This window comes from Pantherophis guttatus, chromosome 13, assembly GCF_059756535.1.
Source record: "Pantherophis guttatus breed Tessera chromosome 13, ASM5975653v1, whole genome shotgun sequence".
Classification (NCBI taxonomy): domain Eukaryota; kingdom Metazoa; phylum Chordata; class Lepidosauria; order Squamata; family Colubridae; genus Pantherophis; species Pantherophis guttatus.
This window is the reverse complement of record NC_142075.1, coordinates 13,793,234-13,864,339: the sequence shown is the minus strand read 5'-3', so window position 1 is coordinate 13,864,339 and position 71,106 is coordinate 13,793,234. Positions and strand designations below refer to the sequence as shown.

General features: G+C 43.3%; 2 protein-coding genes and 1 long non-coding RNA gene across 3 annotated transcripts; 2 read left to right on the top strand and 1 right to left on the bottom strand.

Annotated features, from left to right (window-relative positions):
- Window positions 1–12,304: 12,304 nt before the first annotated feature.
- Window positions 12,305–24,111, bottom strand: MRPS11 (mitochondrial ribosomal protein S11). Its single transcript, XM_034424680.3, has 6 exons — window positions 23,931–24,111; window positions 22,742–22,864; window positions 20,020–20,118; window positions 18,478–18,607; window positions 15,558–15,623; window positions 12,305–12,625 (listed from the first exon to the last, which is right to left on the bottom strand). Exons 1-6 carry the CDS (start codon window positions 23,981–23,983, stop codon window positions 12,518–12,520), a joined length of 579 nt encoding a protein of 192 aa, XP_034280571.2. The 5' UTR covers window positions 23,984–24,111; the 3' UTR covers window positions 12,305–12,517.
- Window positions 24,112–24,316: 205 nt separating this feature from the next.
- On the top strand, window positions 24,317–31,298 carry MRPL46 (mitochondrial ribosomal protein L46). The gene is made up of 4 exons (XM_034424682.3): window positions 24,317–24,801; window positions 27,464–27,644; window positions 29,619–29,792; window positions 30,868–31,298. Exons 1-4 carry the CDS (start codon window positions 24,607–24,609, stop codon window positions 31,116–31,118), a joined length of 801 nt encoding a protein of 266 aa, XP_034280573.2. The 5' UTR covers window positions 24,317–24,606; the 3' UTR covers window positions 31,119–31,298.
- Window positions 31,299–35,503: 4,205 nt separating this feature from the next.
- Window positions 35,504–38,909, top strand: LOC132712634 (uncharacterized). Its single transcript, XR_009623298.2, has 2 exons — window positions 35,504–35,562; window positions 38,450–38,909. It is a non-coding gene; the product is annotated as an uncharacterized LOC132712634 (long non-coding RNA).
- Window positions 38,910–71,106: the final 32,197 nt, after the last annotated feature.

Below are 71,106 nucleotides of genomic sequence, written 5' to 3'. Positions count from 1 at the left end.
GGCCAGAGCAAATTGATTTTAAATTTAAATTAAACTAAACCAGGGGTCAGCAACCTGTGGCTCTGGAGCCGCATGTGACTCTTTCATGCCTCTGCTGCGGCTCCCTGTCGCCAGTCAGCTCCACAATTGATAGGGCTTTCAGTTAGGATAGGTAGAGGAAAAAGGACGCCGTGCTAGGAGGAGACTCTATGGTGGGGGGAACTGGACTTCCGGTTGGCTCCAGAATTGAACGGGGGGCTTCCAGTTAGGGCCTTTGTGGCTCTGAGTGTTTAAGTTGCCGACCCCTGAACTAAACCAAACATTAAAAAAAAAAAATACAATCTAGTGGCAATTTTTGGAGATGTTCCAAGAGCTAGAGCTATATATAATTTTGAGCTGAGTGTATCCAGCCTTGGGATTTCAGATCGTGCACCACTGAAATTAATTAACTCTCAAGATCTCCAGGCAAGAACAATTAGATCACCAAAGAATTGATTTCTTGGTTCTCAGGTGTAACTTAATGGAGCTCCCCATTAATTCGGCAGAATTTAAGAGATGGATTTTGCTCCCAATTATGCTTGATAAATAGGAAAGCTCATCAAGGATGTGGTAGATGGCAAAATGTATAAATTTCCCGCAATCCCAAGTTAATTGGGAAACATTTAAATGAGGAAAGACTTAAGAACAACTTGGGAGGTTGATGAGATCAGGTGCTTCATCGAAAAAGATGGAAAAGGGGATTATCTGTACCTTTGGACACAATGATTTCTTTTCCGGGGAGAAGTGGCCAACATCTGCCTACCTCTCGTCCTTGTTCCAAATTATCCAAAGTAGTTTTGTGTGTTTTGCGATACGTATCTTGGGAGATGAGACAAGAGGCTTCATTTGTTTAACAGTGAAGAATAACACTGCTTGGCTCAGAGGCTCACAAGTTAATATTTTTTTGCTTCTGTTAAAGGTAAAGGTTCCCCTCGCACATATGTGCTAGTCTTTCCTGACTCTAGGGGGTGGTGCTCATCTCCGTTTCAAAGCCGAAGAGCCAGCACTGTCCGAAGACGTCTCCGTGGTCATGTGGTCGGTATGATCAACGCCAAAGGCGCATGGAACGCTGTTACCTTCCCACCAAAGGTGGTCCCTATTTTTCTACTTGCATTTTTTACGTGCTTTCGAACTGCTAGGTTGGCAGAAGCTGGGACAAGTAACGGGGCTCACCCCATTACGCAGCACTAGGGATTCGAACCACCGAACTGCTGACCTTTCGATCGACAAGCTCAACGTCTTAGCCACTGAGCCACTGCATCCCTTTTTGCTTCTGTTAATCCCCACCAAATTCTGCCTGGAATTTGAGAGCCTGTAAACAGATAGTCCTCTATTTACAACAATTCATTTCAAAGTTATATCGGTACTGAAAAAGCTGGTGTATGACTGTTTTTCACATGACCATTGCAGTCTCCCCGTGGTCCCATGATCAAAATGTAGATGCTTGGCCACTGATTCATATTTATGACGGTTGCAGTGTCCCAGGGTCACGCAATCCCCTTTTGCAACCTTCTGACAACCACAATGTCAGATGGGGAAGCCAGATTCTCTTAATAACCGTGTTCCTAACTTAGCTGCAGTGATTCACTTAAGAACTGTGGTGAGAAAGGTTGAAAAATGGGGCAAGACTCACTTAACCAATGTCTCACTTAGCCACAGATACTTTGGGCTCAATTTTGATTATAAGTTGAGAGCAACCTGCAGTAAGTAAATTTTATTTACTTATTTTACTCAAAGTTGGCTTGAAACTCTACATTAAAAAAACTAAGATCATGGTATCCGGCCCTCTCAATTTCTGGCAAATAGATGGGAAAGAAAGGGAGGTAGTGACAGATTTTATTTTCCTGGGCTCCAAGATCACCACAGATGGCGACTGCAGCCAAGAAATTGAAAGACACTTGCTCCTGGGGAGGAAAGCTATGGCAAATCTAGACAGCATGCTAAAAAAGCAGACACATCACTCTGCCAACAAAAGTGCGTATAGTCAAGGCGATGGTTTTCCCAGTTGCAAGGTAAGGCTGGGAAAGTTGGACCATAAGAAAGGCTGAGCCCAAAGAATTGAGGCCTTTGAACTCTGGTGCTGGAGAAGACTCCTGCGAGTCCCTTGGACTGCAAGGCGATCAAACCGGTCAGTCCTAGAGGAGATCAACCCTGACTGCTCTTTAGAAGGCCAGATCCTGAAGAGGAAACTCAAATCCTTTGGCCACCTAATGAGAAGGAAGGACTCACTGGAGAAGAGCCTAATGTTGGGAAAGACTGAGGGCAAAAGAAGAAAGGGATGATGGAGAACGAGGTGGCTGGATGGAGTCACTGAAGCAGTCGGCGTGAGCTTAAATGGACTCCAGAGGTTGGTAGAGGACAGGAAGGCCTGGAGGAACGTTGTCCATGGATAATGGATTGGACACAACTTTGCAACTAACAACAACAATTTTACTTTTATCTCACCTTTGTTATTTTTATAAATAACTCAAGGCAGTGGCTCTACCTAATACTGCTTCCTCCTCCTATTTTCCCCCCAACAGTAAACCTGTGAGTTGAGCTGAGCTGAAAGGAAGTTCCTGTTCTACAAAGAGTGTGCAAAAATAGCCTTTGCCCAGGAAAGATGGTGACTGCAATCCTATTTTTTTTCTCTTTATCCAGAGATCTGCCACTACAGGGCCTGCAACGAACTTAGAGCTAAGCCGTTTGAACATTTGAGCAAACAAAACACTGATGTTTTTTAGGTTGCACTTCGCAAGTAAGGTTGATTCCTCTAAGCTGCGAGGCTTCTGACTTAAGCCAAGGCCTGTAACAGCAACGGGCTCGGTTGCTAAATTTTATTGTATTTTTCCACTCTCCTGTTTTCCAACTGCATTTTGATCAAGCAAACGTTAGCAGGTGGCAATATGTGTAATCCTTCGTGCGATGCTTGACTGATTGTGTTTGCAGGACATGGTAACTACGGTTTACTGAACTAATTCAATTGCTCGGGTTCGTAGAACACCCTGAGTCACAAACTAGCCGATCCCATTTTAGACCTGCACCTTGTGAGAATATGGCTACGAGGCTAGTTAGTTCAGGGAAATGACACGGCCATTCAGTGTGCCGGAAGAAAGAGTCAGCAACCTCTTAAACCGAAGGAGCAGAATCTGGAAGTTACATTTGCGAGCTGGTGACGAAGAAGCTATTGTGCATCTTTAAGACTTAGCCCCAGATTCTCTCTCTCTCTCTCTCTCTCTTTTGTTTTCATTCTTGGGGTAGGCACAGAGACACGATTCTGCCAATTATCAATTGTTGGTGGGAAAAAGAAACTGGGAAACATAAAATAAAGATGTTGAGACTCTAGAAAAAGTGCAGAGGAGATCAACCAGGATGATTAGGGGACTGGAGACTAAAATATATGAAGAACTGTTACAGGAACTGGGCCTGGCTAGTCTAGTGAAGAGAAGGGCCAAGGGAGACATGATAGCAGTCTTCCAATATTTGAGGGGCTGCCACAGAGAGGAGGGGGTCAAGCTATTTTCCAAAGCACCTGAAGGCCAGACAAGGAATAATGGATGGAAACTGAAGAAGGAGAGCTTCAACCTGGAAATAAGGAGAAATTTTCTGACGGTGAGAACAATCAATCCATGGATCAGAAAAAAACAATTCCTACCCCTTCTTGCTAATTAGGGCCGTGATGGCGAATCTATGGCACATGCGGCCTTGCCTGTTCTTCTTACGGGTTTCTGTGCGCATGTGCGCGCGACGATCAGCTGGCCTTCGTGCATGCGGCAGTGCTGGAAACTGGAAGAGCTGGTCTTCTGTTTTTCTGCATGAGCCTGCATGCTGGCCAGCTTGTGTGCCAGAAACCCAGAAAATTAACTGGCCAGCGCATATTGTGCTCACCGGAAATCAGAAGTTCATTTCTGGGTGTGCGCACACACCCCGGGACAGCTCCTCTTCTGAGTTACGGCCCAGACAAGCGCACATGCACCCACGCTACTTTCTCCGCACTCGTTGCCGAAAAGGTTCACCATCACTGAATTAGGGCCAAGCCACAGGCCTCCCCACATGCAAAAAATGGGATTCTGTTGAACTGGGAGAAGTTACTGTTCCCTTTCTGAGCGATTTCTCTACACACCCAACCAGCTGCTGCTAAAGGCGAATCGGCTTTCTGCATGACTTAGCAAAGTAAGGAAAATTCTATTTGAATTCTAAGCTCTATTTTTACTTAAATTGTTTCTATTCTTGACTTTTCTTTCGATGTTAGCAATTTTCTCTCTCGTTAGAAAAGTAACTCCCCTCTTCCATCATGTCTTTGAACTTGGATGTGTCATTGGCCATGTTTTCCTCTTCCAAATAGAAGTTAAGGCAGGAGCAATTGCCACTGAATGTTCAATAAACTTAGCTTTCTCCATAACATCATCCTTCCTCCTCCCCCCTTTCCTTCTTCACATATTCAGTATCAGCTATTAAAAGGCACTTTCCCTTAACAATTACAGCTTAATCAGAGTATTCCAATAAGCATGTGATTCATTGGCCTGAAAGTATGGGCTTGAAAATATTTCAGGGAGAAATTAAAGAAAATTAGCATGCGTAGGCTTTGGTTTATATGGATTTCTTGAAACTAGGATTGCTGTACATGTTTGGTTCTCCAGGAGATCAATACCAAAGTTTTCTGGTTCTCCAGGAGATCATCCCTGTACTAAGCTAGTTTAAGCAACAAAAGAAAATTTGCCTTCCAGCCCAAAGTGGAATCCTTTCCTAAAATCCTGGTCCCGCATATTTTGCATTTTTCCAACTCTGAGATCCTTCCTCCTACCCTAAATCAACTTTTTTTTTTTTTTTACTCGTGTGCTAAGCATGATTTCATCAGCCATAATTGATTGAAGAAAGTACTGGCTTCTCATAACTTGGTCAAGCATAACTATGCTCATCAACCACATTATGACTTAAATATAACAATTCAGCCTGTCTATATTAGCAGAGACATCACACTGCCAACAAAAGTGCGTATAGTCAAGGCTATGGTTTTCCCTGTTGCAATGTATAGTCAAGGCTATGGTTTTCCCAGTTGCAACTTTCAATGGCTGTGAAAGTTGGACCGTAAGAAAGGCTGAGCGCCAAAGAATTGAGGCCTTTGAACTCTGGTGCTGGAGAAGACTCCTGCTAGTCCCTTGGACTGCAAGGCGATCCAACCGATCAGTTCTGGAGGAGATCAACCCTGACTGCTCTTTAGAAGGCCAGATCCTGAAGAGGAAACTCAAATGCTTTGGCCACCTAATGAGAAGGAAGGACTCACTGGAGAAGAGCCTAACGCTGGAAATGATTGAGGGCAAAAGAAGGAGGGGAAGGCAGAGAACGAGGTGGCTGGATGGAGTCATTGAAGCAGTCGGCATGAGCTTAAATGGACTCCAGAGGATGGTAGAGGACAGGAAGGCCTGGAGGAACGTTGTCCATGGGGTCGCGATGGGTCGGACACGACTTCGCAACTAACAACAACAAAAAATATTAGCCTTTGCTTTGCACAAATGTTAAAGAAACTTGCTGGAACTCTCCTTTGTCCTTCATTAGCCAGACGTCCAACATTTATTCTGCTTTGAAGGTTTGTGTGTTTGTGTGTGTGTGTGTCTTGTGTGTGTGTTGTTTAGACTGATGGAGTTCATTTGTAAATCCTTTTAAGGGTTATGCTGAACTGCAGGATTGAGCAAAGAAACAAACATGTCAAGATGTTCCCTTTCCATGACCTAATGGGCAACTGGCAAAATAAAAGCTACAGCTCCCAGGCTAGGTGGAGGATTTCAAGTGCAAAACAAACATATTTCCAGAAAAAACACAGGAACCAGATTGTGTCAGTGTGATGGTGGGGGAAGAGAAATCCTGCTCCTTGTGGTAGCAAGTTAGGTTTTTCTAGACTTAAATTTTACAATTGTGTAGTTTTTATTTATAACGGGGTGGATTTGCAACAGGAGACGCCAGGGAGATGGGCCATTTGGAAATAGGAAATATAAATAAATAAATAAAACAGACCATCTCTAGGACAAGCACCTCTTAAAACTTTGAAATCTCACCTTACTGGAGAGAGAACTACAGAACTCAACAGTGGAGTTGCTGTAAGTAATAGTAGGCAGATGTTTTCTAATCTTGGCATCTTGAAGATGTGTGGTCATCAACTCCCAGAATCCCCTAGTCAGCAATGAGAACCACTGCAATCGAGTGTTGTTGTTAGTTGCGAAGTCGTGTCCGACCCATCGCGACCCCATGGACAACGTTCCTCCAGGCCTTCCGGTCCTCTACCATCCTCTGGAGTCCATTTAAGCTCACATCGACTGCTTCAGTGACTCCATCCAGCCACTTCGTTCTCTGTCGTCCCCTTCTTCTTTTACCCTCAATCGTTCCCAGCATTAGGCTCTTCTCCAGTGAGTCCTTCCTTCTCATTAGGTGGCCAAAGTATTTGAGTTTCATCTTCACGACCTGGCCTTCTAAAGAGCAGTCAGGGTTGATCTCCTCTAGGACTGACCTGTTTGATCGCCTTCATTATGAAATCTCCAGAACCGTAAAGCCTACAAACTTGAAATTTGGCACGTATGTTCCTCTTGGCTTCTAGGTGCTTGCTAAGAAAGGATTTTTCAAAATGACCATCAGATCATTAGTATTTCTTACATTATTATTAACATGCTCTGATGCTAAGGAGTTAGACATTCTACTGCCCCTCCCCACCTGAAAAGAACTCTGTTCCAACTGCCACTTGGGTGTGGGCGTGGCCAGCACATGACTCATCCGGCCTGCGGGCTGGGAGTTTAGACATTCTATTCCCCACCATAAAGGGAAAGACAGGGAGAAGATAGGAGAGGCTTCTGTGGGGCAAGCCTAAGGGAGGGAAGGGAATAGGAGAGGATCATTGGGGCCAGCCTGAGGGAGAGAAGGGGATAGGAGAGGATCAGGAGCCAGCCTGAGGGAGACAAGGGGAGAGCAGAGACGTATCGTAACTACTTATTAATTTTCAAGCTGTAAATGTCGATTTATCAAGCCCGATCACATAATTTGGTAGCGGAGCATGGGTATCCAGCTAGTATTCCATATGCTTCCTTCCAGTTAAATTATTCTTCTCAACCCTAGGCAACCAGGCCAATGGCCATTATTCCACACAAAAAAAGGGGAGAAGCTGCCATCGCTTTTGGTAGCGGGGCTTAGCGAAACGCAGCAAATTTTGCAGCGGGGAGAGGGGATTTTTTTTAAAAAAAGCCTACATCCAATCAAGATGATTAATCTCGCACACTTTAAAAAAACAAAAACAAAACACACCCCACAAATTAAAAACTGAAGAGGTAGGATACCTGCGACCATTTAACTCCACTGCAAAAAAATTATTCCCCCTTTCCCTTATTCTAAGAGGTAAATGGAGCTCTAAGCAGCCTTCCCACACACTGTGCATTTCAAATTGTTAGCGGAATAATCACCGTAATTGTGTGTGTACGTGCAAGGGTGCGTTCTCGCCTCTCTCGCTGGCCGTCTTTCCCCCCACCGCCACCCATACCGGAGGAGGTTTTTATAAGCAGCCTTTGCAGACCACGGTCCCTCGTGCCATCTTAGGCCTGTTTTTGTTGTTGTTTTTGCTCCGAGGAAAAAAAAAACATTTATCCAAATCTCGCCTTAGGGGGGAAAAAAACGGTTCGAATTCTAAAGCATTGGAAGCCAAAAAAATTTTTGAGGGTGAGGGGGGGTTGGAGAAAGGAAACGAATCCTGCTTTATGACATAACAAAGCCAGGAAGGAGTTAAAAGAAGAAGAAAAAAAAAAGGAAAAGAAAGCTGTCTGGTTGCTATGGTGCCCTTTTAAAGAAGAGCAGAGTTGATTACAACATTAGAAACCAGGAGCCCCCCCATCCCCCCCCACGGCCCCTCCCAAAAGGGGAATAATGGAATCAAAAGGGAGGGAGGCAGACATAACACTCTCTTTTAGTTCTGGCAGCTGGACCAAAGAGAACAACGTACGGCCCATTAAGTGCTCCTCGTGACTAAGGACAAAGCATCCTTGCTAAAAACTTCAAGCATCTCATTCTTGGTTCCAAAAGCTTCTTTCCGGGATTGGCTGGCCGGCCTCATTTGCCAACCTTCTCAGCAGCCAAGTTTGACATCACTGGAGACCAGTGTTTCTCAACCTTGGTAGCTTGAAGATGGGTGGACTTCAACTCCCAGGATTCTGGGAGTTGAAGTCCACCCATCTTCAAGCTACCAAGGTTGAGAAACACTGCTGTAGACCTTTGGCAGGTTGGGATGAGATAACGCTTGAGCTCCAGGCTGTTTATGGTTGACTTGCTGTCCCAGGTTGTGGCTAGAAATTTGGGGATGTTCCAATGCAACCAAAGAAGAGCAACCAAGTTGATGAGGGGACTGGAGGTTAAAACATACAATGAACGCGGTTGCAGGAACTGGGCATGTCTAGTCTAGTGAAGAGAAGAGAAGGACCAAGGGAGACATGATAGCAGTCTTCCAATACTTGAGGGGCTGCTACAGAGAGAAAAGGGTCAAGCTATTTTCCAAAGCGCCTGAAGGCTAGATGAGGAATAATGGATGGAAACTGAACAAGGAGAGATTCAACCTAGAAATGAGGGGGAACTTTCTGACAGTGAGAACCATCAACCCATGGAACAGACGTTGCCTCCAGAAGTTGTGGGAGCTTCATCACTGGAAGCTTTCAAGAAGAGACTGGACTGCCATCTGTCAGAAATGGTGTAGGGTCTGCTTGGGGAGGGGGGTTGGACTAGATGACGTAAAAGGTCCCTTCCGACTCTGTTAATCTGTACCTGTTTCTTGATGGGTTTGCAGGAGAAAAGCCAACAAGCTTAGCACACTTCTGAAGCAGCGGAGTTACTATCTTGGATCAGTTTTTCTAAGGAAAACCCAGCCCATGCACCTCGCTTCTCTATGGTTTGTTTTAACTTTTCGCTTATTGGATGAGCTAGTTGGTTGGGCTCACGTTCTCTGCATTAAACGAAAACAGGACAAGATCCCTTGTGGTAAGGCCACACTTGGAATACTGCATCCAGTTTTGGTCGCCACGATGTAAAAAAGATGTTGAGACTAGAAAGAGTGCAGAGAAGAGCAGCAAAGATGATTAGGGGACTGGAGGCTAAAATGTATGAAGAATGGTTGCAGGAACTGGGTATATCTAGTTTAATGAAGAGAAGGACTAGGGGAGACATGGTAGCAGTCTTCCAATATCTCAGGGGCTGCCACAAAGAAGAGGGAGTCAAGCTATTCTCCAAAGCATCTGAAGGCAAGACAAGAAGCAATGGGTGGAAACTCATCAAGGAGAGAAGCAACCTAGAAGGAGAAATTTCCTGACAGTTAGAACAAGCAGAACAACTTGCCTCCAGAAGTTGTGGATGCTCCAACACTGGAGGTTTTTAAGAAGAGATTGGACAACCATTTGTGTGAAATGGTATAGGGTCACCTGCCTGAGCAGGGGGTTGGACTAGAGGACCTCCAAGGTCCCTTCCAACTCTGTTATTCTGTTAAAATTATACTTCTTTTAAAAGAAGAGAAAATATTATATCCAGCTGCTTTAAAAGTGGCAAAGACAAGGGGAGATATGATAGCAGTGTTCCAATATCTCAGGGGATGCCACAAAGAAGAGGGAGTCGAGCTATTCTCCAAAGCACCTGAGGGCAGGACAAGAAGCAACGGGTGGAAACTAATCAAGGAGAGAAGCAACATAGAACTAAGGAGAAATTTCCTGACAGTTAGAACAATTAATCAGTGGAACAACTTGCCTCCAGAAGTTGTGAATGCTCCAACACTGGAAATTTTTAAGAAGATGCTGGATAACCATTTGTCTGAAGTGGTGTAAAGGTTTCCTGCCTAAGCAGGGGGTTGGACTACATGACCTCCAAGGTCCCTTCCAACTCTTGTTATTCTATTCTACATAAACCAGTTTACAACTGTGTGGTGCGAGTTGAGCTATCATTACTTTTCTAAAACGGCAGCAGGCAAAGAGATATTCTTGGCAATCACGATGCCGACCCTTGCCAGCTTTCCACCGAGGATCCCAGGTGTATGTTGTGTGAACCTAGAATAAAAGAATCCTGCTTTCTCTTAAGTCATCCCATAGATGCTGCCACAGAATAATCCCTGATACGTTCGAATCATCGGCCATCTGTGGTTTCACCACCGATGGTTTAAAAAAAAAAATCTGTCTCTGGAACAAATCCCACAGACATATGAAAGCAGCTTTCTTATGATTGTAAGAAACTGCCTGAATAAATTGGCTAAAACTGTTGTGGCTCCGTTACCTGAGCCTGTGTCATCAGCAGGAGAGGACTCCGAGAGTGAAGGAGAGGAGTTGGCAAGGCCTCCCTCTCCAGGACCCTCCTCTCTGGTAATGCCTTCGGTGTCCGCCGAAGGGCAAGAGATAAGGCCGGGGCCAAGCATGTCCACGCAGCCACAGGTGGACAGTGATGAAGGAAATGAGTCTTGGCTGGATCCTCGGCAGTGTTGCAGAGATAAGCGCGCGCAACAGAAGAAAAGGCGTGCCAGAGATTAAGCTGAGTCACTGGACCACACTCCACAGGGTATAAAAGGGGGTGAGGTGGCCATTCAGACTCTGTGATGGACAAAACTAACTACTATCGAGTCACATTGCATCTTTGGAAACATTATCGGCCTTGGATTTATTTTACGAACTGGACAATTCTTGACTGTGTGTATTTTGTTTTATGAGTAAAGTTCTTGGCAAGCAGCTACTGGGTTGCTGCCAAGCTTCTTATCGGAAGAATTGATTGTCTGCCAGTTTATTTAACCCCCGGCTGTCTGTTTGTGTGCGTGTGTGAGACGGGGACAGAACAAGAACAATGCTTACCAACCTTTTTCCTGAATTACCCAAACCACTAATCAGAAAGTCTTACTGAAATTCAAGAACCGATCACGGAGTCCCTTCTTGAGGACCGTCGTAATTTCAAACGGTCACTGAACAAATGGTCACAACTCGACAATTGTATTATAAAAACGTTATCACTGAAGGATCTTGGTGTAAAAGAAACCAAGAACCATCAGTAATTCCATGAATTTTCATCTTAAAGGGGGATTGCAGGAGTATACTTGGGAGTATATTTTTAGTACAGGTGACAATCTTTAAATGTCCCCGTTCTGATTGGGTAATGGGTTCAATTTTTTTAACTCAAAGAAAAAGGTACTTTTTGCCCAATTTTGAATAATTTACTGAGATTTGGGAATCACCGAGTTATAAGGTCCAGAACAGGGGTGAAATGCTCCTGGTTCAGACCAGATTGCCCGATCCGGTAACGATGGCGGCGGGTGGTTCGGAGAACCCGTAGCAAAAATCCCTGCCCCCACTCCCCATGCCCAGCTGAGTCGCGCGATCATCAGAGGATTTTTTTTATTATTTTTAAAAGCATTTTTTCTACAAAAATATATATCTTTTTATATATATCTTTTTAATTGTATTTTAATGTTTGTAGTTTATGTTTTTACTTGGCTGTTCACCGCCCTGAGTCCTCAGGGAGAAGGGCGGTATACAAATTTAAAAATAAATAAATAAATAAATAAATAAATAAATAAATAATGCTTTTTGGCCAAAGAAATGCTTTTAAAAGAAAAAAAAAGCCTCTGATGATTGCACGGCTCAACTGGGATCGTCAGAGGCTTTTAAAAGCATTTTTTACAACCTCTTCGGCTGAAAAAATGGTTTTAAAAGTTAAAAAAAAAAAAGTTGGCCACGCCCACTCAGTCACATTACCCCCCCCCCCAAAGCTACACCCACAGAACCGATAGTAACAAATTTTACATTTCACCACTGGTCCAGAATGCAAGATATCCACTAAGGTTGGCCAACTGACAACTCTTTTTTCATACTTCCTACTGAACTGCTCTGGAGTCGCTGCTTTTCCCTAACTGACTAATAGAGAAATTCTAATAGAGATGGGATCTCTCTACTTGCTGATGAGGAATAAAATATTACCCCTCCCCCTGGCAAGTGGATCTTCATAAGAGACATGGAGTTGGATCCCAATTGGCACAGTGGGGAATTCTGTAGATCAGAGGTCTTCAAATTTGGCAGCTGTTAAGACTTGTGGACTTCAACTCCCAGCTATGCTGGCTGGAGAATTCTGGGTGTTGAAGTCCACAAGTCTTAAAGCTGCCAAGTTTGAAGACTGTAGGTGGTGGAAAGGAGTTTCCAGTTGACCCGTTTTGCAACTGGGAAAAGTCCTGCTCATCGCAACCAGCGTGGATCTGGTTGAAAATGATGGTATAATAAAACACTTCCGTCTGTAACGTTAGAAGAGGAAAGCAGACCCAAACAAAAAATGTAATTCAAAGGGCCCCTCTGAGATAGAGGCAATGTTTTTTTTAATAGTCACACTTTATAAACATAGTCTCTGGGCTGCCTTCCTGCGGGCAAACCCCAAGCCTGTCTCTGCTCTGAAAGTTGCAGGAAGATGAACATCTGCCTGAAGGTGGCTGCATCAACTTATTTGAGATCCAGGCGCGACCTCTTCTCTTTCTCCTGCTCCGCTCCTCTCACAGCCTTCGTGCTTTCCGAGGACGGCAACCATTGTGTGGTACCGGCGTGTTGTCCGTGATGGAGATCACCTCCAGCCCCCCTAAGGTTAAGCCTTGGATGGCTGCCTGAAAGGGAAACGAGATATCAACCCTGGTGCTCATGGAATGCTAAGTCACGGTCTGTTGGAAGCACAATTTTTAAGATAAACCGTAACTACTTGAGTTTGGATAACCTGCAAAGCCCTAAATCTTGCTTTTGTTGGATACGATATTAGCCTAGCTTCACCATCTCTACGATAGCTTTGTGAACTGTGAGATACTAGTTCAAGATTTTCGAACGAGAGAGAGAGACAAAGCTTTTTGAAACTTGCTGCTGTTTTTGCCAAGAATGAGGGGTTCCAGAGTGTTTCAGCATCTCCTGTTGGATGCCTGAAATATCCAGCATCTTACTTTTTAAAAGGTAAAGGTTCCCCTCGCACATATGCTAGTTGTTCTCGACTCTGGGGGGCGGTGCTCATCTCTGTTTGAAAGCTGAAGAGCCAGCACTGTCCAAAGACGTCTCCGTGGTCATGTGGCCGGCATGACTCCACGCCAAAGGCGCACAGAACACTGTTCCCTTCCCACCAAAGGTGGTCTCTATTTTCCTACTTGCATTTTTTACGTGCTTTTGAACTGCTAGATTGGCAGAAGCTGGGACAAGTAACGGGAGCTCACCCTGTTATGCGGCACTAGAGACTTTTTGCATATCTCTAATTCCCCACCCTCACCCCGTAAGGAACAACTTAGAAATCGAAGGTGGCTGCCTTATATTTAAGAAACAATTGTTTAATCTAGTTTAGCATTATCTGCTTCAGATTCAAAAAGCTGCTACTGCTGGAGGTATACATGCTACAGCTAGGGCATGTCAAAATTTTCCACATTCGATTTCCAAACATTAGGGGTGCTCAAAAGTTGTGACATGCCTTGGGGATTGTTTAAAGATATTTTGGTTACTTTAACATAATTTAGATAGAATAGAATTCTTTATTGGCCAAGTGTGATTGGACACACAAGGAATTTATCTGCGGTGCATAAGCTCTGAGCGTACATAAAAAATACATTCATCATGAATCATAAGATACAGCACTTAGTGATAGTCACAGGATACTAAATAAGCAATCAAAATCATACTCAAAATCATTAAGAGCCTTGGAGGCGCAGCAGACTAGTGTTGTTAAATAGCACCAGCTGCCTGCAATTACTGCAAAGTTCAAATCTCACCAGGCTCAAGGTTGACTCAGCCTTCCATCCTTCCGAGGTAGGTAAAATGAGGACCCGGATTGCGGGGGCAATAAGCTGACTTTGTATAAAAAAAGAACACCGCTTAAGGGGGGGGGGCGCGAAAGCCCTACTAAGCAGGTATATACAAAAGTATGAAGGCTGTTGCTTAATGCATTGTAAGCCACCCTGAGTCTCCGAAGAAGGGCGGCATATAAACTGAACTAATAAATAATAAATAAATAAATACTAGGAAATTAAATAAAACAATATAAATGGTAAAATACAAGCAACAAGGTTATAGTCATAAGTAGAAGGAGATAGGTAATAGGAAGGATGAGAATAATAATAATACAGTCTTAGTAAATAGTTTGACAGAGTTGTGGAAAATATTGTTTAGCAGAATGATGGCATGAGGGAAAAAACTCTCCTTGCGTTTAATTGTTCTGGTGTGCTTTGTAAGCTATCTATCTATCTATCTATCTATCTATCTATCTATCTATCTATCTATCTATCTTTTTTAAGTACATCATAAATAAGCTAACTACACAGAAGATGTGCTTGGTAAATAAATATAAATATAAATATCTTTTATCTATCTATCTATCTATCTATCTATCTATCTATCTATCTATCTATCTATCTATCTATCTAAACATCTTATCATAAATAAGCTAACTACATACAAGATGCGCTCAGTAAGCTCACTACATAAATATCGTAACTTTTTAACATCTGGTGTGTGTTTCATTTGAACTGCTACACCCCTCAGCAGCTCCAGAAACCCAATTTGTCTTACATTAAAGAGAGCTTCTCCCAGGGATTACACTGCAACAGCAGAGAGCAGTTGCGCAAACTGGGAGGAAAAAAGATGTAGCTGCTTTAAGCAGTTGCAGACAAACGCTCCATGAGCAGCCCCCCCTCAATGAGCTTTTCGCCTTCACTCTGCCAAGACAGATTATCTCCAGCCGCCGTCTCCCACCTGGACAGTCTTTCTGGATGAGTTGGAATTTTGGTTTCCAGTGGCCCCCTGCCAGCATGAGGAATGCCAAGTTGTTGAGAAAAGTATTGGGCTTCCGGTCAGACACCGTTGCAGGACGGCAGATGGGGGAAGGACCTTTGATATCGAGAACAAGCTTCCAGGGCTTGTAATTGCTGCTTTTCTCAGCTTCGTTGTTGTTAGTTGCAAAGTCGTGTCTGACCCATCGCGACCCCATGGACAATGTTCCCCCAGGCCTTCCTGTCCTCTACTATCCTCTGGAGTCCATTTAAGCTCACGCCGACTGCTTCAGTGATTCCATCCAGCCACCTCGTTCTCTGTCATCCCACTCTTCTTTTGCCCTCAATCGTTCCCAGCATGAGACTCTTCTCCAGTGAGTCAGTCCTTCTCATTAGGTGGCCAAAGCATTTGAGTTCCCTCTTCAGGATCTGGCCTTCTAAAGAGCAGTCAGGGTTGATCTCCTCCAGAACTGATCGGTTGGATCGCCTTGCAGTCCAAGGGACTAGCAGGAGTCTTCTCCAGCACCAGAGTTCAAAGGCCTCCATTCTTTGGCGCTCAGCCTTTCTTATGGTCTAACTTTCACAGCCATCCATTGCTACTGGAAAAACCATCGCCTTGACTATACACACTTTTGTTGGCAGTGTGATTACTTTGTTTCTCAGCTTACTTTGCACAATACGGCCGATCCCACTTAAGTGACATCACTCCCATCACTGTGGCCCTTGGTCAGTGCAGGAGTTCACCCAATAAAGGCTCCCTTCTCACCCGAAAAATGATTACAAAGAAACTGGAAGAGCTTACCAGCCGCCCAGGTCCCAGGCCTTTCACCACAACTCGTACGTGGTGCACGCCCTTTTTCGCTGCTTTCTGGACAGGGGGAGAGAAAGAGAGAGAGAGAGAGAGAGAGAGAAACCTGTTATGCAATGAATCAAAGAGTATAATGACCCCTACTCCGACATTCAACCTAGATCCTATTTAACCTTCCCTCTGAACAGGAGCTTCTACTCGGTGGGACAAAGGACCGCTATTTTCTTTTGAACAAAAGGCATCATTGATTTTACGGTGCTTTCTTTCTTTATTGCGAGCTGCTCAGAGTCAGGCGGCATCGGAGTTTAATAAACTATATCTGTTTACAGCAATGTAAAATCACAGCTGCCAGTTCTTTAGCTGGTATTTGGCCTCCATAGGCATCAAGGCTTTTTTTTTTTTCTTTTTTTCTTTGGTATGGCACCCTGGTGTGCCGATAACCACAGACCACCAGAGCTGGTTTACGCCATAATCCTTCAATTTGGATTTTCAGATCTTGATACTTTTGCGATCTGTTTATCAGCAGCAGCACCGTAATCCTGGCTTCCATGGAACTGTTCATTTTTTCCCAGTAGAACAACTTATGGAACAGGAACGGGGTGGGGGGGTGGGGGGGGGATAACAGTGATGGAAGGTGCTTTGCAGAAATCTTAGGGTTTCTGTCCTTTATAAATAGAAAGTCTGGGATCTTTTTCTGATTTGTGGCTGAGCAAAAATCACTCTTTTTTCCACCGGTACCCTCCCACAAAATAGGTTGGCTATTCACTTCTAGACTTCCAGTCAAAACACCCGCTGATTATCTTGGCTGAAATGCTGGGGGCTGAAGTCCTTGCATGTCCAGAGATTTAGTGAAGGCTGCTATTTGCCGTCATTTTTCCAGACCTGAAACACGCACACAAGTTAAGAGTACTTACGAAAGTCATTTACATTCAACCCACCGGGGAAGAAATGGCTTGCTTGCCAGTACACAAGAACTTTGCTACATTTAGAACAGGAAAATTAAAACGCTCAGCTGGAAACCTTCCATATCTGCTATGCCATGGCTCTTTTAAATGTTTCCTACATCCAAAATGATTAATGGGAATTTCCAGAGAAGCCTGACAAATGATTACAGTAAGTCTGTTGGGCTAAGACTGCCATCTAGTGGCTTTTTAAAGACCCTTCACCCGGGCCCAAGGAGTCCTTGATTTACTATATTTTCTTTTCCCCCTGATACCTTATAAAATACAAGATTGCATTTTATAAATACTGTTCTGTTTTGCATTGATCTGACTGCACAGGTTAGTCCTCGAATGAATGAATGCTTCATTTCAGTGACCGTTCAAACTTAAACACTGTGCTGAAAAAAAAAAAAACTTTACAACCAATGATTGCCATTACAGCCAGTGTGCACTGTCCTGTTTTTTCTCTTTTTTTCCTCCCCTCCTTGCAGAGAGATGAGAGAGAAAGGGATTGCAAGAGAGTAAACACACACACAATGGAGAATTCACCGGGCTGTTTGTATAGTGGGCACACTGTGGCTGCTGGTACCAATGCACTCCAAAGGGCAGGGGAGTCGTTAGTAAGCCAAGAAAAGCAGATGTGAAACTGACTAGTTTTGTCAATTTTGAGCAGGAAAGTACTGTATTTTTTGGAGTATAAGATGCACCTACCTTTTTTGGTGAGGAAAAGAAGAGAAAGAAATCTCCCTCTGCCTCTGCGCAATTTTGCCTCATTGCAGCAAACAGCAAACAGCCTGCTTTACTTTCATTTTCGTTTTCAGCATAGCATGATTAGCACAAGGAAAAAAAAAATCTGCTGCAGCAATTTACCTCCTTGCAGCAGGCAGCAGAGGCCCACACAAAACAGCTGAGAGCAAAACAACTGAGAGTCGGGAGGCCGATCCAATCAACTTGTGCTAATTAGGCTGTGCTGAAGCTGAAAGGAGCTGTTTCTTCTTGCTGCAAGGAGGTAACTGCTGGGAAGCAGAGGCCAAAGGGTGGGGGCCAATGGGTGAGCGGGGCTACATTCGGTGCATAAGACGCACCTAAATTTTCACCCCCTTTTAGGAGGGAAAAAGGTGTGTCTTATACTCCGAAAAATATGGTAGTTCTTAAAGATGAAATTCCCTGTCCCAACTTAAACAAAGAGTAACTTAGTTTAAACACCCTACCCATATCTCTGAAATCCTTTTGGAAGGTGGTCTGTCTTAGGGCATATGTGAACCTAGCCATTGTGGATTAGCAGAGCCAGAGTAGAATATTTGACTTTCTCTCCAAAGCACAGTTTTAACCCTTTCTTCATCTGTTCTCTCTTTTTGAGGAAGGACCAGAAAATGAGTAGCAGTTGTTCTCTAAGGAGCAATCTGGTTCATCTGGAGCAAGTTTCTTTGCAAATGGATTTCCCACTGCTTGGTACAGGTTAAAAGATGCAATAAATGTAAGGATGAATGAAATTCTGCCCTTTTACTGCATAAAACCAGAAACTGTGCAAATCCTTCAGATTCTAAATATATAAAACCAAACAGGCCCTGATCTTGGTCTCTGTTCATTTATAATCATCCCTTTGTGATCATTCTCTGACCGTCTTTATCTACGCATGAGCGATGGGACTTTAGAACCCACAACAATGATTCAAAGGGATGCCTCAAACAGGAAGCAAATATTAGGGATTATAATAATAAGGATTCCTTGGAAGTTAAATAAGAGTTGTTGATTTAAGAACCTTGATATCAGCCAGTTCTGGTTAGCCTGATAAGTCTTTACCTATTTCAATTTAGGGAAAGGTTAGTTCCAAGAAATTTTTAAGAAGAGGTTGGATAACCATTTGTCTGATGTGGTGTAGGGTTTCCTGCCTAGGCAGGGGGTTGGACTAGAAGACCTCCAAGGTCCCTTCCAACTCTGTTATTTTGTTAAGAACAGGATGTTTGACTTACGTTTCCTGCTGCAATCCCAGTTGTCTGCGCTGCAAGAGCTGTCGATTTCTTCGCATTCTTGAACCCCATGTAGCCACAGGTTAGTAGGACCAGAGGGACTTTCTCAGCTGTGAAAACCTGGATGTGAGTGCTACAGGTATCGTGGGATGATAGGAACAACATTTTGTTAGAAATCCATATGCTGTGTTATTTTGGGATTCCCTGCAAATCTGTCTGGAAAAATAACAAAAACAACTCCTAGTAGTTTAACTCAGCTCTTGCGTTCTGGTTCTCCCATGGGGAGATAGCAAGTGGGTGAACTAGGATGCAAAAAAATACAGTATTTTTTGGAATATAAGACGCACCTTTTTCCCCCCTAAAAGGGGGTGAAAATTTGGGTGCGTCTTATGCACCGAATGTAGCCCCACCCACCCACTGGCCCCCACTCTTTGGGCCTCTGCCTCCCAACAATTTACCTCCTTGCAGCAAGCAGCAAGAAGAAACAGCCCATTTCAGCTTCAGCACAGCCTAATTAGCACAAGTTGATTGTCCCTTGGCCTCCCGACTCTCATCTGTTTTGCTCTCAGCTGTTTTGCCCCGGCCTCTGCTGCTTGCTACAAGGAGGTAAATTGCTGGGAGATTTTTTTTTTCTTGTGCTAATCAAGCTAAGCTGAAAATGAAAGTAAAGCAGGCTATTTGCTATTTTGCATCTAGCAGTTTGCTGGATTTCTTAGCTCTGGAAAGAAACTTAGATTATTAAGGACCTGTGCCCCTGAATCACCACCCACGAAACAGGTAGCATTAGATAATTAAATGAGCCGTGGTGGCACAGTGGTTAGAATTCAGTATTGTCGAATACCATCTTGACAAATATATTGAATTGAAAATGGACACAACAACTGGAGAGGGAAGGAAGAAAGGAGTAGAGGGACAGGTAGGACGGAGAGAGGAGATGGGAGGAAAAAGAGAGAGAGAGAGAGAGACGAAAGGGAAAAGGAGAGGAAGAAAGGGGGGGAAATAAGAGTAGGAGAGATGGTTAGAAAGAGAGGAAAAGGGGAGGAGTGGGGGAAAGGAAAGGGAAGGAGAGAAGGGGGAGAGGAGGAAAGAAGAAAGTTAAAAAGAATAGAAGAAGGGAGGGAAGGGTAAGAGGGGAGGAGGAGAGGAATGGTTGTTGTGGAAGAAAAGAGAGATGGAATGGTAGAAGAGCAAATCCGAACGTATTTTAAAGTTTTAGGATGAAGAATGAACCAATATGGAAACCAAAAGATAATATGTGTGATAAGAATGGTCAAAGAGATTGTACATTTATATATGTTTTATGAGAAATTATTATTTTTTTTTAAGAGAGAGAATGCAGTATTGCAGGCTAATTCTGCCGACTGCCAGCTGTTCGATCCTGACCAGCTCAAAGTCACCTCCTTCCGAGCTCGGTAAAATGAGGACCCAGATTGTTGCTGACATTGTAAACTGCCCAAAGAATGCTGTAAAGCTCTATGGGGTGGTATATAAACCTTCTAAGTGCTATTGCTAACTGTTTTGCACGAAGAACCTCCAATCGCTTACTTATTGTAGGTAGCTTTGATATGAACTATTGGGATTTCTTCAAACTTCTTTCCGTCCCACCGCAAGCTGCTTTCTTCTCCCAGCACTGGAGGCAAATAGCTGAAAAAAGGAGGGGAAAGATAGCCACATCAGCCAATTTCAACAGCTTAGGCAGCCTCCCACCCCACGTCCCCTTCCCCAATATTCAAGAGGCGTAAGGATTATTTTATCAGATTATTAATATTTGTTCAAAGATGAGTGGCGCGGTGGCCTAGAGGTTGAGCTCTCGCCTCACAATCGGGAGGCTGGGAGTTCGATCCTAGGTAGAGGCAAATATTTCTCTCTCTCTGGGCACAGTGAGAATATATCTGCTGAACAAAACTCCGTACTGGCAACAGGAAGGGCATCCGGCCAGTAAACACTCAGCTCCATTCAGTTTCCCAGACTCCAGCTCACAAGGGATTATGGGTTCATTAAAAGATGATGATGATGATATTTGTTCAAAGATGCTCACACGATAGGATTGTACTAGGGGTGGGTTCTAAATTTTTTTACTACCGGTTCTGTGGGCGTGGCTTATTTTGTGGGTGTGGCTTGGAGGTCATGTGACTAGGTGGGCGTGGCTAGCTGGTCAGTCATTTCTGGAAGGTCCTCGCACTTACGACCAGTCCTCACACTTACGACCCGACTCATTTAACACTGATCAGCTGTAGGGCGGCCCTTTGAAGCCCCGCGGCAAGAGTTTAAACAGTTTTTTTCCCTCTAGTCATCAGCTGGGACTCAGGAGGCAGCAATAGATTGGGGGTGGGACCAAATAAAAGGTAAGAATAACGTGGGGGTGGGTGGGAGGGCGAGAACCGGTTCAGTGACATCATATCGTCACCGCTACCGGCTTGGCTGAACCGGACTGAACCGGGAGGAAGCCACCACTGGATTGTACCCATATTCAATTTCCCTCTCTAGAATCTGCATTTTGCCTGCATGGGAGCACACTAAGTCATAAACCATTTTTCATAAACTCAAAGCCAGTCAGTTTCACACAATACTGTAAGCCAACATCAAATAAAGAGCATTATAGTATACTCAGTTTATATAACAACATCTAAAACCAACTAGAAGCAGTCTCTCATTCTGGCACAAATGTGCTCAGGAGGCAGAGTGTGATTTTTTTAAAAAGAAATGTTGCAATTGGAGGGCCTCTTTTCTCTCCTGAAATTCGACTGACCACCTTTTGATGCAGCTCTCCTCCAAACTCAAATCATTAAAAATATGAATCAATAAGCCCTTGAGGCTTTTAGAAACACGGTGAAAACCTGGCTGTTCCATTAAGCTGATGGGTCGGATTGTTTTGACTGCCTCTTGGGTGATGTGATTGGGTTTTTCATTTGATGTTGTTGATGTTCGGAACACGCTCTAGTAGTTGCTTTTAAATATCTTGTAGAGTTTTAGTCCCAATTAAAAGTTGGGAGTTGTATATTGATCAGCCTAAAAGCTCTGAAAATGAAAAAAAAAAAAAAAAAACGGGATCACTAGGGGCAAAAATTATAATTCTATGATGGCAAAAATCGTAAGGAAAGTTAAAATGTTTTCAAAACTTGAAAAACCAAATATTATGAGTTCTGTTTCTGCATTGGCAAAATTCCTTGAAGCAACCTAACTTTTACAACCTTCCCAAACTCTCCAATGCTTGATGTAAACTAACATGATATTTTTTTTCTGCTTGTTTCTTTCCTGGATATTTTTGATGGTTTTTTAAAAAAAAAATCTTGCACAAAAATGCAAGAAAACAATGAGACAAATTAATATCTTAGAATGCAACTTTTGAGAAACGCATACTGGTTCGAAGTCCCAAAGATTACTTTTTTCAGGAGGCAACTGGACTTCCTTGTTTTTTTTCTTTTGAAGACGTTTCGCTTCTCATCCAAGCAGCTTCTTCAGCTCTGACAGGATAGTGGGAACTGGTTTTGAAGTGTTACATTTCACAATTTGTCTCTTTTCCTGCTTCCCCCTTCGTGTTGTGACCCCGGCCCCGGAGGCTGATTTATCTTCGCATGCTGATTCGGAGGATGATATGGAGGAGGAGGAAGCTGTCACAAGCTATGTGCCGGAGGGGCCGTCTTCACTGGTGAGTCAGGAAGAACTGACAGTTGCTGACATGCCTATGGACCCCAGCCAAATTGAGGAGGAAACGGAGGCCGGTAACGATGAAGGGGAGCCCCTATTGGATGCAAGAGAGAGACGTAGGAGACGTCGTAGAGAACAGCTATTGCCATGTCCTAAGAGGTGTGGTCAGGAGACGTAGGGTCATACCGTACAAAGTATAAAAGGGGTGTGACTGGGCTGGAAAGGCGTGGTGAACAATTTGTTGGCGTTTTGGATGCAGTGGATTTACAACTGTTAGTTTGGAGTTTTTTGACAAGAGTCTGCATTCCTGCATTAGCCTGCTGGCTGTCTGCCAAGACCTTTGGAACATTGCCCGGTAACGATTGGACTGATATACGCTTTGAAAGAGAACTATTTATTAAAGGGCCAGCTTCCGTCTCTGTAGCCTGCGTTTGTTGCTGCTGGGCTATTTGAGCTTCTGCAAGGCCACTCGTGGGAGGGGAAGAGAACACTTCCAAAATACCAGTAGGTGAAATATCCTATTCACAAAATGCCCAATCGCCATTGCAATTACGCACACTGTAATTTTTCCTAGAAATAAGCAGTTACCTGCATCCCGGAAAGTACAACATTAACTCACCTGAAGCTCTTTGACTGTGTGGAATCCAGCTCTTTGTCTGTTGCTAGGTCCGGGTTTTCCAGTAACGCTTGAAATCTCTGGATGCCTGTCTGTATAGTCCGAGAAAAAGTGATGCTGGAGCAGCTGCAAAGAAGGAAAAGCAAGAGATCCAAATTTAAGAACAGTATATTGAGGAACGAATGCAGAATTCCTATGAACCACCAAGGCGCTGGCCCATTGCTTCCAACTGCTGAGAGGATAAATTTACAACATTTGACCTTCCAGATGTGGGAGCTGCACACCCAAGCTACCTGGGCACTGTCAATGGATGGCTGCGTATCGCCAGGATTTCCTCTTTCAGGTAGAACTAACCTTGGTGCCCACACAATTAAGGTTTCCACAGTAAAAACACAAAAGTTAAAAAGTTATTTCATGAAGTGCAATTACAGTAATTCAACAAACGTTTTGTCAACCCATCCAATAAAACAAACCGCAGGAAAAGGAATAAGAAACGGTCCACATATATTGGTATCCTGTCAAATGCCTTTTCTAACGCTTAAAGCTTTTGGGTGGGTGGGTGGGAGAACCCTGTCTTTTCTTCTTTCCTGGCTGATGCCTGGTGTGATGATGTCTCAATTTCTCTTCTTTCCAGGCAGCAAATGGGGATTCAAAGCTCCATCCTCCACAGCCAGCTCTTTGCAACTGGCCTGGGATTACAGAATCCAGGATTCCCAGGAAGCATGGAGATTGCAGTCAAAGAGAAGCAGTCTCTGAAAGGCTTCCTGGAGTTTCCACCGCTCTCCCTCAAAGCGGTCCTCGCCCCAGCGATAAAAGGAGTGGGATTAAGACCGTTTGCCTTGAGAGGGGGGGGGACCCCAGGATGATGGGAAGTGTAGTTCTCCGACTCCTTTGCAAACCCTTGGGACAAGAAGTCAATGCGTGCAATGCAAAATGTTTGCAATGCAAAAATGCATGCAGTGCAAATTGCATGCAATGCAACGTGCAGATCATCCTCGTTGAATTGGTCTGGGACCCTCAATCAATGTAAGATCATCGGTGCATGGAGGTTAAAAGGGGGGGGGAAGGAAGGCAGAAATGCGGCAGGAAGGCTGGACCTGTTGGATTTCTGCCTTCCACCGCCTAAAAGCGGGAACCCGACCTTTGCAGCCTTAGAAGACGTACCGACCACCCCACTTTCTTCCCACCTTACCCCGAGCCGCCCCCCAAGAGCCCCCGCCGGGCGATCGCCAGCGCAGCCAGCATGGCTTTTTTTTTTTTTTCCGCTCTGCTGTCCGGGACTCCGAAGGTTCCAATGGGGAAAGGGGCGGAGTCTCCTCCGCCGGTCAAATCTCGCGATGCGTGGCTGGGGAAAAAAACAAAAACATGGCGGCGTCCATCCGGAGAACTAGGCGAGCCTTCTATGGCGGCGCCCTTCGCATGGGAAGCGTCCGTACGGGCGCTTGGGGCCTGGTTTCCCTTCGTTTCTCTTGACAGTTGAAGCGGGACGGAGGGGGAAGTTTAACCCGATTTAGGACGGCTGAGAAGTGTTGTACGGTCTGGGGAGCGTTTTTTTTAGAGTTGTGTTCGTCTTTATTCATCGCCTGTGGAGATTCTCAAGTCCTCCAAATCAGGGGTCTCCAACCTTGGCCACTTTTCAAGACTCGTGGACTTCAACTCCCAGAATTCCTCAGCCAGCCAAGCTTCTGAGCAAAGCTGGCTGAGGAATTCTGGGAGTTGAAGTCCACAAGTCTTAAAAAGTGGAGACTCCTGCCTTTAAAGAGTCTGGCCTGAAGCCCCGCCTTTTCGACGTTTACCGGAAGCGGAAGTCGCGTTCCCGGCGGAAACGGGCGGGCCACCGCGTTGCATTGTGGTCCCTTGGTGGTAAAATGGCTCCCCTCGGCCGGGCGCTGCTCTCCATCCGCACTTGGAGCCGTTTTTGCGCCGGCCGGAGGGCGCTTTGCGACGGTCCCTACGCCGCGTCGGGATGGAAACTCTACGGGGCGCTTTGCTTGCAGCGGAGGCCGCTCCTCGCGCAGCCCCTGAGCCCCGAGGAGGAGGAAATGGCCGAGCTGACGCAGCAGGTGGGGTGGAGGGCAACTGCGAGGCTTTCTTGGAGCCGAGGCCTTCGGTGGGGGGCGGGGGAAGACCCGCTTTGTTCGGGTAACTGGGCCGTCCCTGCCCTTCCAGAAGCCGTTGGGGGTGGTCTCAGCCCTAGAAGGGAAGGGTGGAGCCCAAAGTGATGAGGCTTTGGGGTCCTGCTGTGGCTGTCTGGACCAATGGTGGAATCCAATTTTTTTTTACTACCGGTTCTGTGGGCGTGGCAGGGGAAGGATACTGCAAAATCTCCATTCCCACCCCACTCCAGGGAAAGAAAACTGCAAAATCCCCATTCCCACCCCACTCCAGGGGAAGGATACTGCAAAATCCCCATTCCCTCCCCACTCCTGGGGTAAGGATACTGCAAAATCTCCATTCCCACCCCACTCCAGGGGAAGGATACTGCAAAATCCCCATTCCCTCCCCACTCCTGGGGTAAGGATACTGCAAAATCCCCATTCCTCCCCACTCCTGGGGTAAGGATACTGCAAAATCCCCATTCCCTCCCCACTCCTGGGGTAAGGATACTGCAAAATCCCAATTCCTCCCCACTCCATGGTAAGGATACTGCAAAATCCCCATTCCTCCCCACTCCTGGGGTAAGGATACTGCAAAATCCCAATTCCTCCCCACTCCATGGTAAGGATACTGCAAAATCTCCATTCCTACCCCACTCCTGGGGAAAGGATATTGCAAAATCTCCATTCCCACCCCATTCTGGGGCCAGCCAGAGGTGGTATTTGCCGGTTCTCCAGACTACTCAAAAGATTTCAGAAGGGGTTTGCCATTTCCTTATTAGGCCGAGAGAGAGGGACTGGCTCAGAATTTAGAATAACTTTGTTGTCACTTGGAATGTAGCAGTAGCACTTAGACTTGTATATTGCTTCTACTGTGCTTTTACAGCCCTCTCTAAGCGGTTTACAGAGTCAGCCTCTTGGCCCCCCAACAATCTGGGTCCTCATTTTACCCCCCCTTGGAAGGACAGAAGGCTGAGTCAGCCTTGAGCCTGGTGAGATTCGAACTGCCAAATTGCAGGCAGCCGGCAGTCAGCAGAAGTAGCCTTAGAATAACTTCATTCTTTGAATGTACACTAATCGGCATATATTAAAATGAAATTTCATTGCATGCAGCACTCAAAGGATCACCTCCTACAATATACACTACATAAAACATGACAAAATAAATAAGTACAAAATTATGCATATACCCACAAATATGATACAGAGAAACAACACAGTCTAGTTCAGATGTATACATGTAAATGGCGAGAAAAATGAATCTTGAGAATTTATCAAACGGATGGCACAGGGAGTCAAGGTCAAGGTCACTCGGCTAGATCCAGGCCTAAATGCGGACTAGAATTTAGCTTCTAGTCTGATGTGTTAACTACTACACCAAACTGGGTTTCAAGGGCTCCTTACATGTGGTGATATCCAAAAATCACCTTTGTGGGCAAGGACTCCCCTTCGTCCCTCTGGAAGAAGCCCAAGAACGCAGGATCCCCAGTGCAGAGGCCAATGAATTGGGCATCTTAGTAAGAATGTTTCCTGGAGCATGGGGATTGGAACAGGTTTGGCTTTAATCAGATTAATTATTTCATCACAAATGAAGGCAAATATACATGTCCCAGGGTAATGTTGCAGGATAATAATTGATTCGTCCTCGTTGATTGACTTATGAAGTTTGTGGGAAGGAGTTGGGGGAGGCTGATCCCCCCCCAGAGGCCGATGTGGCTTGAAACCCAATAAGCTGTCATTCATTGCTCTAAAGTAGTGTTTCTGAAACTGTGGTTCAAGAACCCCTGGGAGTCTGTGAAATCAAAATTATTTGCCAGATGTTGAAGATATTTTCAAAAACGTGAAACAATGTCACTCTTCTCATTATTTTGTATTTGTTAAAAATATAGGAATTTTTCATGAAAAATATTTTGTTCATGTAGCGGTAGATACCTAATAGGTTTAATATTGTTATTTTTACAGGAGTCTGTGAATGTGTCAAGTTTAATTTTTGATATAGTAAATGTTGATGAATATGATCCATACAAACAGAAGCTCTTTTATTCCTCCATAATTTTTAAAAGTGGAAAGGGGTCCTGAGAGCAAAAGGTTAAAGAAGCACTGATCTAAGCTACTGTAGTATTGTCAACTTTGTTCCTAAAACTTTCCATAACTGGAAAGTACAATAATAATAAATAATAATAATAAATAAATAATATATAAATGTATAGTATAGTATAGTATAGTATAGTATAGTATAGTATAGTATAGTATAGTATAGTATAGTATAGTATAGTAATAAAATAAAAAAGTACAGTGACAATGTTGTTATTATTATTATTGGCTGTAAACATATATTTCTCTGAAGAAAGGACCTTCTAAACTCTTTGATAGAGTGACCTGTGGGGTTTAAAATACAAAAGCATGAGAATTACTGCTGTGGAGAATCTCAAACTAGATGGACCAATGGCCTATAATTAGTGCTAAGCCATACTTCATTTAATTGGGATTTACTGAACTAGGTTCTCATGACAGGCTGTACTATAAGTGAATGACTGATTTTGGATTGATCCAGGTTTGTAAATATTACTCTAGAGTGTGTGTACAAGCAAGCTAGCTTCTACAGCTTTGCAACTTGTTTTCTTTTCAGATAGAGGTAGAGAAAAGCTTGTATTCAGACCATGAACTCAGATGTTTCGCAGAGGATGAGTTTCTGCGTCAAAGGAGTAAAGAGAAATACGATATTTCTGAGAAAATTGTCCTGGTCCAAGATATTGAAGATGCCTGGGAACAGAAATTTCAGAAGTTCAAACCTGCCCCACGGATAACAGGTTCAAATCCATGCTTTTCCACACTAACTTTGTTGCATATGTTTGGTTATAGCTGAATTCAGATGAATTCTATTGAATTGGGAGAACTACATGCTCGAGAAGACCATTGCGAGAGAGATCAGCATTTTTCAAGTCAGGTGGAGAAGACTGCGAACTATTTTTTTTTTAAAAAAAATCATTTCAGAGTGCAGCATTTCACATGAACTTAAATTACAGAAAGGCAAATTCTGGTTTAAGAATTGTGTAAGAAGCTTCTCAGGTAGTCTGAAAGCAAACCAGTTACAAAGAAAAGTGGTGGTTTCTTTCTGTTTATGTGAACGTGTCAGTAATGTTTTACTCTCAGTTCCTTGACTGAACACAGAGGCCTCATCCCATAATATTTCTTTGCTTTTGCAATGCTGGTGAAAGCAGGACAGAGGCAGTTTTCGGAAAAGAGGGTGACTTTCAGTTAACTCATAATTGAGAGGGAGGTGGGGGTGAGAGAAAAGAAACATTTACTGTGTTTCCCTGAAAATAAGACCCTGTCTTATATTTTTTTGAACCCTGAAATAAGCGTTTGGCCTTATTGCCATGCGCTCAAAAGCCCAATTGGGCTTATTATCAGGGGAGGTCTTATTTTGAGAGAAACAGGGTAGTCCAAAGCAGAACTGATTATATACAGGAAAAGGAAAGACCTCATGATTTCCCAAGAATAATGAAAAAATATGCACATGTATATATATCGTGAGAAAATACGATTTATGATTCGTTCTGCCCAACCTAAATACCAAAATCTGGTCAGGATGCATACATTCTTGCTTCAGGTTTCACATTGGAAGAAGTCATTTCATTTTTCCCTTATGTGGAAGACTGGCGGCGGGGTGGCTCGGTGATTAAAATGCTGACCTTGTTGGTTCTAAAGCCAGCAAGCCTGGGTTTGAGACCTGAGCGCCTTACGATGGGTTGAGCTCCCGTCCTCGCTCCAGCTCCTGTCCACCTAGCAGTTCAAAAGCATGCAAATGTGAGTAGATAAATAGATACCGCTTTGGTGGGAAGGTAACAGCGCTCCGTGAGGTCATGCTGGTTACATGACTGTGGAAATGTTTTTGGATGTCCGCTGGCTCAGTGGTCTTGAAATGCAGATGAGCACTGTCCCCTATAGTCACCAACGACTAGCAGAGTAAAATCTGCATTGGGACTCCTTATGTGGAAGATCACGTGATTAATTCCACCCAAAGCCGATCAATTTCAAATGATCTTTGTGTTACACTAGATCAGTTAGTCACAAGCTACCAACATTAAGGATACTGAATATTAATAGGATGAAAAAAAATATGCATGGCAATTAACTGCAATGTGTGGTTTTTAAAAGTTCACATCTTTAAATATTAAATATCTTCAGAAGAATCTCTTTCCCTTACCTCCAGTAAGCACAATCAGGTACTGGCTGTCTTTTCTGATTTGAAAGAATGAATTTGTGTATAATTTTTCTGTTTTTTCCCCTGGAGGCATTTCCCACAACCCACTAAGTGGCTGTCTCCTGCTCCTGTAAAGCATCTGTCTGGTTGATTCTCCAGGCCAGCTAAAACCAACTGTTTCAGCTGTCAGGAATAGGTATGATTAAACCTGGCTGAATCTAGGTAATGGCCAAGTTGAACCGAAGGAGAGACTATCTGTAATTTTGTGCTGCTTAAAAGATGGCTGATTTTACACTGCTTTTGTCAAGAGCTTTGCAAAATCAAAACCGATTTTAAGCCAAGTCACTGGATGGAAATGGGGTATTGCATTCATCTGCATTACTGTCTTCTAAAGAATAATAGAGGATAGATGCTGTTTCATATCCCCAGAAGTAGGGGAGAATTGTGCAGTCGGTTCAGTTTGCAAATTACATCTGTCTTCTTGGTGGCAGGTTCTCTTGGTCATTTGTTCTTAGCATAGCCTCTTTGGGTTGTTGAGTAGCTGAATAGTTATAATGCTAAATTTCTTTCTGAGCAGAAGCTGACCAAAAGAATGACCGGACCTCTTTGAACAGGAAGTTGGACCAGAATTTGTTGCTTTTGGTTAAGCAGAAATTTGGAGATGAAGATATATGGCTGTTGCCCCAGACAGAATGGCAACAAGGAGAGACGTTGCGAGACACAGTAGAACGGGTTTTGGTTACCCTTCCAGGTCGGTGACGTATTTATATTCCTTAAAAATTTGTCCATTTTTCCCTTCTCTTTCTTTGCGTAATTTCAGTTTCCTTTGTTGTGTGTATTTTTCAGTTGTAATCTTTTTGGGACAGAGAGCTATCCTTTTTGAAGTATCTTGTGTATAGTGCCAACTGAACAATGATACATTTGTGTTTGTGGCTTGTTGCTTTCGAGGCAGTAAATTTCATTCTTGCGGTTTGTTATCTGTGCATTTAATAAATTGAGAGCCCAGCTGTTGTGCATCATGAGCCATGAGTTATGGAACAACATGAGGTGTTAATCCCATTCAGTTACAGTGTAAGCATAGTTAAATAGCAATAGCTCCTAGATTTATAAACCCCTCCATAGTGCTTTACAGCACACTCTTAAGTCTGTGATGGCGAACCTATGGCACACGTGTCAGAGGTGGCACGCAGTGCCCTCTCTGTGGGCACATGAGCCATCACCCCAGTTCAGCTCCACCATGCATGCGGGTGTGCCTCCTGCCAGCCAGCTGGTCTTTGGGTCTCTGCCACGCATGTGTGAGGGGTGGGGCCTGTGCGGAGGGCATGTGCACATGTGCAGGGGGCGGGGGGGGCAGGCTGCGTACGTGGGAGATGTGAGCGCTTTGCATTTTGGGAGTTTTGGCACATGCATGTGCATTTGTGGGCGCACGCTGTGGGCACTCGGTCCAGAAAAGGTTAACCATCACTGCTCTAAGTAGTTTACAGAGTCAGCATGATTAAGAATCTCCATAGTCAAAATGCATGCAAATCCTGATTGCTTATTTGTAACCTATGACTATCATTAAGTGTTGTACCTTACGATTCTTGATGAACGTATCTTTTCTTTTATGTACACTGAGAGCGTATGCGCCAAGACAAATTCCTTGTGTGTCCAATCACACTTGGCCAATCAAAGTTCTATTCTATTCTATCCTATGTTGGAATTGAAGGAAAGCACTTTAAAAAGGGGGGTGGGGTGGGGCTAGGGACAGGGATCAAATTATTGTTTGTTCTCATGGTGTTCACCAGGTTGCTGCCTTTTTCTTTCCATCTTCTGAACCTCCCAAGGAGTCCAGACGCAGGCCAGGTTCCTCGGAAATGCGCCCTGTGGCTTTTACAAGTTCAAGTTCCCCAAGGCAATCCGCACCGAGACCAACACCGGAGGAAAAGTGTTCTTCTTCAAAGCCTTCTTGGAAGGCAGCCCCCAACTTTCATCCAAGGAGAAAGCGGACTACTTATGGGTCAGCAAAGGAGAGCTGGAGGACTACTTGAAACCTGCATACCATTCTCAGGTTTCTCAGTTCTTAGTGGACATCTGAATACTAGAACGATGTTTCTCTTCTGTCACCATCAGTGTGGAAAGTAAGAGGAGGGACTTCACTTGAATGATGGAGATGGCACCACGTGTCCTTTGTGTAGAAGCTTCATTGGGTCCAGGATAAGGATAATAAAATAAATACTAAATAAGCATGCCAAGAAACGGCGGCATCTATGTTTAAGAGACGTCTGGTGTCTTCATTTCCTCACAGTGCAAACAACTGCCCAAGGAGCGTCGCGGGTAACACTGCAGACTAATACTGAGCTAACAAAAATCCATTGTCTGGTCTGGAAGCCATCTTTTGTATTGGGCCTTCAGACCTGCCACATTTACTACTGTGGGAATTGTGTAGAGCATGGGGGATATGTAGTCATAATAACATTCCTTTCTCAGGTTCAAGGACATCTTGCCCTCCACCTGGGAGGTTGGAACTGGGAGGTATCTCCAGTTGGGACCGGTGCTCTGATTGGACCACATGATGGACTTGTGGGTGTTGAGCTTTTCTTTGGGTGGGGAAAACCCTGGAAACTTTCAGATTCAGGTTTTCCCAGATGTGCCAATATGACATCTCTAAGAAAATGTAACTTTGAGGAAACTTAAGCCTCGGAGTTTTCATTTGTAGGGGGTGTTACTTGGAACCCTGACATCCATTCTCTGGGCTAGGGTACCTGTCTGATGTCCGCTTCTATATACGTCTTGAGTGAAGCAGCTTCATTGTTACTGTGACATCGGCTTTTCCTAGGGGATGTAAGGGGGAAGAAAAAAACCCAAGTAAGAGGGCCCGCAAAACATGCAGCCATGAGTCAAAGAGGACATGCAATGCCACGAGGCAGGTGGATTGGAATAATCAAGCAGATGGAGAGATGAAATGGGCAGCGTGCCCTCTTCCTCCTTAATTTGCTGGATTTAATAGCAGGCCACCTGTTTTCAATCGAGAGCTGTATTATTTGATGTATGCACCATTCTGGAGCTCATTGTGGTCTTTGAAGCCATTCCCTCCGTAAAATGCGTAGCGAAAGAAACTATTGCTGCAATTGCACACCCTCGATAGCTTGAACCAAACTCCCAATTCCTTGGGTTTGGCAAGTGAGTCTCAATCGTAAACTTTAGTACTTGATCAAATGATGCCCATTCAGGAGGTTTTCCGTTATTTCGGACCCCAGCATCTTCCTCCTGTGCTTGCCAGGTTGTTGGCAGGTGGGAAATTCTTGTTTTTAACCAGGTTTTGTACCACAATGGGAGTAGCATACTGTTATGGTCCGCCAACAGCCTGCGGAGCTAGCAACGGAGTCAGAAAGTGATGAGGCTGAGGAAGAACATGGGCCAGTCCTGGAGGTTGGGAAAGGCCCAGATGAGGGCTTCATCTGAGAGGCAGAGGAACAGGAGGAGCCTGTTCCTAGTGCACGTATGAGAAGAACTACCAGAAGGCAGGCGCAGCTAAAGCAGAGAGGACAACTCGGGAGTAGGGCCAAGAGATGATTGGCCCCTCCCATAAGGCTTAAAAGACCAGCAACAGCTCTTGGGCTCTTTGCCGGAAAACAACTGTTGAGAGATTTGCTTCGTGTTTGGATGTATTTCTTTCTTGTCAGCGTCTTCTGCTTCTGAACTTTTGCTAAGAAAAGCCTTTGGCAGTTTGCCTAATTATCCCAAGGTCAGAGATAAACTGAAGAATGGTGTTTTGAGGACTTTGTTTTCATTTAATTTGGAATATGCTGAGAATGAATTAATTCTCAGCTGTTCTAATAAAGTCTTCTTGTTTTTTGGAACCGTTTTGCATTTAATATTAACTACGTGGGCCTGGGTCACAACACATACAACCTGCATCAGCCAGGTTGTGTCATCATTGGAAGGGACTTGTGTCACCTTGTCTCCTTTTTCCTAATGTGCCATCATGCCAAGGGGAGAATGTGCATGTCTGTCACATCTATCACATTGCAGACGATGGAGAGACAAGATCCAGATATAAAGCATCCACTTGGTTGAGCAAAAGGCAAACTTGAGGTTGAGTTTTGTTCTTTACGAGAGAGTGGGGCAGGGGTAGTATTCTCTTACTTTCCCTACCGGTTTGCAAATACGAGTGGGTGCACACGCTAGCTTCGATCACATACATCCTGTCCACGCAGGTGCCCAGCCCCAAAAACGTGCCTAAATCAGATGGCATAGAACGAGGGGTAAGATTCACCGATTTCCGCTACCGGTTCGGGTGAACCATTCCGAATCAGCTGAATACCACCTCCGAAGCGGGGTGTGTCTTGGATCTTCTCTAGTTGGCAAATGAGAACTGATTAGCGGAGGCACGCTTGGTCTTATTGGTTAGGAAGGAGCAAATCTCTCGAGAGATTTGTCGATCGTTTCCAAACATGGTAGGCTTGCAAAGAAATCACTTCAATCACATCCTTGTAACCTGAAAGAGTAGTCTGTTTCGTCCCTACTAAGAGCCATGATAGTGCGATGGTTAGAATGCAGTACTGCAGGCTAATTCTGCTCACGTTGCCAGGAGTTCGATTCCCTCAATCCTGACCGGCTCAAGGTTGACTCAGCCCTCCATCCTTCCAAAGTCGGTAAATTAAGGACCCAGATTATTGGAGGTAATATCTTCTTCTTGTGCCATGTCCATCATCGGATGTTGGCGATCCTGTTGGCAATCCTATTTTTGTCAACAGCTGTATGAAAAAGGGCTGCTGAGTTTTATCCAAACCGGTCCCTTAGGTTTTGAAGCCCTGATGTTCTTCTTCTGCCTGGGCCTCGTTTGCCTTCAATTTTTCCCTGGAGGATTAAGTGAAGGATGCTGTATTTTTCTGGGTGTGGCATCACATGTCCAATATGGAGGCAATATGCTGACTCTAAACCTCTTGGAGAAGGCTGTAAAGCACGATGAAGCGGTATACAAGTCTAAGTGCTATTGCTGTAGCTACTTATTTTTTAAAAAAATTCTGTAGTTAGAAGATCTGGTCTTGAGATAGACGATATCATCTGGAACTGCCCAGAGGGAGACATGACCAAGTTTATTTGTGCAGCCAAGGTGGCCTAGAGTCCTATTGTAATAATACTAAAACTCCAGTCTTCTTGCTTCGTCTGGACAGCGGTGCAGAACAAAACATGATGTGCCTCCTAAACTGGATTCAAAGCAGAAGATGTTTACACACAGTGTAATTAATAGTATAGTTTGGGATCTGCTTTAATTCAGGAAACAATATCTTGTCTTCCTCCAGTAGTCTTTGGCCCACCATAAATAAAATAAACTGCCTTTTAGCATCAGCTTTATCTCAAAATTTTCAAGTAATATGAAATAAACTTCCAGCTCTTAAAATCGGACATTTGTAATCAGCAGAGAGCTTTATTGCCCATTTTTTTGTGACCAACGCATAAGCGGTGATACGCACAAAGAGAGAGAGAGAGAGACAAATAAAAATAAAAATATCCATGTTTCAATTACTTAAGTACCATCACAGGGACTCCAAAAATAATGGAGTTATTGGCAGAGACATTAGATCACCCACTTAGAAGTTTCTCTTGCTAGTTTTTATTTTTTTGTTTATTTTTATTTTATTTGTTTGTCAAACATGTACAAGGTAGCAAGTATAAGTATGAACATAAGCATGAAAAAAAAGGAAGTAAATACAGATAAATGGGGACAGTAAGACAGGGACGGTAGGCACCGGTGGTGGGATTCAAAATGTGTTACTATCGGTTCTGTGGGCGTGGCTTGGTGGGCATGGCATGGCATGGCATGGCTTGGTGGGTGTGGCAGGGGAAGGATACTGTAAAATCTCCATTTCCTCCCAACTTCAGGGGAAGGTTACTGCAAAAATCCCATTTCTTCCCGATCAACTGGGACTCAGGAGGCAGGGAATAGATGGGGGCAGAGCCAGTCAGAGGTGGCATTTACCGGTTCTTCGAACTACTCAAAATTTCTGCTACCGGTTCTCCAGAACTGGTCAGAACCTGCTGAAACCCACCTCTGGTAGGCACGCTGGTGCGCTTATGCACGCCCCCTTTACGGACCTCTTAGGAATGGGGTGAGGTCCACGGTAGACAGTCTAAGGTTGAAGCTATGGGGGTTTGAGGACGTAAACAATGGAGTCGGGTAGAGCATTCCAGGCATTGACCACTCTGTGGCTGAAGTCGTATTTTCTAGTGCTCCCAAATTTTAAAAGAAGAAAAGGGGGGGGGGGAGGAATCTTTAACCCATCCTGCCCTCCCCTCATGCTGCAAGCTATCTAAAGTGCAGCATGTCAGCTTTTTATTTTGTAAAAACTAGGCTGCTGTTGCCAAGCTGTAGGATTGCAATAAATAAAATAGACTTCTAAAGCATGCGGCTCCCTCCAACCTTCCTGTGTTCTGAAAACACCCTGGGAGACTCCTCAGGGACTCGGCTCAGCTGCTGAGACTTGGACAGGCAGAGCAATTGCAGACTGTGGAGGGGGGGAAAAATAATAAAAGAGGTAAGGATGGATTTGAGCCAAAGAACTATAAATTAGTTTCCCAAGGTCTGGTATAACTAAAGCCTCTCATGATGGGCGGGTGAGGAGAAGGAGGTTAAAAGCAGCAGACTATTGCTAAGGGCAGGGCAGGGCATAGTTTATTTGTGTGCAGCATCCCCCACTGGCTTGGGTTGAGTCTTGATGCAGAGTGTGATGCCTGCAAAATTGGTTTACCAGATCTGGAGCGTGGTAAAATAAAAAATGACTGTTGAGGATTGAGTAATTTGTGCCCTTTTTCTGCCGGTCCAAAGACATCCAGCCAGCTTTCAGGTTTACAGTGAGAATAGAACTCACTGTATCTGTCTGTCTGTGTTTATCTGTCTCTATCGCTCCCTACATTGCTAACTCTACATCTCTATCTCTAGATGGTGAGTTGTAGTCTCACCATAGGCAGGAAAGCAGGCTTGGGTGACTACATGCATAGATCAACGATCGATCGATCGATGATAGAGATGATAGATGATAGATAGATAGATAGATAGATAGATAGATAGATAGATAGATAGATAGATAGATAGATAGATAGATAGATAGATAGATAGATAGATAGACGACAGACAGAGATAGATAGATGATAGATAGATAGATAGATAGATAGATAGATAGATAGATAGATAGATAGATAGATGATAGATAGATAGATAGATAGATAGATAGATAGATGATAAATAGATAAATAGACAGACAGACAGATGACAGAGATAGATAGATAGATAGATGATAGATAGATAGTTGCCATAGATAGATGATAGATAGATAGATAGATAGATGATAGATGTCATATAGATAGATGATAGATAGATAGATGATAGATGATAGATGTCAGATAGATAGATAGATAGATAGATAGATAGATAGATAGATAGATAGATAGATAGATAGATAGATAGACGGACGACAGACAGAAATAGATAGATAGATGATAGATAGATGATAGATAGATAGATGCCATAGATAGATGATAGATAGATAGATGATAGATAGATAGATAGATAGATAGATAGATAGATAGATAGATAAATAGATAGATAGATAGATAGATAGATAGTTGCATGAGAGAGAGATGAGATAGATACATATAGATAGATATAGGTAGGTGGGTAGGTAGATTAGATAGATAGATAGATAGATAGATAGATAGATAGATAGATAGATAGATAGATAGATAGAGATACATGATAGAGATAGACAGACAAACTGACAGATAGATGAGAGAGAGATGAGATTTGGTAGAGATAGATGTATAGATAGATGTAGGTAGGTAGGTAGAGATAGATTAAATAAAAGATAGATAATAGATAGATATAGATAAAGGTAGATATATAGATGTATGAGGGAGGGAGGGAGAGAGAGATTTTTTACCTGTCTGTGTTCAGGATTATGTATGTCTAATACCCAAGTTTTTGATATTCAGCTGCCTGGCAAAGCTTTATCTTCTGTTTCAAAGGATGTTGCCCTTTCCTCTGGCTTTCTAAGACACCTTTTATAGCTGGCTCTCTTGCATTTCCTCCCCTTGCCTTATCTTCTGCTTCTAAAAAGCAAGGCTTGTTCAAATCAAGCCCCATCTGTTACGTTTCCTTTACGGCACTTCTGTAGGATTGAGGGAAGTGTGGGACGGAGCTTCTAGTTTTCTTGGCAGCCTTCTCCACATTTAAAATACACCGAGGCTCTTAAAAAAAAAAAAGTTTATGTTGTAAATTCTTCCCTATCGGAAGCCTGCAGGCTTTTGGATGGTGTTTTTTTTGTTTTGTTTTTTTGCTGGCCATTTTCTGAGAATCGGGGCTTGTTTCCTTTCCTTTCTACAAGTTGGCATCTGCGATCAGAAAGGGGCCAACAAAGGAAAAAGAAATTCCATTCATGGGGGCCAGATGGCGCAGCCGTTCAAGGCAGGGATGCTCAAAGCTTTCAAACATCGCTTTCCCAGATTAAATAGGCCTAATGAGGAATTCCGGGGTTGGCTGCCAAGGAGCTCTTGCGTGGTGAAAAAGGATTGTGAGAAGTGTGACACATTCCATTCCGTTTGTGGAAAGTGTGATCCAGGTGGTTTGATTTTCAATTATCCATGGGAAATTTAGCCTTTCCCAAGTTTAATGCCCTTCAGACACAATAACTCCTAGAATTCCCCATCCAGGATTAATGTCTGTCTGCCTGTCCATCTGCCTGCCTATCTATCCTATCTGTCCGTCCATCTATCTATCTGCCTGCCTATCTATCCTATCTGTCCGTCTATCTGTCTGTCTGTCTGTCTGTCTGTCTGTCTGTCTGTCTCTGTCTGTCTGTCTGTCTATCTATCTATCTATGTATCTATCTATCCATCTATCTATCTATCTATCTATCTTATCTATCTCTATCTATCTATCTATCTATCTATCTATCTATCTATCTATCTATCTATCTATCTATCTATCTATCTATCTATCTATCATCTATTATCCATGGGAACATTAGCATTTCCCAAATTTGATGCCCTCCAGACACAATAACTCCTAGAATTCCCCATTCAGGATTATTGTCTGCCGTCTGTCTGTCTGTCTGTCAGCCTGTCCACCTGCCTGCCCCCCGTCCTCTATATGATCTATCTGTCAATGGATCTATCAATCCATCATCTATCTATCTCATTCAGAGGCTTCCTGACTCCTCCAAAAGGAGGGATAAAATATCCATATATATCCAAATAAAACCATAGACAAGACAGCAAAGAAAAATCAGCAGGACCCCAACATTTTCAGAACGTCATCAGTTTATGGACTGTTTATTTGAGAGTGACAGATTTTGACACTCGGTTGGAGAAATGCTGAGAAATCATCTGAAAGAGTCATATATCTCTCTCTACTTTTTTTTTTTGCAGCGAGACCTAACCTTCACATCTGGTTTCATCAAATGGAGAAAGAAGAATGTTGTTCCTCAAATGTCCTGCTCCCAGGCTATTTAGAGAAGTGGTACACCAGTCCTTAACATGCTTGTTCTCCTCCTTATGTTCCACCTTGGAGATTCACTGAGTTTCCCCCTTTCATTAAATTGTGAGAGTCCAGCTGAGATCCTAGCTTTCTGAAGACAAGTGCTTATGGGTTTTCCAGCATCAGATACGCTTCAGATTTGCTGCCTACTTTCTCCCTTTCATTTATCTCCTTGTTGCTGGGTGTGCTTCCTTACTTTCATCTATCAAAGTAATGACACATCATATTTATCAGGCCAGGAGCAAAATCTCCGGAAAAAAGTAACTAAGTATAATTCTCATTTAATAGGGCAGATCGGGCATTCACTGTCCTCTGCTTCTCAATAAACGAAGACTTCTCCTGGTGTATTTATCCAGTGTCTATGTTAGCATACTCTATGGGCTTCCTAGCTGATGGAAGGTGGGTGTAACAATATACTGACTTGCAAGATAGTCTTTTGTGTCTGGATCCTACCTTGCAAAAAAAACAAACAAACAACAACTTGAGTTGGACTTCCAGCCAAAAATAACAGAAAACACAGTTGGAAGGGACCTTGGAGGTCTTCTAGTCCAGCCCCCTGTTCAAGCAGGAAATCCTATACCATTTCAGAAAAAAGGTGGTCAAATCTCCTTTGAAACTTCCAGTGTTGGAGCACCCACAACTTCTAGAGGCAAGCTGTTCCACTGATTAATTGTTCTCGCTGTTATGAAATTTCTCCTTAGTTCCAGGTTGCTTCTCTCCTTGATTAGTTTCCATCCATTGCTTCTTGTCCTGCCTTCAGGTGCTTTGGAAAATAGGTTGACCCTCTCATCTTTGTGGCAGCCCCTTGGAACACTGCGATCATGTCTCCCCTAGTCCTTCTTTTCATTTAACTAGACATACCCAATTCCCGCAACCATTCTTCTCGTGTTTTAGCCTCCAGTCCCCTTCCAGTCCTCTTCTCTTTGGAAGCCTCTCCACTTTCCCAACAAACCCAGTAGTGCTGAAGCTTGCAGCCCAGGGAAGGGTTCTACTTACTTTTACTACCGGTTCGTAATGGGATCGCGATGTCTAAAATGGGACTGGAACTCACCATCTCCTGGTGATTGGCCCAAAGTCAACCAGGTGGCTTTCGTGCCTAAGGTGAGACTAGAACTCACCGTCTCCTAGTGATTGGTCCAGAGTCAACTAGGTGACCTTTGTGCCTAAGGTGGGACTAGAACTCACCATCTCCTAGTGATTGGTCCAGAGTCAACCAGGTGACCTTTGTGCCTAAGGTGGGACTAGAACTCACCATCTCCTGGTGATTGGCCCAGAGTCAACCAGGTGACTTTTGTGCCTAAGGTGAGACTAGAACTCACCGTCTTCTGGTCTCTAGGCCAGCACCTTAACCACTAGACCAAACTGGCTCTCTATCTTATGTTTCAGAACCAGCTCAGTCATTAGGCAGAAAGAATCAGCTTGCTTACTGGGAAAAAAAATGGTTAAGGGGATCTATGGGAGAGAAGGAAGCAAGAGCTCCTCTGTTCTATTTTGAAAACAGCAAGGATTGCTTTGGTTGATTTCCACTCAGATCAGATTTATGTATGTATGTATGTATGCATGTATGTATGTATGTATGTATGTATGTATGTATGTATGTATGTATTTATTAGTTTGATTTATATGCCGCCCTTCTCCGGAGACTCAGGGCAGCTTACAATGCTTTTAAGCAATAGCCTTCATACTTTTGTATATACCTGCTTAGTAGGGCTTTTGGCCCCCCCTGAGCGGTGTTCTTTTTTGTACAAAGTCAGCTTATTGCCCACACAATCCGGGTCCTCATTTTACCTACCTCGAAAGGATGGAAGGCTGAGTCAACCTTGAGCCTGGTGAGAATTGAACTCACAGTAATTGCAGGCAGCTGGCAGCTAAATACTACTTTAACAGTAGTTTAGTCCACTGCACCACCAGGTTTGTTTGTTTGTTTATTCCATTTAGAAGACTGCCTATCTCGAAGAAGCCACTCTGGACGGCCGTGTTCTGAGACCTTCTGTTCCGGCTGAGTTTATTTTTTCCTCCTCCTCTTTTTCTTTATGTCCCCCCCTTTTTTTTTTGGGATGGTACACCTGAGAGCAAGAACAGCTTTGTTACTGATCTTTATAAGTCACCCTGGGAACAGTTTTTTCCCCGCGAACTGCAATGTAAAAATAGTTTAAACAAATCTAATCTTTCAGGCTAGGCCATATGTTCCAATTGTCAGGGAGAGTTCCATGTTCCAGGTACCTTTTCCATGAAAAAAAACGCCGTTCTTCTTCATTTATTCCCATTTTTTTTTCTTTTGCCTCGGGGATGCCTTTTAAATGTACATCTGTCGCAAAAGAGCTATTCTTTTGCAAGTTGTGATTTCATTGCCTGGGTCTCTCGAATTGAAAACTCTGAATAAGGAAAGGAGCACTTGATCTTGTTAAGCCCAGCCAGCTCCAAATTTTAGCATTCCCCCTTGGCATGGTTTTTGGAAGCCAACAAGGAAAGGAGAAGGCCAACAAGAATGAGGGTTTTTCTTTTTGCAACTCGGCCTACAGGTCACACAAAATAAACAGAAAGCAAAGCACCAAATATGTTGCTGCAGGGGGGTCCCGGAAAAATCTGCAGTTCAAAGAAGAGCAGATCGACAAATTGTGTTAAGCTGGCCGGTGTATAAAATGATCGATCGCCATAGGAAAAATAAGCGGAATTGTACCTGCCCCTCGAATCATATAAGTATAAACATACAGGAAATGGATACAAATAAATGGGGATAGTAGGACAGGGACGGTAGGCACGCTGGTGCTCTTATGCATGCCCCTTAAAGACCTCTTAGGAATGGGGTGAGGTCAACAGTAGACAGTTTAAGGCAGGGGTCGGCAACCTTAAGCACTCAAAGAGCCTCAAAGGTCCTAATCGGAAGCCGCCATTCAATTCTGGAGCCGACCGGAAGTCCAGTTCCCCCACCATAGTGTCTCCTCCTAGTGCAGCATCCTTTTTCCTCTACCTGTCCTAACTGAAAGCCCCATCAATTGTGGAGCCGACCAGCAACAGGGAGCCACAGCAGAGGGATGAAAGAGCCACATGCGGCTCCAGAGCCGCGGGTTGCTGACCCCTGGTCTAAGGTTAAAGTTTTGGGTGTTTTGGGATGAAACCACAGAGTCAGGTAGTGCATTCCAGGCCTTGACCACTCTGTTGCTGAAGTTGTATTTTCTGCAATCGAGTTTGGAGCGGTTTACCTTGAGTTTGTATCGATTGTGTGCTCGTGTATTGTTGCGGTTGAAACTGAAGTAGTCATTGGCAGGTAGGACGTTGTAGCAGATAATTTTGTGCACTATGTTTAGGTCAGACCGAAGGTGGCATAATTCTAAGTTGTCTAAGCCCAAAAATTCAAGCTTGGTGGCAATAAGGTATTTCTATTCAAACTAGCGTGCTGTTCTCAAATTTCCCAGCTTAGAAAACCCCCACACATTGCAAAGCTAGCAAGTAGAGCGTTTGACACGAGCCAGAGAGCAAGTGGCTGTCAGTTAGATAATGGAGTGTAAACCGGGCAGTGTGTTTACCCAGGCCTAAGCCACCACCCTACATTTCATCTCCTTCCTATTTCTCATTCTCCTCCTCCTCTTGCTTTTCTGGCGAAATATGGACACTTTCCAAAATTAATTTCAGCACTGACACATGGATAGTTTCCCACAGTGCTTACTAAGCAACTTTTCCCTGACAAGTTACTTTTGTTCAAGTACGAGCACATTGCACCCAAGAGGAATCTAGAAGCTGTGGAGCCATCTCTGGATAATTGTTCTTTTGTGTGAGCTCCTGGGCATCGGTGACTTGCGAGGAAGGAAAACAAGACAGAAACAGAAAACTGTGTGATATTGTGCGTGCTCCGTTTTTTTTTTTTATTATTATTATTTTAAACAAAGATCAAGCTCTGGTAATTCTACACCAGGGGAAAAAATTCAGAAAGGAAAAATTTGTTAGCATATAAATACTGGCTGCTTTCGTAGATGAGACACACTAAGTCATCTTTTCTTTTTCTTATTTTTTTTTTTTTAAGAGAACCCAGACTTGTTCACTATGCCGTAATTTGCGTGGTTCATATCGACTAATTCATAACCATTAGGGGTTTATAGATTGCATATTATATACCGCAGTGATAGATTATACATTATGTACAGATTATATATATTATATAATATGTGGATGATAATAGATTATATATTATACACAGTGGTGTGTTTTGGGCTCGTACAACAGACGGAGTGACGGCAAACCTTTTCGGCACTGAGTGCCCAAACTGGAACATGGTTGCATGCGTGTGCATGTGTGCATGTGTGCATGCTGGAGCGCCGGAAACCGAAGACCAGCTGGCCGGCGCATGAATTCCTGTTTTTCGGCTGTTTTCTGGGCCGTTTTCATGCCAAAAACAGCCAAAAAATGGCCGGAAAACGGCCCAAAAACAGGCATGCATGTGCCAGCCAGCTGATCTTCCAGTGCTCCACTGCGTGGGAAGACCAGCTGGATGACGCGCATGCGCGTGCTGGAAACCCGAAGAGCAGCTGGCAATGGTGCACATGCCCACAGAGAGGGCTCTGCGTGCTACTTCTGGCACGCGTGCCATTGGTTCGCCATCACGGGACTAAGGGAATTCCAAACAAGCAATTCCTAGGTCCGTGATGGTGAACCTATGGCACGCATGCCACAGGTGGCACGTGGAGCCATATCTGTGGGCACGCGAGCATTGCCTTAGCTCAACTGCCTGCGCTGGCCAGCTGATTTTCAGGCTTTCCGGGCCCACTGAAAGTTGGGAAATGGGCTGTTTCCAGCCTCCGGAGGGCCTCTGAAGGGTGGGTGGGTGGGGAAGGCCGTTTTCACCCTCCCCAGGCTCCTAGAAAGCATCTGGAGCCCGGGGAGGGCGAAAAACGGGCCCAGGCAGGAAACCCTACACCACTTCAGACAAATGGTTATCCAACATCTTCTTAAAAATTTCCAGTGTTGGAGCATTCACAACTTCTGGAGGCAAGTTGTCCCACTTATTAATTGTTCTAACTGTCAGGAAATTTCTCTTTAGTTCTAAGTTGCTTCTCTCCTTGATTAGTTTCCACCCATTGCTTCTTGTCCTGCCCTCAGGTGCTTTGGAGAACAGCTTGACTCCCTCTTCTTTGTGGCAACCCCTGAGATATTGGAAGACTGCTATCATGTCACCCCTAGTCCTTCTTTTCATAAGACTAGATATACACAATTCCTGCAACCGTTCTTCATATGTTTTAGCCTCCAGTCCCCTTGGACGAATGGAATTAAAAACAGCTGACTCCAGAACTGAAAAGACAGTTGTATTTATCTCACCAACTCTGTATTGTAGACTTAAGGTGGGAAGTAAAGTTTTTTTTGCCTGGAGTTATCTGTGTTCATCATTGCTTAGCCATTTCCAACACTTTGTGACCCAATGAATGTCATTTTGTCAGGATTGTCTTTTGGTCTATTGTTATCAGGGGCAGCTTCTTTGAGTTCTTTTAAGATCAAGTTTGTGACAGTATCTAGCTGCTTTATCTCCCGTTGGTCTCTTTTTTTGATTGCCTTCGATTTTTTTCCCCCAGCATTAGGATCTTCCCCAATTACTTTTGCCTTCGCTTGATGTGTCTAAAATAGCTAAGTTTTAACTTCATTATTACTGCTTATCATGCGCTGACTGGTTTTACATCTTTTGAATGATTAGTTCTTTTTACAGTCCATCATTCTCTCAATAATTTTCTCCAGCACCACAAACTCTTTTACAGCTTGCCTTTGCAACATTTACTGGGTGTCCTTGCTCATCTCTCTTCTGATTCCTTAGTCATTTCTGGGTCTTTCTTTCTTTCTTTCTTTCTTTCTTTCTTTCTTTCTTTCTTTCTTTCTTTCTTTCTTTCTTTCTTTCTTTCTTTCTTTCTTCCTTCCTTCCTTCCTTCCTTCCTTCCTTTGACCCTGTAATCCCTTTATTCAGGGTGGGCAACTGAATGGAGCTGAGTGTTTACAGTCTGGATGCCTTTCCTGACGCCTATGCGGAGTGCACAGCAGATATTTTCTTTGCACCCTGATAGAGAAACATATGTCGCTGCCTAGGATTGAACTCTCAACCTTCTGAGTGGGAGGTGACTGTCTACATCTCTAGGCCATTGCTCTGCTCATTTCTGGCTTTCCATACCTGCTCTTAAACTGCAAATAGTAATGGAATATGGGAAGAAGAGATCATTGGTTGTATTTTAAGAGAAGTTGGTGTTATTAAAATTGTTTATACTTATGTAGTCTTCCTTCCTTCCTTCCTTCCTTCCTTCCTTCCTTCCTTCCTTCCTTCCTTCCTTCCCTTTTATTTCTTTGCTTTAGTTTTTACTCTTTGCAATTGTAATTTTTTTAAAAAAAAAACAACTCTGAAAGTAATGCTTCATCTGCATCATTCTGTAAGATTATGAATAGTTTTGCTAGATTGTATTGCATTATATTGCATTGCATTGAATTGCATTTTCTATTTCTATTTCTATTTCTATTTTCTATTCTATTTTCTATTCTATTTTCTATTCTACTCTACTCTACTCTACTCTACTCTACTCTACTCTACTCTACTCTACTCTACTCTACTCTACTCTACTCTACTCTATTCTATTCTATTCTATTCTTCAATTCCTACAACTTTGTTGTAGCAATATTTTCTAGATCCCCTTCCCTTCACTTTCCAGGGTGCTCTGGTTTAATTCACTGATCAAACTTTTATGTGTGTCATTTCTTCGGGGATCTTTTTGTACTGCTCCTACCTACCTACCTTCGTTCTTGTTCTGATAGATCTTTACCTTCTTTATTTTTTTTATTAGGTCCGTCTTTGTCTTCCTGCTTCTCTCTTGAACGTTGTTTGCATTGGCAAACTGCCTTTTGCTTTCTTCAGCTATTTTCAATACGTCAGCAGACAGCCACGATGCCTTCTTTTTGCTTTTTAAAGACTCACAAGTTTTGAGATTGAATCCGTTATATCTATTATTTACCTTTACTGCCTAATCATGGAAATATCCCCGAGGCCCAATCTAGTTGGCCTGATGATTTCATCCTCCCCCCCGCTTTTTAAATTTAAATAGCAATTGTGCAAGTACGTGATATGAACCATAGTCAACATCAGGTTTTGCTTCTGATGACAGAACAGAAATTCTCCAATTTTGCTTGCACTTCGTATACTCAAATTCACCCCTGCATTTCTCCAGTGGTGTCCATGTGCACAGCCATCTCCTAGGGGCTATTGAAAGAAAACATTTGCTATAAACATTGAATGTTCTTGGCTGAGCTCCTTTAGTCTTTTTTTCATTTTGTGCGCCGTAAGCAAAGTTTCCCATTATTCCAGATCAAGTGTCAGCAACCTGCGGCTCTGGAGCCACATGTGGCTCTTTGGGCCCTCCACTGTGGCTCCCTGTCGGGTGATCCCACCACTGGCTGGCCCCGCCCCTCACCCTCCCCTCCCAGCCACTCTTCACCTGGCCTGAGAAGGTAAGGGTGACGGCGGGTGATGGAGAAGTGGCCAGGGCAGAGACAGAGAGATACAGAGAGAGGGGGAGAGACAGAGAGACATAGAGAGATACAGAGAGAGAAGTGGGGAGAGAGGGAGAGAGGTGGGAGAGAGATGTTAAAAGGGTTTTGTGGTTCCCGGTGTTTTTTTAATAACCGGTTCTCTGCCCTAATGACCGGCTGGGTAGGCGTGGCTTGTCACTGCGTTTTTGTATTTACCAGATGAGCTCATATTTTTGGATTTTCAGACTTTCCGTAGCTTGCCAAATTTCTTATCAGTAAACTAACTGCGCATGTCCGCATTCTTTCACTTGCTTCCTATTTTTCTTTGTTCTCCTGCCAGGAGAGGTCCGGCTGCAGAGAGGTGGCCGGCAGGAACGTTGCCAAAATGTAATTATTTAGATAGTGAGATGTTTTATTTTCTTTATAACAAATAAATGAGTTTTTTTTTTTAGAAAAAATATATCTCCGGGTTTAATTTCTTGCAAAAGTATGCTTCAAGGGAAAAGTCTTGATCCATGTCTCTAAATCAAGGTGCGATTACCCCAAAAGAAGAATGGGATTAATTAGCACTCTGACATGGCTAGGGGGTCGTGCGACTCGTGGAAGTGAGTGATTCGAGTTGGCCATGCCCACCCAGGTTTTGTGGCTTCCGGTGTTTTCTTTTCTGTGGGAAATGGGTCCAAACGGCTCTCTGAGTGTTTAAGGTTGCAGACCCCTGTTTCAGATGTTCCAACTTTAGCATTCCAGTTTCCTATAATTAATATGACATCTTTTTTTAATTGTATCAGTAAAACACTACAAGTCACTGTAGAACTGCTGTACTGGGACTGGACTATATTTTAGGTCCTCATAATATCATAATATGGGCTTATTTTATCTATATATGTCCTTTTTAGTTTACTGGATCCCAGAAAGTTTGGGTGTTCAATCTTGAGATTCGTGCTTAGACAACCTCAGGTTTTTCTTGGTTCATGGTCATGACATTCCAGTAGTATATATTTCTTTGCTGCATCAAATTTTCATTTTGCCAGTGGGGACATCAGCAGCTAGACATCTTTTCAGCTTAAGTCTAGCCCTGTCATAAAAGATTTCTGTTATTCATGCTTGCTGTCTGCTTGTTAGATACCTTATGACTGAAGGAAGGGTTACTCAGAGTTACATTTTGACATTCTCAAGTGTGAATGTCTATTTGGAGTTCTTTGGCCAAAATCCCTGTGTGAGTTTCCATTTCTTTCTTCAGTAAACTGTGTTGAAGTCTTATTCCTCATCTACTGACCGGCTCATCAAATATGCACCTTCTGAAAATGTACACTTCCAATCATATAGCTCATAACCAGTGGTGAAATCCAAATGTTTTTACTATCGGTTCTGTGGACGTGGCTTGGTGGGCGTGGTGTGGCTTGGTGGGCGTGGCTTGGTGGGTGTGGCAGGGGAAGGATACTGCAAAATCTCCATTCCCACCCCACTCCAGAGGAAGGATACTGCAAAATCCCCATTCCCTCCCCACTCCAGGGGGAAAGATATTGCAAAATCCCCATTCCCTCCCCACTCCAGGGGAGGGATATTGCAAAATCTCCATTCCCACCCCACTCGGGGGCCAGCCAGAGGTGATATTTGCCGGTTCTCCAAACTACTCAAAATTTCCGCTACCAGTTCTCTGAACTGCTCAAAATTTCTGCTACCAGTTCTCTAGAACCTGTCAGAACCTGCTGGATTTCACCCCTGCTCATAGCATGATTGGAAGCTCAAACACCATCACTAAAAAGCAACATTCATATATCGCATTTAATCTAGTGAAGTCAAAACTCTAACAATTTCATTTGTACTTGTTAAATATTGGCCCTCGTTAGTTTCCTTAGTGCAGGGGTGTCAAACTCAAGGCCTGTGGGCTGGATCCGGCCTACAAGGTGCTTAAATCCAGCCTGCAGGACTGGCCTGGAAATATCAAAGGACCGGTCCGTGGTGCCTCTGGCAGCTAAAACAGGCCATGGGCAGGCCCCCCGTGCCTCGTTTTCACCCTCCATGGATTCCTGCATCACTCTGCCGGCCAAAAACGGCCAAAAACAGTGCATGGGCAGCTGCGCACAGATCCTCCTCTCCCCATTTTGGCCAGCAGGGGGCTGCAGGAGGCAGCTGTCCTGCCGCTTCCCCACCCTGGCCCGCGGAGGAGAACTACAATCCTGATCTGGCCCTCGAAGAAATCCAGTTTGACACCCCCGCCTTAGTGTATTGCATAAATTCAGCTTGTTCGTTTAATTGAGGGACGCGGTGGCTCAGTGGCTAAGATGCTGAGCTTGCCGATCGAAAGATCGGCAGTTCAGCGGTTCGAATCCCTAGTGCCGCATAATGGAGTGAGCTCCCATTACTTGTCCCAGCTTCTGCCAACCTAGCAGTTCGAAAGCACGTAAAAAACGCAAGTAGAAAAAATAGAGACCACCTTTGGTGGGAAGGTAACAGCGTTCCATGCGCCTTTGTCGTTGAGTCATGCCGGTCACATGACCACAGAGATGTCTTCGGACAGCACTGGCTCTTTGGCTTTGAAACGGCGATAAGCACTGCCCCCTAGAGTCGGGAACGACTAGCACATATGTGCAAAGGGAACCTTTACTTTGTTTAATTGTGGGTTCAATAATTGCACAATTCTGGTGACTGGGTTTAACATGTTATGGAAATACAACCCTTCTCTTGAAGAAGAGACAATGAAAGAGGTTCCTCATGAGAAGGTAATAGCTGCAGAAGGGTATCTAATGGGATCTAGCCACTATGACTTAGACTTGAGGTTTTAAACTACTAGCTTCCCAGGCCTTTTGTTAATGTGACCTGATGCTAAGAATCATTGGATTTATGAACTAAAAGAGAAAGGTCCAACAGTAGTTTTGCACACTATGCAAATTGTGGCTTTCCTTAAAATGCAGTTCAAAAGCTATGGCTAAATGTGATGCCCCAACACAGACATTGTGGGTTGATTCAGTGATTAACCTTGGTGCAAGGCTTGGAATGCTATGTGGATCCAACCAATTGCGGCTTATTTAATTACCATTCTTAAAATGCAATATAACCAAGGATTGAGCCCCACTCACAGTTGGGTGAATCTAAGTGGCCTTTTCTAAAACTCCCATCTCCTTTTCACCTGAGGATCCACCGAGCCTCCAACTCACAAAAGAGCCCCACGACTGTGGAATTGGCAGACCCCCCCTTTTGCCTTTGCCAACTTCTTGTAAGTACTTTTCAGCAAAAAAAAAGGTGGGGGGATTATCAGGAACTTGTCAGAGGTCCTTCGGGGAAGGGAGAATCAGTCTCATGGCTCAGAAATGTTCTCTTCCGTGGGATTACACGAGAATGCATATGGAATAAGGTTGCCCCCAGCCAGGTTTCTGGTCACACTTGGAATCCTGCATTCAGTTTTGGTCGCCACGATGTAAAAAAGATGTGGAGGCTCTAGAAAGAGTGCAGAGAAGAGCAACAAAGGTGATGAGGGGAATGGAGGCTAAAACATATGAAGAATGTTGCAGGAACTGGGTATGTCTAGTTTAATGAAAAGAAGGACTAGGGGAGACATGATAGCAGTCTTCCAATATCTCAGGGGTTGCCACAAAGAAGAGGGAGTCAAGCTATTCTCCAAAACACCTGAAAGAAACAATGGATGGAAACTAATCAAGGAGAGAAGCAACTTAGAACAAAGGAGAAATTTCCTGACAGTGAGAACAATTAATCCATGGAACAACTTGCCTCCAGAAGTTGTGAATGCTCCAACACTGGAAGTTTTTAAGAAGATGTTGGATAACCATTTGTCTGAAGTGGTGTAGGGTTTCCTGCCTAAGCAGGGAGTTGGACTAGAAGACCTCCAAGGTGCCTTCCAACTCTTATTGCAATCCAACTAATAATAATCCAACTATTATTGCAAAGTGACATTTCCTGTAATCTCCACTATCTGGCATCTCTAACCAGATTGCTGCCAGCTAACCTTTTTTCAAGAGTGAAGTGGCAAGCAATTTGCCAGCACAAGGCTTTTTGGCCAAACCAAACCACTCCAACTTATTCTATAGAAAGGAAAATGTGAGAATCAGTTAGGGGGTCAAAGCTGGGCCTCCTTTCTGAATTTCCTTTGCCTTTTAAAACAGATGGCTTCCTTATCCCCAGGCCTACCGTAGCACAGAAGTGGCGTGACTTCCAAGCCCCTTGTTTTAATTTCTCTGACTTGCTTCTGTGTCCCCCTTCTGTTGGCCAGCTGTTGGTGCATATGGAAATTATCTCTTTATTTAGGATTTTTGTACCTGCCCAACCCGAAAGGCTTTTTTGAAGAGGAACAGGAATAGGAATTGCACATTAGAAGGTGCTTTAAGCGGCTTTCGTTCTCAGTCATTTCCCCTCGTTCTCCACCCTTCCACCTGGTTCCAGGTATTGCCAGTCTTCTAACGCCTTATGAATATTCATCCCCTTTGGAAGAGTGAGGCCCAATAGATATTTGGAAACATGTGCTTATTTGCAAATATATGCAGGTAGAAGACAGATTAGGATAAATAGCACAGGACTTATGTCGAACAGCAAATCTATTACCTGGTGTCAGTTGTGCAAAGAGCGAGAGGCTTCCTTTCTGCTCTAGATAATCCTAACAGCTTTATACATCATATTAAATCACTTGCTTATTGGCTGAACAGAAGAGAACTAAAAAAAAAAAAAAAAGAATTCCTCTACATACATTAGTGGCCAAAATTATGGAAACCTTTGGGAAAAGTGTATTTTCTAAAAGTAGCTAATAACACCACTTTTTTTTTTTTGAAATAGTACCCTAAAATTATATATCAATGGAAAGATAATTTAATCAAAAATGTAATGCAATAAGTTTTATGAAGGATTTGCAATTAGAAGAGCAGTTACAGTGTAAAGAAGAAAAGTGAAACACGTAGAAAAAACGAGATATATAAAAATGATCACCATGTCAGTTAATACTTAATTGGGGTAACCTTTAGCATGAATTATGGCCTTACAACGTCTTCCCATGGAGTGAACCAAGTCTTTTAGTTCTGCAGCTGTGATAATGTGAAACTAAGATTGAAGGATGGCTTCTATTAACTGGGTTTTATTGCTGGGTTGCTTCTGACTAACAAGTTTTTTTAGTCGGCTCCATAGATTTTCAATTGAGTTAAGGTCTGGGCTATTCCCAGGCCATTCCAGCAGTGGAATAGGATTATCTGGAAACTCCAAAAAAAAAAAAAAAAGTGGTGTTATTAGCCATCAAACCTCAAAAATACACTTTTCTCAAAAGGTTTCCACAATTTTGTCCACTACTATACATCATATTAAATCACTTACTTATTAGGTGAACAGAAGAGAACTATTATTGGGGTTTTAAATTTGTTCGGAAATTATTTAATTTGTTTTATTCTATTTTAAATTTTGTATTTATGTGTTTTATTCTATGGTTGTTCACCGCCCTGAGTCCTTCGGGAGTAGGGCGGTATACAAATTCAATAAATAAATTAAAAAAAGAATAATAAAAAAAAGAATTCCTCTACATATCAGGTTGCCAGTTGTATTTTTAGAAGATTTTATTTTATTATGTTAATTGTTTTTTTAATGAACAAAAAACAAAAAAAGGAAAAGGAAACAAAGAGCAAAACGTAAAAATAATAGCGATCTGTACATTGTCAAACAGAAACAATTGGACTTTCTGGTTTTTCTTTGAAGACGTTTCTCTTCTCATGCAAGAAACTTCTTCAGCTCTGAGCTGAAGAAAGTAAAGGTAAAGGGTAAAAGAGCGGCCCCGAAAAAGTAAAAATGAAAAATGAAAGTTAAAAGAAAAGATGAATGAAAAATGACTGTACATATAAATGTGTTTATGAGAAATAAAAATAAAAAAACTTAAAAAACAAACAAACAAATGCCTCACTTAACAAATGCCTCACTTAAACAGCCGAAATGTGGGTCAGTCGTAAATCGAAGGCTACCTGTATTTGTGTAGCCTTTTTGTGAGGAGAATTTGTATAGAGTGGACATTCAACAGGTGGGAGCTGATTTGCCCAGTCCAGCTGAGTTCCTGGTGTGAAGCAACAGCTGTTTTGGAAGCACTAATGAGATTTGAAATGATTGCCTGTTAGGAGTTTGGAAGGGCAGGAGGCCTGAGCCTGCTGGAAAAAGCTGAGGCGAAACAGGGTAAGTAAACTTGCCTTTTCCTTATACATATTAATCAGAAACTGTCAAGGATGTTTGGGGTTCAGCCTGGAGAGCCGCTGCTTGTATAGTGGGGGGGGGGGGGGGGATAAAAGTGACAAATTGAATTGTTGCCGGCGTGTAATGCCAACTGACATCTCTCTGTGGTGTGAAACCGTGAGGAAACTGGTCCTTCAGCGTGAGCAAAATGCCAACCAACAACACTCGAAGGGGTAAACTGGAAATACCCATTGTTAGGTTTGTTTTATGCTTTAATAAAAAGGGTTACCCTTTTCTTTTCTTTTCTTTTTTTTTTTAATTTTTAATTTTCCAAGAGCCTCCTGGAATTTCCCAATGTTTGTTTTCACAACAATGATATTGCAGTGTAAGATAATGGGAGAGGGATTTTTTTGGTTTGTTTTTATTAGTTTAGCGTATGGCTAAAGCACATAAATAACAGTCATAAAATGATAAAGCAGGAGCACAGGATGCTAGAGTGCATGTATATGAGGGAAATATGGGGTCAGTTCAAAAAACTAAATGTAAGTTATAGGTTCAGAAGTTGTATAGCCTCCAGAAAGTATGGGTGTTCCAACAGGGGAGGTTTTTAAGAAGAGACTGGACAGCCATTTGTCCAAAATGATGTAGGGTTTCCTGCTTGAGCAGGGGGTTGGACTAGAAGGCCTCCAAGATCCCTTCCAACCAGGGATGAAATCCAGCAGATTCTGGAGAACCGGTAGCGGAAGTTTTGAGCAGTTCGGAGAACCGGCAAATACCACCTCTGGCTGGCCCCAGAGTGGGGTGGGAATGGAGATTTTGCAATATCCTTTTTTTTTTTAAAATGATTTATATGCTGCCCTTCTCCAAAGACTCAGGGCGGCTTACAATGCGTTAAGCAATAGCCTTCATCCTTTTGTATATTTATACAAAGTCAGCTTATTGCCCCCACAAACTGGGTCCTCATTTTACCTACCTTAGAAAGGATGGAAGGCTGAGTCAACCTTGAGCCTGGTGAGATTCGAACTTGCAGTAATTGCAGGCAGCTGATGTTAATAACAGTGCTTTAGTCTGCTGCGCTACCAGGGCTCCTTCCCCCAGGCGTGGGGAGGGAATGGGGATTTTGCAGTATCCTTCCCCCAGGAGTGGGGAGGGAATGGGGATTTTGCAGTATCCTTCCCCTGCCATGCCCACCAAGCCACACCCACAGAACCGGTAGTAAAAAAAAATGGATTTCACCACTGCTTCCAACTCTGTCATTCCGGTTACATTTTGAAATACATTGATTCATAAGAATAGGATAAGTGCTCTATATATTAATATCTAGGCCATTTATCTAATTAAGTGCAGTATTTGTTAATTGTAGAAAGGCTATTTCTCCTCCTGTTTAAACTCCCAAGTGGCAGCTGGCCACTGTGTGATCCGGTATCTGACGAGGAATGCAACAGTCGTATTCATGGGAGGATACTCTGCCCCATTTAAGAGAGCGACACGGAGTTTGCAGATTGTTATTTTAAACTTACGATTTAACAATGATTTATTGAATACACTACAGTTTGTTTGCCTTGCATTGCAGCTTTAAAATCTGGTGTGAATAAGGGAGCTGCTATAGGACTATGCGGTCATTTAGGTTTGATCCTAGCCACACCAAACTCGGTCCATTGTTGTCATTGTTACAATCCCTGTTGGACAAAAATTATCTTTTTAACAATAACATAATTCACACCAGTGGTGGGTTTCAAAATTTTTTACTACCGGTTCTGTGGGTGTGGCTTGGTGGGCATGGCATGGCTTGGTGGGCATGGCAGAGGAAGGATACTGCAAAATCTCCATTCCCACCCCACTCCAGGGGAAGGTTACTGCAAAATCCCCATTTCCTCCCGATCAGCTGGGACGCGGGAGGCAGAGAATAGATGGGGGCGGGGCCAGTCAGAGGTGGTATTTACCGGTTCTCCGAACTACTCAAAATTTCCGCTACCAGTTCTCCAGAACTGGTCAGAACCTGCTGAAACCCACCTCTGATTCACACGTTGTGTTATTTGGCCTGACGATGTGCCGTATGAATCTTACTTTTGCAAGATTCCTTGTACTGAAATGTTGGTTTTTTTTAAAGATAACCTATAAAATAATCCGGTATGAACAAACTACTGTCGCTAACCTCTAGTATTTTTTGTTACAAAAACATTAAGTGCTGTTGGAAATGAATTCAACCAACAAGCATGGGTCGATGAAAACAAAGAGACTTTATTAAAATAAAATAATAAAAACAATTTTGCAAAATAGGGTGGTATCCCAGCACATCTCCACAAGGAGTTTGAGCCAGGAAGCCACACCTAAAGTTTCAAAAGCATTACATTTTATAGTTCCCTATCCCGATTCCCCTCCTACATCGCATCCAGGGATCGATCACGGCTAATCCGAAGCACCTTTTAGAGAGAACACCATCTCTTTCTCTAATTACATGTTCATCAACATCTCCCTATAACTACCCATAAAATATTTTGCAAGCATGGCTCTTTCTTATCTCTATTGCCTTGGCATTAAAGAGTGGGCCTCTTTCTAATGGGCCTCAAACAAAAGAAGATCTATTCTAACACAACATTGTTACATATTGGTATGCTTTCAGCGTGTTCTCCAACTATCTTAAAGCAGAATAATGTCTAACAAATTTAACAGAGTAGCAGAGGTGGAAGGGACCCTGCAGGTCATCCAGTCCAACCCCTTGCCTGAGCAAAATTGAATCTTCACTTATATGCATGTCTAACTATATACCTACGTACTATTTTATTTTTGAATTTTCTTACATCCTACAGTGCTAATAGCCATGCCCTCCATCAAGCAGGTCTAAAACGTTATCCTTACTAAATTTGGGCCTTTGATCATGTCAAAATCTTCCCCATGCTCTATCCACTTTCTAAAACGTTTTAAAGCTATTTTCTTAAAGCCCAGAGAGCCAGCGATGACAACAATGCACTTTGCTTGTATATTTTTAGCATTTGCAAATGCAAATATATTCTGGCTTCCTGAAGGAATTGCCAGCTGCAAGGTATTTTGGGCCAGTGAGACCCAGATGTGTTTCTAACAATGTAGTTGGGGAGGGAGAGGAATATGCCCACAATCAGACAGAGGTGCTGAGACATAACAACATGGCACCAGAGTTCACTATAAAAAAGGTAAAGGTAAAGGTTCCCCTCGCACATCTGTGCTAGTTGTTCCCGACTCTAGGGGGTGTTGCTCATCTCCATTTCAAAGCCGAAGAGCCAGCGCTGTCCAAAGACGTCTCCATGATCATGTGGCCGGCATGACTCAACGCCAAAGGCGCACGGAACGCTATTACCTTCCCACCAAAGGTGGTCCCTATTTTTCTACTTGCATTTTTTACCTGCTTTCGAACGGCTACGTTGGCAGAAGCTGGGACAAGTCACGGGAGCTCACTCCATTACGCGGCGCTAGGGATTCGAACCGCGGAACTGCCGACCTTCTGATTGACAAGCTCAGCATCTTAGCCACTGAGCCACCTACAGTATATACCCCCTTAAATATGGATCAATGATGCTTCCCCTCCCCCTCTCCCCCAAGTCCTGAATAATGCGATAACATGCTGCTTGGATGTAATAATGCTCAGGAGGTTTTGTTGAGCAAAAGTTAGGACCACAGAAAAGATAGCACAGAAAAAAAAAAGAAAGCCAAATCAACAAAGTAGACAGTTAATTACGGTTTTTCTTTTAGCTGAAAGAGCAAGGTCTGGATTATACCATAATCCTGGATTGGAAATGCATTTTGACTGTCCCAATAGCAAGGGGAATTTACTCGGACTTCACAAAGCAATTTCTGTGTTCTTAATCCCATATTCCTGCCTATGCCCCTCCCACCCATAAGACCCATTCAGATTCTGGTCAGAAAATGGTTGGATCACTACTCGATGGGCCTCCATACAAGAACAAAAACTAGCAAAGGGGAAAGATAATTTGCTGGATGAACTACCACACTGTTCTAACGAACTCAGCTGAGTAAATAGTCTTTTCATCTGATTAGGGGCCCCTCCCAAAAAGAAATCTCTCCCCCCCACATTCCTTTTCAGAGCCTCCTTCTCTCTCTGCTAGAAATTCTCAGAAGAATTGTGTGACGGTGCACAGCAAATATAATGTCAGAAAGGCCCATTATTGTTCCCTTGTCACTGTCTCTTATTTATTTAACAAATGTTTATAGCTGCCCATCTATCCCAGGATGTATGGCCAGGGAAGACTTTTTCTGTTGTGGTTGTTTTGAATATTTGCTTGAATCAAAAGGTGACACGGCCACATTGTGCTAGTCTACGCTAATATAGAGTGGGTTTTTGTGGATCAGGTCAGGGGTGGGGCTGCTGGGGGTTCCCAGGGGTTCGCGAGAACCTCTAGCTAAGATTCTGTGAAGTTTGGAGAACCCCCAAATCCCACTCCTGCTGGCCCCGCCCACCCTGCCCCACCCCTCCCAGGAGTCCACACACGATCTGTTTTGGATGCAGGTAAGTGCAGGGCACGCACGGAGGCTCAGGGAGGGTGAAAAATGGGCCTACCGGAAGATCAGGAAGGCTGGAAACTGGCCCATTTCCAGCCTCCAGAGAGCCTCCGGAGCCTGGGGAGGCTGTTTTCGCCCTCCCGGAAACTCGAGGAAAGCCTCGGGAGCTTGGGGAGGGCAAAAACGCCCCGCTGCCATGGTGCAGGAGGCCGACTAGGCCACGCCCATGCCTTATGGGAGGGGCCAATCATCAACAGGCTCCTCCTGTTCCTCTGCCTCTCTGCTGTCAGCCTCTGGAGGCTCCGGAGTCCGCACATCACTCCCAGATGGCCCTGGCCCCATCTCTGCCTCCGACGCAGAGCCTTCATCCGGGCCTTCCCCAGCCTCCAGGACTGGCCCATGTTCTTCCTCAGCCTCATCACTGTCCGACTCCGCTGCCAGCTCCGCAGGCTGCTGGCGGACCACAACATTGGGTCCCTGAATGAACAGTTTCTCTGTGATAATACAGACACTTGTGTGTGTGTGGCATCTTCTTAGTGAAAGACTGTCCAAGCTCCTGGCTTGGAATGTACAAGATAACCTGAGATTCGTATATCAATGTCCTGTCTTTCATTGTACAATCCTATCTCCAGCAGTTGGTAGCTTCCCTGGTTTCCTTTCAGAGCCAAAGAAGACATCAAGAGGGGGGTTTCTTTTCATGGACTGTCTCCAGTTGGGAAATAGAGACAGCTAGAGTGTTGGAAAGAGGTCACACAAAGGAGCACTATTAGCAGCCCATAACTGAAAAAGGAAGCTTCGAAGAACTTCCAAGAGATACACTCCAGAAATCATGAAGCACTCTGGAAATAGAAGCCTCTTTTGTGAGGTGGTTGGTGAAGGAGGATCTTTTTGGTAATTGAATAGAAAGCTGTTGATCTAATTTTCACTTTCCCCAGCTTGATCCTCCAGATGTGCTGGGCTACAATTCTAGTATAACGAGCCAGCATCATTGGTTCAAGAACAGGGATCGTTGCCATTATCACTCATGGAGTCCTGCTTGGTGTGTTACCATAGCAGGTCAACACAAATAATGCCAAAAAGATTGTGTCATAACTAAGCCTGAGTCATAAAATCATTGAGCAATCGGTTTTGAGACTTAGTGAATCATTCAGTTTGTCATCTGCACTTCTATAACTGTCTGGTTTGGTTCTGCAACCCAACAAGACAGACACAGACTTCAGAGGATAATTAGAACTGCAGAAAAAACAATGGCTACCAACCTGCCTTCCATGGAGGACCTGTATACTGCACGGGTCAAAAAGAGGGCTGTGAAAATATTTACAGACCCCTCACATCCTGGATATCAACTGTTTCAACTCCTACCCTCAAAATGACACTATTGAGCATTGCATACCAAGACAACTAGATACAAGAACAGTTTTTTCCCGAATGCCATCACTCTGCTAAACAACTAATTCTTTCAACGCTGTCAAACGATTCACTAAGTCTGCATTACTATTAATCTTCTCATCGTTCCTCACTCATCTCCTCCCACTTATGACTGCATGACTGTAACTTTGTTGCTTGTATTCTTACGATTTATATTGATTGTTTCCTAGTATGATTTGATTGCTTATTTGTACCCTATGACTATCATTAAGTGTTGTACATTATGATTCTTAACGAATGTATCTTTTCTTTTTATGTACACTGAGAGTGTATGCGCCAAAGACAAATTCCTTGTGTGTCCAATTACACTTGGCCAATCAAGAATTCTATTCTATTCTATTCTATTTTGAAGCAAGGGCCTAAACAATCCACCATGGAAAACAAAAAGGATGCTTCAAAAATTACCCAATGAAACTTCAATAGTTGATTCAATACAGTTTGCGAGAGGCTACTCTGTTCTAGTAGACCAGGGGTCTCCAAATGTGGCAACTTTAAGACTTGTGAATTCCTCCGTGTTGGCTGAGGAATTCTGGGAGTTGAAGTCCACAAGTCTTAAAGTTGTCAAGTTTGGAGACTCCTGGTCTCAGCCTCAGCAACTTTAAAAGTATGTTGGCTGGGGAATTCTGGGAATTGAAATCATCTGTCTTAAAGTTGTTGAGAAATATGGGTCTATACAACTCTTAACGGTTGTGCAACTCTCAACTCTCAAAGGGTGATAGAAAGTCTCTTTCCAATCAAGCAGACTACTGATCTGTCTTACATGCTATTTTCAGTGTTTTGGCAGCACTTCAGAATTACGACACTTTTTTTAGCCTAACCTACAGATGTTGGGGAATTTAATGAGGGACTTTCTGGGTTCACAATAAATACTCTCCAGATTCTAGTTAGCATGGGGCAGAGTAGAATTTGTTTGCAAAAGGAAAATGGTTGGAGACACACATACACAAACCCACACATATATATTTTTTAATTTAAAACATTGGTCTACTTTCCCTGCCAGTGGTTCCACTCTTAAGTACATACAATAAATAACATCCATGTGTTTCTAACTATGCAGCTGAAAAAAACCCCATCATCTGGATCCATGTTTAGAAGAGTTGCTCTTCCTAAAGGAACAAATACCAAACTGCACAGGGCAGGCCAAAAGTGCATATTTGTTCTCCCTGCAAGGCACCCATCCCTTGTGACTTACTGTCTAGAATAGAATAGAATAGAATAACAGAGTTGGAAGGGACCTTGGAGGTCTTCTAGTCCAACCCCCTGCCCAGGCAGGAAACCCTACACCACTTCAGACAAATGGTTATCCAACATTTTCTTAAAAACTTCCAGTGTTGGAGCATTCACATTTCTGGAGTTCCAGAACTTCCGGGAGGCCCGTTTTTCGCCGTCCCAGAGCCTCCACACGGGCCCCGTACTTACCTCGCATCCAAAATGGGCCGCGTGGAGACTCCTGGGAGGGTGGGCAGGGCCAGCCAATCCTTGCAACTACCGATTTGGCGAACCAGATGTAAAATTAGCATCCGGTTTGCTCAAACTGGTCTGAACCAGTTTGTAAAATCCAGCAGGTTCTGACAGGTTCTGGAGAACCAGTAGCAGAAATTTTGAGCAGTTCAGAGAACCGGCAAATACCACCTCTGGCTGGCCCCAGAGTGGGGTGAGAATGGAGATTTTGCAGTATCCTTCCCCTGTCACACCCACCAAGCCACTCCCACCAAGTCACACCATGCCCACCAAGCCATGCCCACAGAACCGGTAGTAAAATTTTTTGGATTTCACCACTGGTCTGAACCGGCTGAATCCCACCTCTGTAAGAAATTCCCATGGATGGACTATGCCATTCTTGCATTTACTTAGTGATGAGTTGGCCATCATGAGATATGCATGCTGTGTCTTTCGTTATTCCATCCTCTCTCCAGCTCTGAGCAGGTTTCCTGGCTCCCCATGCTTCAATGAATCTTTAAGAGAAGATAATAGAAGGAAATTTCTGCTAAAGGTCTGCAGTGGTCATCGATCAGGGGAGCCCTACCCATGTTGTGGAATTTTTCTTTCCAACTCAAAAGTATTTTGGGAAACCATGCATCTGATTTCTTTGTCCGCAACTTGTTGGAGAATTTTGCAAGGCCATTTGTATCCCTCAGCTCTTTAGCCTAGAAAAAGAAGACACTTAAGTGTGGCTAAAACGGAGGATTATTGAAATTACATCTAGCGTGGGCCTAGGAAAAATTAAAATGTTTCTCCCACTTGTTTTGGCTTTCTTCATAGCTACCAGCAAATATTGGCAGAGCAGGAATGCCCCAGTTTTAAGCAGCTGGAACAAGTTTAATGAAATAGGCACAACTTTATGGAGCTTTTCATGAGTGAAGCTGGTTTTTTTTTCTCAAACAAAATCAACCCTATTCTCAGTAGCCAGTTTTTTTTTTTTTCCTGGCCTAGATATTCACATATCACCTTGCTCTTTGGAACCGATCAGAAAATTAGCGGCGCTGTTTAAAATGGTCTAAAAGGAATTTATCTGTTTACAATTGTGGGAAGAAATATCCATCCGGTTTTAGTTCCAAGCAGGGAGAAAGACACTGGAAACATGGAAGCTGATGGGAAAGATGCTTTAAGGGTGAACAGAATCACCAAGCATAGGATCCTGGTGCAGCTGACCACATGGAGTGGAGAGTGGAGGGTTATTTATACCCTCTCTTGGGCCTTGCCCTTGAGCTTCCTGTTCCTGTGCAAGAAATGTATTCTATTGGCTGTAGTCAGACTCCCATGGGGCCAGGTTTGGTTGAAGCCTGGAGGGTGTCCCCAGGTGATTTTGCAATGCAGTGAGCCCTGCTGCACATATGTGCTAGTCGTTCCTCACTCTAGGGGGCGGTGTAATCTCCGTTTCAAAGCCGAAGAGCCAGCGCTGTCCAAAGATGTCTCCGTGGTCATGTGGCTGGCATGACTCAATGCCAAAGGGGCACGGAATGCTGTTACCTTCCCACCCGTTACGCGGCGCTAGGGATTCGAACCACTGAACTTCCGACCTTTCGATCAACAAGCTCAGCGACTTAGCCACCGAGCCACCGAGCACCTTATACAGTGCTTGAGGTACCCTTATCTTAAGGCAGCAGGACATTCTGGGATTGAGCAAACAAGGCCTGTGTGGACCTTCTCTTTGGCTTCTGGAAAAGGTTCCACCTGCTCTACATTACCGTCACTTAGAATACTGGTGTCAGCAAAGCATTGGGCATTCCCAATAAATCTCCATGCGTTTTTGCTGGTGCAGCACTTAAGAAATGCAAAGTGCTGCCTCTTTGCAGCCAAACAGTCTCTGTTCTCACTCAGGGTACCCTCCATCTTCTCTTCCTGGCTGTTCTGATTGTCAGATTAGCTGCCAGTCTGCCACTTTCTGCTTCTTAATCCTCCAAAGCGAGCACTTTCTTTCAGCAAACAGGAGCACAGAGCCAAATGTTGGAGCTCTTGTGGATCACAAACTTTTTTTTTTTTTTTGGTTCTCCCTGCACTGACAGTGTATCCCAATAAAGTTTTCTTTGGATGTAGAGATGCCAAATCTGTTGGATGTCCATCACAATGTCCCTTCTAATGTCTGGACATTTTGTTCATGGAGGTTAGGAATCTGCAGCAAAAGATGGTTTACAAGTGATTTGTCAACATTTGGGCTTCTCTTTTTCGGTTTGTTTTTGATGAACAGGGATGCAGTGGCTCAGCGGCTAAGACGCTGAGCTTGTCGATCGAAAGGTCGGCAGTTCTGTGGTTCGAATCCCTAGTGCCGTGTAATGGGTGAGCTCCCGTTACTTGTCCCTGCTTCTGCCAACCTAGCAGTTCGAAAGCATGTAAAAAATGCAAGTAGAAAAATAGGGACCATCTTTGGTGGGAAGGTAACAGCGTTCTGTGTGCCTTTGGCGTTGAGTCATGCCGGCCACATGACCACGGAGACGTCTTCAGACAGCGCTGGGTCTTCGACTTTGAAACGGAGATGAGCACCTGTCCCTAGACTCAGGAACGACTAGCACATATGTGCGAGGGGAAGCTTTACCTTTACCTTACCTTTTGATGAACAGACCAGAGGACTTTATAGTAACTGGGTCAATCCTTTTGGAGTGGTTTGGTGGGTATTTTTCCATTCTCTTTTTTCTCCCTTTTAATTTTAATGTGGCTTTACATTGTTTATGCGTAAATACATTTTCGGTTCATTTGAAATACCGTAGTAACATCTTTTGAAAATACTGTCTCTTTAGACTGGAGCTTCATTTACCATTTCATGAGAAAGAAAACCATTTCTGTGGCTGTGATTTTTGCACTGCATAACGCTATTTAATTGTTTTGTCTTAACATGTTTTGTGAACTGAACCATGGAGGTGTTGTTTAGCTTCTTAAGAATGAACAGCTGGGCTGAAAAAGGCCTCTTTGGTGCTCTTTAAGCAGAGATTTTTAAGTGGATTCTGGACTGAACATTGGGGCTGGGCTAAAACTCAAAAATTAAGCTTCTATAGGTCTAAATCATCAAGGGGATGGATTTCTAGCTGGATTATCTTAATCTAGCTATTTTGCTTGGCGATTCTGAGTTTTTTCAAAACATAGCAAAGAAATACGGAGTTAGTAGATACAGATACAGATTAACAGAGTTGGAAGGGACCTTGTAGGTCATCTAGTCCAATCCACCACCCAAGCAGGAGACTCTACACCATTTTTGACAGATGGCAGTCCAGTCTCTTCTTGAAAGCTTCCAGTGATGAAGCTCCCACAACTTCTGAAGGCCAGCTGTTCCACTGGTTGATTGTTCTCACTGTCAGAAAATTTCTCCTCATGTCTAGGTTAAATCTCTCCTTGTTCAGTTTCCATCCATTATTCCTTGTCTGGCCTTCAGGTGCTTTGGAAAATAGCTTGACCCCCTCTTCTCTGTGACAGCCCCTCAAATATTGGAAGACTGCTCTCATGTCTCCCCTGGTCCTTCTCTTCACTAGACTAGCCATGCCCAGTTCCTGCAACCGTGCATCGTATGTTTTAGCTTCCAGTCCAGGGGTGAAATTCAGCAGGTTCTGACAGGTTCTGGAGAACCGGTAGCGAAAATTTTAAGCAGTTCGGAGAACCGACAAATACCACCTCTGGCTGGCCCCAGAGTGGGATGGGAATGGAAATTTTGCAATATCCTTCCCCCAGGAGTGGGAAGGGAATGGGGATTTTGCAGTATCCTTCCCCTGGATTGGGAGGGAATGGGGATTTTGCAGTATCCTTCCACTGCCACTCCCACCAAGCCACGCCCACAGAACTGGTAGTAAAAAAAATTTGGATTTCACCACTGCTCCAGTCCCCTAATCATCTTGGCTAATAATCCCCTGTCAGCTTTGTGAACACTGAATGAAAGATGCTAACTCTTTTTTACTTGACAAAATCTTCATCTTTAACACCTACGTGACTTGACAGCACAAATTACCTTTTCTGTTTGTTACCGTGCACTTGTCTGTGTGCACGTGTATGAGAGTTTTGTTGGTGTCTGAAAAATAATAAATTGTTCGAAACGTCTTTATGAAGAAAACTGCAAACTTTGGTAAAGATTGGGAAGATCTTGTGATTTTATAAAGTGTGAATATGGGGGAAAAAACCAAACAAAACTGCTCATCCTTCCAAAAGTTATTGTTATTAGTTCAGATATGAAAAACCATAGTTCTTCTATCTTTGGTTTATTGATTAGGCCACCATTGGCTGGCTCATACAACGAACGAAACGATAAACTGTGTATTATCTGCCAGAGGTTGAGCTTACATCTAGCATAAATCTTTTTAATTTGGAAAGAGGGGAGGGAAACGAGTTAACTAGCTGATGCGTGGAAATATTCTCTTTTGTTATCCTGGTTGATCTTGTCAATTGTTTGCCCAAAGGAGTCCTCGGAAAAGTTCTGTGTAAATGGATCATGAATGTTTTATGAATTCAACACTGGTAAAGTAAATTAAAGGGTCATTAATAAGTTCATTTAAAGTACTTGGCACTTTGTGCTGAATTATGAAAACTAGCACATGGTGCAAAAAAAAATAAAAATAAAACCCCAAATAAAGTATTAGACAGCTTGAAAGTGGTGGGAAGAAGATCCTAACCTAGCTTTCTGCTTCTTTATAAATATGTTGTTTAAGCATAATTAAGTGGGATGAGAAAATGCTGAGAACCTAATTATTCTTTCTTTCCACTGGTTCTTTCTAACCATCTTGTCTTCACAACAATTTTTGTCAGATAGTTGTCAGCCCCAAAGTTGGCTGAACGGCGGCCATTTTCTTTTTGCGTAGTTGTTTTTTCTCATGGCTTCAGGGCTGACAGATCCTGACGTGAAGGGGCTGGTGGAAGTGAGTGATGTCGAGTTGGCCACACCCACCCAGGTTTTCTGGCTCCCGGTGTTTTCTGTGGGAAATGGGTCCAAATGGCTTTTTGAGTGTTTAAGGTTGCAGAGCCCTGGACTAGACGTACCCAGTTCCTGCAACTGTTCATTATATGCTTTATCCTTCAGCCCCCTAATCATCTTTGTTGCTTTTCTCTGCACTTATTCTATATCTCAACATTTGTATTGCGGTGACCGGAACTGGATGCAGAATTCCAAATGTGGTCTTACCAGTGCAGTATAAAGAGGTACTTCCATGTGGCTTTGATATTATTCCTCTGTTGAAGCCACCTTAGGCTCGCTTCTCTTATTTCTTCCTACAACCAGAACTCTGAGATGGGCGGAGAGGGAGAGGATATGGCCAAGTCATCCAGGGAGGTTCTACCTCCTGGATCTCTCTGGTCTTAGTCCAACAACTCCACCACTATGCCATACCACCTCTGTTATTCTTGAGCTTTTATTCTCAAAATTTGGAGAGTCCTATTTGGTGTAAGGAAGTAGTGACATATTTTATTTTCCTGGGCTCCAAGATCACCGCACATGGGGACTACAGCCAAGAAATTAAAAGATGCTTGCTCCTAGGGAGGAAAGCTATGGCAAACCTAGACAGCATGCTAAGAAGCAGAGACATCACCCTGCCAACAAAAGTGTGTATAGTCAAGACTATGGTTTTCCCAGTTGCAATGTATGGCTGTGAAAGTTGGACCATAAGAAAGGCTGAGCGCCAAAGAATTGAGGCCTTTGAACTCTGGTGCTGGAGAAGACTCCTGCGAGTCCCTTGGACTGCAAGGCGATCAAACCGGTCAGTCCTAGAGGAGTTCAACCCTGACTGCTCTTTAGAAGGCCAGATCCTGAAGATGAAATTCAAATACTTTGGCTACCTAATGAAAATGAAGGACTCACTGGAGAAGAGCCTAATGCTGGGAACGATTAAGGGCAAAAGAAGAAGCGGACGGCAGAGAATGAGGTGGCTGGATGGAGTCATTGAAGTAGTTGGTGTGAGCTTAAGTGGACTCCAGAGGATGGTAGAGGACAGGAAGGCCTGGAGGAACGTTCTCCATGTGGTCACGATGGGTCGGACACGACTTCGCAATTAACAACAACAACAACAAAAACAACAACAACAATTTGGTGTAAAAGCTGTTGCGTTAGCTGGTAGCTAGTAATAGGGATTTCCCAGGGGTGATTCAATATATTTTTAATTCCTATAAACAAATTAAGGTCTTATCACTGCTGGCTTGCTTTTTTTTTTTTTTTTAAAGAAAAACACCCTCTGGAGGAAAAAAATCTATCTAATATTTCTTAGAGGTAAATTTAATGAGTCTGGGTAGATAGGGGAACTTATTTGTGAGTGGATATGCATAAATTCAGATTGCACTTTCATTAGTAATTTAAATTGGCTCCATATTTTGAAGATACAACCCACACAGAGACTTTCATGTGGTTATGGACCAACTGGAAGCCCAGGGGCCATCTGCAGGCTTTCAGTGATCTACTGGCAAGCATCTTCCTAAAAAAATATGGGTGGATCAATGTCTATGAAGATTCTCAGTCATGCAAGTCATGGTTGTCCCAAAGGTGCTTTCCAGTAGGTGGATCAGTACAAAATCTAAATTATGTCATTTATTTTATCTTTAACCATTCTTAATTACATTAAGTAACATTAATTCAAAAAGATTGTGATTTTTTCACTTTCGTATTAAAAATGATTCTCTTAAGTTGAGTTCAACTTTTGGTGGCCTTCCAGATATTTTCATGGCAATAATATAGAATGGTTTGCCTTTGCCATCTTCTGGGCCTTTTCAGTTTAGTCTATCACTTTGACATTCCTTGGAGATGTCATCCACCCAAGAATAATAAGGCCAATCCCGCTTAGCATCTGAATCCAGATGAATACAGACTGTCCTTGGTGTTAAGGCACATGACTTACTTCTATTCTTCAAATTTGTCCATGTTGAATTTAGGGGAACTGCCAGAGGACTGGAAAAGATCTGATGTAGTTCCCATATTCAAAAAAGGGGAAAAAAAATAGATCCAGGAAGCTACAGACCCATCAGCCTGACCTCAATACCAGGGAAGATTCTGGAAAAGATAATCAAGCAATGAATCAGTGAACACCTAGAAGCAAACAAAATAATAACCAAAAGCCAACATGGGTTTCTCAGAAACAGATCATGCCAGACTAATCCTATTGCTTTCTCTAACAAAATGACAAAACTAGTGGACCAGAGGAATGCTGTCAATATAATTTACTTGGACTTCAGTAAGGCATTTGACAAAGTAGACCATAACCTACTACTTGATAAAATAGAAAAATGTGGGTTAGACAGCATTGCCACCAGGTGGATTTGTAACTGGCTGACCAACCACATTCAACATGTAGTTCTCAATGGAACTGCATCTACATGGAGGGAGGTATGCAGTGGGGTACCCCAGGGCTCTGTTTTAGGCCCAGTACTCTTCAACATATTCATCAATAATTTGGATGAGGGGATAGAGGGGAACTCATCAGATTTGCAGATGACACCAAGCTAGCAGGAATAGCCAACACTCTGGAAGATAGGATTAAGATATAGAAGGATCTTGACAGACTTGAACATTGGGCGCTATCTAACAAAACGAAATTCAATGGTGAAAAAATTAAGGTTCTACATTTTGGCAAGAAAAACAAAATGTATAGGTATAGTATGTGTGGTACCTTGCTCAATAGTAGTAACTGTGAGAGGGATCTTGGAGTCCTAGTCGACAACCATTTAAATATGAGCCAGCCGTGTGCAGCAGCTGCCAAAAAAGCCAACACAGTTCTAGGCTGCATAAACAGAGGGATAGAATCAAGATCACGTGAAGTGTTAATACCACTTTATAATGCCTTGGTAAGGCCACACTTGGAATCCTGCATCCAGTTTTGGTCGCCGCGATGTAAAAAAGATGTGGAGACTCTAGAAAGAGTGCAGAGAAGAGCAACAAAGATGATTGGGGGACTCAAGGATAAAACATATGAAGAATGGTTGCAGGACCTGGATATGTCTACTTTAATGAAAAGAAGGACTAGGGGAGACATGATAGTCTTCCAATATCTCAGGGGTTGCCACAAAGGAAAGGGAGTCAAGCTATTCTCCAAAGCACCTGAGGGTAGGACAAGAAGCAATGGGTGGAAACTAAAAAAGGAGAGAAGCAACTTAGAACTAAGGAGAAATTTCCTGGCAGTTAGAACAATTAATCAGTGGAAAAACTTGCCTCCAGAAGTTGTGAATGCTCCAACGCTGGAAGCTTTTAAGAAGATGTTGGATAACCATTTGTCTGAAGAGGTGTAGGGTTTCCTGCCTAAGCAGGGGGTTGAACCAGAAGATCTCCAAGATCCCTTTCAACTCTGTTATCCTATCCTATCCTATCCTATCCTGTCCTGTCCTGTCCTGTCCTGTCCTGTCCTGTCCTATCCTATCCTATCCTATCCTATCCTATCCTATCCTATCCTATCCTATCCTATCCTAATGGGAATCAGTTTCAAATGAAGGTGGATAGGGTAGCCAGTTCAGAAAGATGTCTGACTCTTGTCTGTTACTGCAAAAACAAAGTAATACATCATACCAACACATATATAATTTATTACTTTGTTTTATACGTATCTTTCGAAAGGAAGCTAAGGAACTTTGGCAGCCTGCTCTCATGGAGAATAGGGGCGTGTGAACCTTTTAAGAAAATGGAATGTTCACAGGGTAAAGAAACAACACAACCAGCAGATTTAGAATGACAGGTAAGAAATGAGAAGTCTAAAAAAGAAAGATGCATTCACTTACCTAACAGTATGGTCCATTAGTTCAGGTGGAAAATAGATTTAAATCTACCGATCATTGAGTGATTAGCTGCAGACTGGCAAGGATTTCTGACTGCCGGTGGACTGACAATTAAAAAAAACCCAAAATAATCTTGCTGCCAGCCATCTTCGTGTGAAATGATGCTGCGGCATTGAAAAAAGTTTGGCCTTAAGGCCTCCCTTGTAACCTGCCTCCACACAACACTCAGTTATAGATTTTGGAGTTGAATTTGCATAAAATCCTAGAATTGGCCAATGCTAACTTTGTAGCTTAGTATGTTGTGCAAGCTAAAGTCAATTACCGTATTTTTTGGAGTATGAGACGAACCTTTCCCCCCCAAAAAAGATGGTGAAAATCTGGGTACGTCTTATATTCCGAATGTAGCCCCACCCAGCTTCTCAAACGGAGGTTTCAGAGGCTGAAAAAAGCATCAGAAAAGAAGCTTCAGAAAAGAAGCCCCCAAACAGAGCTTCAGAGGCTTTTTTTCTGAAGCTCTGTTTCGGAGACTTTCAGAGGCAGGAAAAAAAAGTTTTTTCTGAAATGGAGTTTCAGAAGTTTCAGAGGCAGAAAAAAAAAAAGCAAGGCACAGAGCTCACAACCAAGGAACCTGTTGCTAAAATTCACCTCTGGGAACAGCTGATTGGGGGTATTCTGGGAGGCCGATCCACCTGCCAATCAGCTTTTTTCCTATTTTCCTCCCCAAAAACTAAGGTGCGTCTTATACTCCAAAAAATAAGGTATATGTGTTGCTGCGTTGTATGTTCACAGGAAAAATGGGTTAATTCCAAAACCCAATTAAACAATTTGTACCAATGGAGTTGTGTTTGTGTCTGGAGCCATCTGTTTGAGCTGAATGGGGTGTATTCCTAATAAATATAGCAGTGGCTTGTCCACACAGACAAAGCACTTTATAAATTCTAAGCTAGAGAAGTAAGGTAGAGTTGTGCCACTACTTTTGGTGGAGGTTATTTAGGGAACATTGCAAATGTTGTCATGGGTGTTTCACAGAAGAAGACATTTTTGTACCTAGAACCATATGTGTATCCGGAAAATGGGTAAGGATGTATCATGTATCCTAACCCTGCAAATCTGTAGGGGTCTCTATTGTCTTAGATTCTTTTATCTTGTTTTGCTTCCCTAAATTATATTATGGATTTACAGGCGGTTGTTATGTATAAATTGGGTTGACAAAATCAGAAATGAGGAGGTGATAAGCCACCTGGGAAAGCCAAGGGAAATCATCAAAACCATAAAAAAGTGGAAGTTGGAGTATTTTGGACATGTGATGCGACACCCAGAAAAATACAGCATCCTTCACTTAATACTTCACTTAAGGAAAGATTGAAGGCAAAGGAGGTCCAGGCAGAAGAAGAACATCATGGCTTCAGAAACTAAGGGACTGGTTTGGACAAAACTCAACAGCGTTTTTTCGTATGGCTGTTGATAAAAATAAGATTGCCAACATCTGATGATGGATTTGGAAGAAGGAGAAGGAGAAGGAGAAGGAGAAGGAGAAGGAGAAGGAGAAGGAGAAGGAGAAGGAGAAGGAGAAGCAGAAGCAGAAGCAGAAGCAGAAGCAGAAGCAGAAGAAGAAGAAGAAGAAGAAGAAGAAGAAGAAGAAGAAGAAGAAGAAGAAGAAGAAGAAGAAGAAGAAGAAGAAGAAGAAGAAGAAGAAGAAGAAGAATTGCTTAATGCATTGTAAGCCACCCTGAGTCTCTGGAGAAGGGCGGCATATAAATCGAACTAATGAATGAATGAATGAATGAATGAATGAAGAAGAAGGAGGAGAAGGAGAAGGAGAAGAAGAAGAAGAAGAAACTATATTAATGCTTGTCTGTCCTTGCCCGTGTCTGCCCTTGCCAAAAAATTCCCAAGAATATATGAGATCTGATCTCAATTAAAATGAGCTTAACTAAATTAACTGCGTAGTCTTCTCACAGTTTAATTTATTTCCTTATTCGTCTACCACAAAGAGAGAAGAAACAGAAAAGTGAGGAAAAGGAGAAAATTAACAGGACCTTTCTCCTCAAATTCTTTTCCTCTAACATCTGTTCCACTTTTGGCAAGGAGAGGAAAGATGGTGGCAAAGAGAAAAGTGCATACAATTCAATCTTGACTCTAAATGTCAATGACAGTCAATGATATTTCCTCACCCACTCCCGCTTCATCATTACTGGTAGCCCATCGTCCTGAAGATGAAGTCTTTTGTGCTTTCTCTTCAATTACATCTTGATGAGGAACCCCTGTGGCTGCCTGCTGCAGAACAGAGGTGATGGGATATAAATACACATTTGATAGCCTTATGATTGCTGCTATGAATAGGTATTGGTTAATAGGAATTTCTGGAAAGAATGTTAGGTCTGCCATTGATAAATGGCATCAATGTGAGAAGAGATGTCTTATGAGAGCACTGGGCTTAAGTCCCTTGTGGTAGATGAATGGAAGTAGGCAATAGCTGGGATTATAAATAGTCCTCCCAAATTGGGCAGTAGGACATCATGTTAGCCTAGCACAGGGGTGAAATCCAGCAGGTTCTGACAGGTTCTGGAGAACAGGTAGTGGAAATTTTGAGCCGTTTGGAGAATCGGTAGAGGAAATTTTGAATAGTTTGGAGAACCGGCAAATACCCCAGAGTGGGGTTGGAATGAAGATTTTGCAATATTCTTCCCCTGGAGTGGGGTGGGAATGTAGATTTTGCAGTATCCTTCCCCTGCCACACCCACCAAGCCACGCCCACAGAACAGGTAGTAAAAAAAATTGGATTTCACCACTGGCCTAGCACATTACCTGGGTCCAATCTATGGGGTTA

What these genes read in the sequence shown, in the direction of transcription:
- MRPS11 (XM_034424680.3), bottom strand. Translation starts at nt 23,983, where the DNA reads ATGCTGGCTGCGCTGGCGATCGCCCGGCGGGGGCTCTTGGGGGGCGGC. An exon ending in ACACAGTCAAAGAGCTTCAG is followed by an intron (nt 20,119 to 22,741) that starts GTGAGTTAATGT and finishes TCCTTTTTTCAG; the next exon opens with CTATTTGCCTCCAGTGCTGG. An exon ending in ATCAAAGCTACCTACAATAA is followed by an intron (nt 18,608 to 20,019) that starts GTAAGCGATTGG and finishes CGATACCTGTAG; the next exon opens with CACTCACATCCAGGTTTTCA.
- MRPL46 (XM_034424682.3), top strand. Translation starts at nt 24,607, where the DNA reads ATGGCTCCCCTCGGCCGGGCGCTGCTCTCCATCCGCACTTGGAGCCGT. An exon ending in ACCTGCCCCACGGATAACAG is followed by an intron (nt 27,645 to 29,618) that starts GTTCAAATCCAT and finishes CTTTCTGAGCAG; the next exon opens with AAGCTGACCAAAAGAATGAC. An exon ending in GGTTTTGGTTACCCTTCCAG is followed by an intron (nt 29,793 to 30,867) that starts GTCGGTGACGTA and finishes GAACCTCCCAAG; the next exon opens with GAGTCCAGACGCAGGCCAGG.